The 60,948-nt window shown below is 43.5% G+C and overlaps 2 protein-coding genes across 3 annotated transcripts; one reads left to right on the top strand and one right to left on the bottom strand.

The window, feature by feature from the left end:
* Positions 1-3,755: 3,755 nt before the first annotated feature.
* On the bottom strand, positions 3,756-33,297 carry CAPN8 (calpain 8). The gene is given in 21 exon segments (XM_053937858.1): positions 3,756-3,900; positions 4,825-4,883; positions 5,488-5,607; positions 6,490-6,568; positions 7,872-7,940; positions 9,237-9,301; positions 9,821-9,878; positions 10,778-10,843; positions 11,480-11,516; positions 12,055-12,266; positions 13,975-13,986; positions 15,974-16,149; positions 16,854-17,014; positions 18,001-18,075; positions 19,414-19,499; positions 20,309-20,392; positions 21,260-21,428; positions 21,708-21,853; positions 22,968-23,086; positions 30,808-30,877; positions 33,061-33,297. Coding segments are annotated over 21 exon segments (2,124 nt in total). The 3' UTR covers positions 3,756-3,876.
* A 15,265-nt stretch (positions 33,298-48,562) lies between these two features.
* On the top strand, positions 48,563-57,265 carry LOC128785697 (calpain-2 catalytic subunit-like). 2 transcript variants are annotated; one of them, XM_053938469.1, is made up of 9 exons: positions 48,563-48,633; positions 48,916-48,952; positions 49,579-49,644; positions 50,152-50,209; positions 51,133-51,197; positions 52,327-52,395; positions 52,734-52,812; positions 53,022-53,138; positions 54,247-57,265. In XM_053938469.1, the coding sequence occupies exons 1-9, from the start codon at positions 48,611-48,613 to the stop codon at positions 54,306-54,308; spliced, it is 576 nt and encodes a 191-aa protein (XP_053794444.1). In that variant the 5' UTR covers positions 48,563-48,610; the 3' UTR covers positions 54,309-57,265. The 2 variants fall into 2 exon arrangements, with proteins under 2 accessions (XP_053794444.1, XP_053794445.1); XM_053938470.1 differs by lacking the exon at positions 53,022-53,138.
* Positions 57,266-60,948: the final 3,683 nt, after the last annotated feature.

Genomic DNA, 60,948 nt, shown 5'->3' with positions numbered 1-60,948 from the left:
AAAACTACCAATGTTTTACAGAGTTTTCCAAATAGCAAAAGAACATTTTTTTTTTTTCCTAAGTCAGCCATATGTATTTTGAAGGGAGTGTACATGTCTTCTTCCCCGAAGCTTGCAGGGTCACAGGACAACCCATTTTCTCCAGTTCCTGATGTTGTTCAGCTCCTGAATGGACAAAAAGCTGCTTCATTCAGCTTCTTCCTGGTTGTTATTCTAGTGTTTGTCCAGGTACTTCTTGAGTCCATCCTTCAGATACATTCCTACAGATTATTTTCTGCTGCCTGCTCTTCATCTTTGCACACAACCCTCCCCAAGCAACTCCTGTCCACACAGTGCAAGTCAGGTGAGAGCTGCATCGAAGATTTCAAAGACTGAGGAAGGAGTTAATGAGTAGCCAACAGTAACAAGTGAAGTAATTTGCTCTATTAAAGAAAGAGAGGTTTTTAAGCTGTACGTGCCAGTTATACAGAGAGAGATAGACACCATGGCAACAAGCTTGTCAGGCAGGAGCAGGGCACTACTTTAAGATGAACTATCGCTGGGGACATCATTAGTGGTGGAGAAACTTCAAAAGCTTTGGGATTTGGGTTCCTTTTGCACCCAGAATCTCATCTGCTTTTATGGAATTTGAATCTCCAGTCTACAAGCTTAGCCTGGGATAACAATAGCAGGCTGGGATGTTGGATGAATCCTGAATAACTGGAAAGGAAGAATGTGCCTACAGTATCTCATTTCTTCCAGGCCTGCCTGGTTGTCTGAACTGTATGGAAAGGAAGAATGAAAACATACCATTGATTCAGGTTCAGCACGATTGCCTGAAATAAAGATTGAAAGGGAATTTATAAAGCACTGTTCCTTCTATGCTCACTCATAAGCCATGGATCTGATCATTAGCCTGCACTGATGGATTGATCCCCCTGTAAATCTCCCATTCTGGGAGGGTGGATAGATAACTGCACATACGAGGTTGATTCTTTTTGTTCTCCTAGCTCATAGGCAGAATCCTAAATACCTGTGGTTGTCCTGTCCACAATGCAGACACTTACTCTGGTGCAAAGCTGGAGTCAGATGCTGATGGGGTAGGATTTATACCCACGGGAAGTTCCTCTGTAGGCAACCACAAAGTAATTAGTGCATGAGGCATGTGGGACTCTGAATGTGGTCTAATGTGAATCTCATTTTACCAGAGCAATGTAAAGAGTTCAAGTTTCCAGTTCACCAGCCTGCAGTGCAGAGGAAAACATTTCAATGGGCAAGTGGAGAGAGAAAGGAAAGATCTGAAGACCTGTGGAAGAGTTTCTGTGGAAGTCTCTTTAGCCCTGCCATATCTATAAAGTGCTGAGAATGCCACACAGTGGAGTTTTCACTGTGACAGGAAATGGATCACAAATTCATGGACCTTTGTGACTTGCCTGTATTATAATTCCCCATGACTGAGCTACTCAAATCTAAGGAGAGCTGCAGCCCTTCACAGCACCAAAAATGAAGCACAGCCAACATGCAGAGTGTAAGAGTGCAGAAAGTCCAGATGTCCAAACTGTGGCTCAGCTCACCATGCCCCACTGCTTCCACAGGAACTGCTGCAGGCATTTTAGTCAAAAGCTATTTTAGCCCCATCAGGACTAACTGAGAGAACTGATGAGCACAGACATTTGCCCAGCTTGCAGCATAGGGAAGGAAAATCAGGTGGACATTAATCATCTTTTTGCAGACGCATCAAGTAAAAAGGAGAAGCACATTCAATCCCATGAAAAGGCTTATTTTTGAGCAGTTGTTCTCTAAGACCTGATAGCCAAGTGCTGTACTTAAAGAACAAATGAAAGAAGAGGTGGCTCCTCTGGAGCTGCCTGCTTTCCAAAGATAAAGGAAGATGGAGTGCAGCACTCAGCCCATCCTGTACAGGAGGGTGAGAGCCATTGAGATAACTATGAGAATTATTGTGATGGGGGCATCTGGCTTGCTATAAAAGGAGAAGAAGTGGGAGCATGCAATGGATTTTTGCATATGTTTGAGTTTTCCCAGTCCTGTGGAGAGAGGCCTCTCTGACCATAATTGGAACGAACTCATGAATAGCATGTGTGAGCAGAAAGCAAATCTGTAGCTGCAAGCAGCCAGCTCACCCTGTTGCATGGTTAGCAAGGAGATGTGTTGCATATGCAAGATGTAGGGCAGGGAAGGACACATTCATCCTACTGAACAGGCAGAGCATTCACCAGAATTTTCTGGTGGTTTTGGAGTAGCTCATCTTGCCTCAGGTAGCTTTGCCTTCCAGGCAAGTGGAGGTACACAGATGTCTGTTGTTGGTCAGCAGGCAAATATCTGCCAGGAGAAATTGGTGGCAACCTATGACGGCTGCACACAGGTCATGGCCAGTGATATGTGCAGAGGGGACAGCGGGGAAAAGCCTGTGGTTCCTACTCTGGCTGCTTTTATCCTGCAACCCAAATGAAATATTTATTTCTCTTTTACTGGCAGAGGACATCAATTAGAAAGGCAGTCGTGCACTGACACAGGTCATTCATCCCTTTTATTCAGACAGCTGTGGCCAGCAGCAAGAAGAAATGCTGGGAGATGTGAGGTGTGGGGTTTGTCACCAGGCATTCTGTGTTCAGAGATGGGAACCAAACAACAAACAGCTTTCTTCCTGCTCAAAGGAATAGCTTAGGAACCAGCAGGTGTGAAGAAAGGCCCCTCTCAAGCACAGCACTGAACAGAAAGAGGGGGACAGAGTCTTGGCCCCACATCTGCCTTGAGGACACAGATGTCAGCCTGTACTCCTGCTCCCGGGGAGAAGCTTCTGACATGTCACTGACCACGACATGCATGGTCTTGTCAGATCATTACTGCAAGTTCCAGAAATATCTTCTGATTGCTAATACAGAGTGCTAGATTATCTTGCCTGCATTGCTATGGTATTACTCTTTAGAATACTATGAAATTTAATGTAGAGAGGAGCTTTTTTTAAGAGGACAAATGTTTTACAAGGTCTTAGGAAAGCATAGCACTGTGAGCCAGTGCAAAGTTTAAGACAGTTGAAGCCAGCTAGCTTCAGTTGCTTCTTTAAGTCACAATCCACATTAGCACATCCCCCGCATTCTCAGGCTCCTAGACCCCCTACATGTGCATTTTTTGTGGCTTGCCTTCTGAGCTCCAGTCACTCATTAAACTCAAGCTCCAAATCCCATCTTTTGGCATGCATAGGAGAAGATCTCAGCTGAAATAACTGCAGAAAATTGCATCTGACCTTCCATCCTCTCTCCTCCTCCAGGAGGACTGAGTCAAGATTTGTGGAGGAGTGCCATCACATTTTCCTGATTCCCAGTTAATCCTTGGGGCTGTGTCTGTACCCAAATCCTCTGTGCTCCCAGCAGCTCAGCATCTGCCTCCGAGCTCCTCACCCCCAGCTTTTGCAGACACTTGGCACAGCCAAAGCAGACAATTGTCTGCAAAGGGAGGTTGCCAGGGCACCAACATAAATTTTGCCCACACTCTTGAGCATGGAGCAAAACATATGCTGGGTTTTGCAGCAACAGAGATCCCTTCCAGGATTTTGAACACTGCTGAACTTTGCTGCACAGTCAGAAGTCAAACCACAGCCACCTGGGTCCATCTGTGCTAAGTCAGAACTGATGAGATTTCAGCATGGCACAGAGCATGGGCAGGAAAAGTAAAGGAGGTCAGTCCTGGGTTTGTTTGTTTGATTGCTTAAGAATGTATTTATTTTATAACCGACAGGTGATCATTTTTATTGGCTTAAAGTAACTTGCCAGGAATAAAAACAAGTTTCTCTTTCTGTTTTCCACAAGGAGATGCCAAACAAGCAGTTTCATGCTCAGAAGAGCCTCAGAGGTCTCTGCTGAATTGATTGACCATGGTTCAAACCAGTGTGCAGCACAGCCACTGAGAGAGAAACAGAACAAGGAGTCAGGGCATCAGGAAGGTCTACAGGATGCCACTGGGGCACTCTTCCATGCCTCTGGGAGAACAAGCTGGGAAAGGCTGGAGTTGTATTTTAATCTTTTATATGTGTAGGATCCATCTGCTCTTGAACTTCAGGGAAATCTACTGCCAGGATCAGCCTCAAACATTGCAAGTGGGGTCTCTTCCAAAGGAAGATGAGCTCTGCAGGAGAAAGCTTCAACTTTCAACCTTGAAAAACTCTAGGGTGGGAGTACACAAAGTACAAGTTCATCTAGATTTAACTAACTGTGACTGAGGGTCACAGGGCTTCCTAGCCATCCTCCTCCTTTCAAGCCAGTCTTCAGCTGAGAGGACTAATTGGATGGACCTCTTGGGGCTCCTTCCAGCTGTTTCCTGAGATATATTTGTATTCTGCAAAGGGAAGGCTCAAGCTGATTGCTTTTACAACAGCTTCAACAGGAAAAATTTGCATTAAAAACAATGTGGGAAGAAAAAAGGCCTGGCATCTTAAAAGGTTTCTTCTAATTCTGGCAGGTTGATCAGTACATTCTCTGCCAGAAGAGAAAAGTTCCCTGCTGTGTGTTTTCTAATGAATTGACCACTGCCCTCTAAAAAGAGACAGTGAAATGCACTGTGTAAGCACCTTCTTCATCAGCCTTGGGAGTCTTGAAGGTATCTTTACTTTTTTGCTCATATAAAGGTAAAAGTTCATTCTAATAATTCAGGCAGGCCTTGTGGGCTGAAGAACTTTTTCACATAAACAAACTTGCCCTTTGAATCACTACTATGTTTCTCTTATAATAGTGATTAAATCACTTATAATAGTGATTTCAAATAAGTGTATTTTAGTGTGGTCTACTGCTGCAGTTGGATCAGGTGGTATTTCAGTCTGAACAACCTTACCTCAGGCAGAGAGATCTGGATGACTCCATTCTTGTCTTTGTCCAGGAGATGGAACACTTCTGAAATGTAGAAGAGTGGAGAAAAAAAAAAAGGTGGATATAAACTACAGAGTTTGGCATGTAGAGAATCACTGTCCGACAAAATGTAAAGGTCTGGCTTTTTGCCATGATCTACTGGAAATTTAGACTGGTTCTGTAAGATAATATTACAGTGGTTCTTCTTCTTACAAATAATTTCTAAGCTGCTTCATGGGGTGGAATAGATGTACAGCAGCAAAATGGGAGTTGGCAGCAGGACAACTATAAAATCTGATGTGGTGGCATCTGGCATGATCCGGGGACAAACCTGTAAATCAGGTCTGAGTAAAGACTGTAAATGATAAATGGTCCCATTTGTCAGAGCTGGGACAATGTGGGGGCCGGAGCACTCACCATAAGTTGCTGATGACTGTAAAGCACAAGAGAATGGTGTGTTATAGAAATATGTCCCCTACTCCCCATGGGCATTCAGACAAAAAGGCTTTTGCTATTTCTCCACTGCTTCCTCTGACACAATTTTGCTGGCACCCTGACCTTTCCATGCAATTTGCTACGTTCACAGATAAAAGAGACCAAACACCTAAGGCAACCCCAAAGCTTTCAGGAATTGCCCTTGGGCACTCACTGAACAGGGTCTCCAGGCGGATCATGCAGGCCACAAAGCCATCGAAGTTGATGGACAGCTTGGTGCTGCAGGCGTAGCGGGTGACGATGCTGTGCTGCACCTCATCGTTCAGCCTGAAACCTGAGGGCCAGGAGAGCACAGGAGTCACTGACACAGCAGGTTAATTTGCTGTCTTGGATGTGACTTATCTGTGGGTTGCTGCAGCTGCAGGTTGAAGGGCAGAACTATTCCTCCCAGAAGGTCTGTTGGACTCCCACACCCACCTCTGTGGGTACTTTCCAAAGCCATTTTGCTGGGTGAAGAGAGGCATAGAGTTCTCCCACAGCATTTTGTCAGACTGCATATTTCACATTGTTTCACAGTATAACCAGTCCTATGTTCCCCAGATAAACCCCTAATTAGCGAGTCTTGGCACTGCAGCTGAATAGCAGTGATTGCAGCAGAGCCAATTGCTCACATAACACATTGGGCTCTATTCAGGCCTATATTCATGCTATTTCTGTCTCTGGATCATTCACATAAAATCCACTGAGCACAAGACAAATCAAAAAACTAGTGCTTCTCTAGATGTCCCTTAGCTGGCAAGCTCTGTTCCAAAACTGAACACATCAGAGAGGACATCATTGGAGCATGCCTTGATCAGGCTTGCACCTTCTCCAGAGGAGAGAAAGGTGGTGGGAGGAAATGAAGGAAAAAGAGGGTTTGGGCACAGCTCTGAAAGAGGACTATTAGATTAGGAAATAATGAGGACAAAAAGAGAACAAGTAATAATCAGATGGATAAGCAATGGTCACAGCATGGACAAAACTACCAGTGGTTCTTAATGCAGAGGATGGGGTTTTGATGGATGAAACAGCAAAAAGATTGCAGTGTGTGACTGTCAGGAAGGGAGAATACCATTGCCAGTGTTGTGATCTAGGTGACAGGAGAGAAGAAAAGCCATTAAAACAACCTGCTGTTCTCCCAATGTTTGGTGATCCCGTCCCTGAGCAGCACACTCACCTGCCTCTCTGAGGGCATTTCGCATCTCGTGGGAGTCGATGGTACCAGAGTAGTCACTGTCCACTTTCTTATAGATTGCCTGTGGCAAAGGGGAAGGAGGAAATGGGAGAGGGCACTGGAGTGTTTGCCCCTGCAGCAATGCCATGGTGTGGGCACCAAAGGCAGGCTGGACTTGCACAGCTGGCTCACAGCAGCTGTGAAGATGTGGTAACACAGGTCTCATCAGGGGCTACAAGCCACAGTGAACTACTCAGAGGACTCCTCTAGGCTTTAACCTTGGTTTGCTAGCCCACCATGCAGCCCATGCCCTGCCCTCCTCCCTGCTCATGTAGCTAACCAGAGCCAGGACAATCATTCCTACCTCTGCCACGTTCACATTGTCACTGCTGAGCCCACTGATGGCCAGGACAGGGACTGTCCCTACCACCACAAACTCCTACTCTTTGAAACATTAATGAGCAAGAGAAACATTTCAAGCAGCTAGTGGCAAGCCAGGCAGAGTAGGAAACACATTCCCATGGGCTGGAAGCTTGCCTGCCTTCACATTACATGGTGGCAGATAGGCCATTGAGGAAAATATCCTATCATTTGGCAAACACTGCAACAGAACAAGTCCATCTTGCTTAATGTTTCAGCAAGATGACAGATGCCTCCTACTGCCAGCAGATTTATTATCCAGAATTAGAAACCACCCAGACCTAGAGTTAATAGTGGATTTGGGTCTCAGGGCTTGCTTTTCTGACAAGCCTTAGGACAGAGTTGTGTCTTCATGAACCCAACATTTCCTCATGGAACTCCAGGGCAGATGCTCTGTGATGAACAACATCAAGTATGGTGGCAGTAGGCTTGCCTGAAAGGGAAGTGGTCACACCACGAAAGTCCAAATCTGACCTTCCTTTAGACTGCTTTGTTCTGGGAGAACTTCTTGGGATATTAAATCCTCTACCAGAAAAACAATTCAGCAGTTCTACAAGATTTAAAAAATACAACAGCAGTTTTTTGTAGGTCCTAAAAAATATGTTTCTTGTGTTTGCTTATGCTCAGCCAGCAATGCCACATATTGCGACAGCTGAAATGTTCATATGAGCTTTAATAGAGCAGGCAGCAGAGACAGCTGTCTTTGCCAATATCAAAGAGAGTTAATCTGTCTTTCCGTAAGGTATTGCAAATTATGGAGAATGATGGGGCCAAGGTGAAAGAGGATTTGCTTGTGTCCTGAGTGAGAGGTGTTTCAGAGCCCTGGAACAAACTTGAGCCCTGAGAAGGAAGACTTGCTTCCAATTATATCTGCCTGTGAGGGTTTTTAACTCTTATCTCAGTTCTGGATCTGTACTTTAGAGCTCAGAGAGGAGGGAAGGGCATGAAGTCAGAAATGTTGTTACCAAATACTTTTGAATCTTCATCCAAAGTGTCTTGAATTCTACAAGACCCAAAGTACCAGTCCCATCGGTCTGGGTCATGTTAAGGCATGGTTCAAAAATCAGGATTCCTTTATCCTTAACAAAACTGGAGTGTAAAAATGAAAGTTGGATGGTGCAACACTGAAGAGCAATCTCGAGAGCAGTTCTGATAAAAACAAATCACCCATCACAGTGTCATCTTAATGCCAGTTTAGTTCTCATTTGTAATGCATCTCCATCTCCCACAGACATGTCCACACCTCCACATTTGCTTGGCTAAAGGCATGCCAAGAATTTCTAGGCTATCTTCACTCTAAAAGAGTGATATATGGGATTGCTAAATATATAAGCATGATTAAAAGCACTCACATTTTGTACAGTTAACAGTAGATTAGATTTCCCCTTAGGGGGAAAGGGGCCTGGCCCAGCAGCAGACAATTGTTAGAAACCAGAGGCAGGAGCTGCAAGTGAAGAAAGTCAGTAGCAGTCGACAGAGTCTTCTCCCATGTCCTTCAGGGCCTTGAACATCCCTTCCAATGGAAAATTTTACAGAAACAGGGATTTGGACACTATGACATTGTACTTACTGAGTTACCCCATTAAGCTTGGGAGCCTATGGAGTGTAGGGCAATGCCATCACTTCTCCTAACAGCCAGTTATACACAAAATCCACAGTGAATCCCTGCTGGCCTCAATATGGCCATGCCATGACACCAACACCAGCAAGATCCTGGTAGTATGAGTCTTCACCCTCCCAGTGCAAAGGAGCACTGGGAGGTGAGATGGTGGTGAGAGGTGTTGACCTCCCTTTTTCCTTTGGCTACACAAACCTGGGCAAAGGTGCTGACCTCTCTTTTCCCTTGGCTACACAAACCTTATAAGCTCCCAAGTGTCCTCCCGGTTATGCAGAAGGGAGGCAGGCACTGCCTGTACTTGCAGCCTTCCCCCTGAGAACAGGCTCAGCCTGTCCCTGCTGCTGTGAGCTGGTGGCTCTGTAAGCAGGACCTGACTCAGAAACAGCAGCTGAGGATGTGCTCAAAATCTGCATCCTGCCAAGCTGTGTATGCACCTGGAACTGCACAGGTGCAGCCAGGCAGAAAGGCCCTACTTCTCCCCTCTATATTTAGGAAAAAGTTTAAGCAATGAGAGATAGTGGTGAGAGAAGCAGCTGATGATTAAATGGTTCAGGTTTCTGCCACCATGAGCTGATAGAGATGCTTGGCTGAATTTTTTGCCCCCAGCTATGTGCCGGAACAACTGAAGTGTAAACTTAGCCCAGCTTGTCAGGGAGTTTTGCAAAAGAGATCCAGAAACTTTGAAGGTGATGAAATGATATTCAAAGGATACATCTAAAAGGCTGATCATCTCCCTGCAAGTGTTAATGCTGAATCCATCACTTTTCACATCCTTTCCTGTACAAAAAGGAAATATAATAGTCTAAGTCAGAAATAGTTTAAGACAAATATTTTTCTGCAGTCAGTGATATAGATATCAACCACCTTAAAATTTTTGTAGCAAAGTAAATGCTCTGCCATTTCTTCTACTATGTCCTTTCAGTTGATTAATATGTTTTGTTGGTTTTTTTTTTTTTCCACAGTGGGTGGGGATTTTATTGTTTTTGGTGGTGATAAGCCTCTATCTGTCCACAGAAGTCATGCAGCAGCATAATAACACTGCCTATGGTGGTCCTCCCAGAAAAGTACAGGGAATGTTGTGTCTCTGCAGAACATCTGCTGGCAGTATTTGGAAGGGAAGCATCAGGCACTATTTCCACCCCACTCCATATTTAGAGGTTCAACAAGCCAGGAGAAATTCAGCTGGGACCAGACAAAAACTCCGTTTTTCATCACCCCTAGCTGACAGAGCTGGGTTTTGTTAGCACAGACCCCATTCTCAGCTCCATCCAATGGGAAGTACATAATGTCACTTACTCTTTGCCAAAACCTGGTTAAGGATCCTTTGAAGTTCAGTTGCAGTCACTTCATAGTCCTGGAAAGAAAACAAAACATACTGTAGGTGTTAACACAAAAATTATTTGAAGCAAGATCTATTGATTTGCTATCAGACATCCAGGGACTATTTTCTTTCCAAATCTAAGGCATGTAAACCCTTAATTTTTTTCTAACCCTTCACATTTACCCTCAAATACCAGAGGGAGAAACCAATCATATTTCCGAGACACTCAACCAGGAAATAAGTGGTTTGTTAGGTGCTATGGTGATGTGACCAAGTAAATGGCAACTTTTTAAAAGGTCTGACTGAATAAAAAGTTTCAGGAAAACATTTGAGACTTTCAGGGCTTACGGAATCTACAACCAAACAATTCTAAAATTGCCATCTCAAAACTCAGAATGGTCTTCCTAACTAAAAAGATGTTCTCCCTCACTAGTAACGGTGGCCACCTGTTCATTAAGAGGAAACCTGACATGACAGCCACAGGCTAATGCAGCAGGGCTTTGTAGATGTTGTTTCTCAAATACATTAAGTAGAGAAAAAGCCCAGCCAACAGTTTTTCAATTCCTGGGGCTAAACAAAAAGGAAGGAATTGGTCAGCCAAGCAATTGTCAGAATAATATGATAACTCCACAGGTAATTTATTTCACCCTGGGATAATATTTTCACAGTCCTCACTCCTATCACCCCTCTTTTCAAAGTTATTCCCTGCCTTGCATTACCAAGGAGAAAAAAATATCACATTTTGCACCAATGAGAGGAACAATGTAGAAAATCTTCTCTATTGTAAAATAAACTGAACTGAAGCTGTGGGTTAATAAAAGGGGAGAAATACTTGGTTTTTTGAACATACAGTAAAAGAATTGTCAGGTTAAATATTTGTATAATCATAACAGAGAGGTCTCAGTCTTTTTTGTTCACTTTAATCCACTTACCTCTCCAGAGAGCTTTTGGAATAGAGTCTTGAACTCATTGTCTATATCTTTATTATCGACGTGAGGCTAGAGGAAAGGGATGACCAAGACAGTGGTTAACAAGGTGGTTCTAGGAAGTGAGCTGCGGATATTGTAAAGATGCTGTACAGGACTTATTTACAGCAACAGAAAATGAGTATGTGCTCTGCAGCAATGGCAAAACAGAGACACTACTTAAGTCATGACCAGCCAGGGGCTGGCTTAATTTGAGAGCAAATACTTCCTAAGGCTGATGAGAAAGTTTTCTTCTGTTACCAAGCTAGCTTTAGAAAATAGCCACAGTGAAAATGTTGCTCCACTGGGCCAGAGCAATCCAGCAGCTCTTTGGAAGCCTTTTGCAGCTTCTCCCAGGCTTCAGGAAGACTATTTGTTTTTATGGACATGTGCCCTCTCCACCTTCTCCTACCCATGCAGGAGGTAAGGACAATCAAATATGTTCCAGTTCAGTCTACAAGGGTGAAGTTTCTGTGCCACATGGCCCAGGTACATAAAAATGAACGTGAAACTAAGACATGGACATATGTAAAAAATCCCAACGAGCAAAAAATATTTCTCCTCAGCATAAAAACATTCTGTATCCCAGCTTGAATGAGAAATAAAAATCATGCCCCTGTTTTATTTCCACATTATGAAGGAAAACTCTGCCCAGTTAGGCCGTCTAACCTCATATGGCTTTGCAGACACCTCATCACCCATCATCCTAAGGAAAAAAAAAACAAATCAGTTAAACAACCAGAAATTATGAGTCTACTTTAAAGTCTTGCCTTTAAAATAATTAGAAAAAAAAAAAAAAAAAAAAAAAAAAAAAAAAAGAAAAGAAAAGAAAAGAAGCTGTTTAAATAGAAGGTGTTAATAAATGCACAGAACAAGCCCCTAAGTTTCCTGTTTCCCATGCTCTTGCTATTGATATAATCCTTTTTAAAACCATGTCATCATTATCATAGTCTCAAATCCTGCACTCTTTCATTGCGGGAACTTCTCCTTCACAGAGCTGAGGGATCTTGGTCCCCGCTGTGTACTTAGGGGATCCTCTGAAGAGCCATGACTCTGAAGAACCATCTGCCATGGATGCGTGGTCACTATGGTAGATCATTTTTAATGGAAAAAATAAGTTGTGGAAATGGGCCTATTTTGCTGGTTAAGACAAAAGATCAAGCCCAGAGTGTGGATGCAACATATGACCTTCTCCTCTGCGTGCCTCCCCAGCAGAAGAGGGGGTTTTCAGGAAAGGTACTCACTGTGATTTAGCTTGTTTCTCAGCAAAAACTCTCAGGCAGAACTCCCCATTTTTGTAGGGCTCAAAGGTGGAGGGCACAATGAGGTACTGTCCCCAGGGCAGCATCATGCGGCTGGAGACCTCGCGCAGGTTCACATAGGGGTCAGTCCGGGCTGCTGGCTGGTGCCTTGCAAAGAAAGCACGGCCAGCGTGCACATCTGTGCTGCTTTCCAGCTGTGGAGAACGTGGTTTTGTCAGAAACCCTTTGGCAGTTCCCTGGTAAGCCAGCCACCCGATTTCAATTTCAGCACTTCAAAGCCATCTCAAGCTTTTCATTACATAAGATAATAAATCCATGAGGGATGGTACAAAAGAAAACCACCAGAGTTCTGTCATGGGAAATAGGCAGAATGATTAGAAGGGACAAGAATCTTCCTCTATAAAGAATATCTTTTCACTTGCTTCTTTACGCTTGATACCATAATATAAATAAAAGTATCATAATGTGTGCTCACATGTAATCACATTGCTATACTCTAAATTTTCTGTGCATTGAGCATTTTTTGCTAGCTTGTGGACAAATTTAATTGTCAGAATAATTCTGAGCAATTTATGGTATTGAATAAATCTCCTAATTGCATAGGAATTGTAGTCTCTTATTTCTTTATCTAGACAGAAAAAAATAGTAAACAGAGCAAATAGTAGTCACAGGGGTGAGACATTTGGGGTCACATTATGTGATTTACTCAACTTCTATTAGTAATACTAAGGATATTCATTTGGATTTTCTAGAAAACAGTACTTAAATTTTCCTTAATACCAATATACTCTTTAGGAAGTTAAACATTGCACAGTTCATAAAATAAAACACTGACATAAGAAGGAACAGTAGTGTAAGAACAACATCACTGCTATAAAACTCCTATTCATTACTTTTGCTCTACAAAGATGTCTTTCAAAAATTATGATTCAGTGACACACAAAAAATGCTGTGTGGCTGGTACAGGATGGGAAGCATCATTTAGGGATAAGGTTTCTGCCTGTCTAAGACCAGAGCACACAAAAAAATCTTACCAAACATTGTATAATCATTCAGGTTTTCTGTTGCAAACTGTAGAGAAATATGCATGTTTTTCCTCTTTTGTTCTGAGATAAGACTGAATTTGGTGTTTATTGTACAGCCCCATCCTTTCCCCTCACTCAATATTAAGCTAAGTAGGACTGCAAAGGTTAAGAAGACAGATCCATATCTTCCCCAATATATAAAGTTCATTTTCCCTTTGCATTTGCAAGGTTGCTAAAAGAGCACAGTTAATTGCTACGTGGCAACACGTTCGTTTACTGAGAGAGGGAAAGGGCTGAAAAGTCAAGGAAAAATTAGCAGCATAGGCTGCTGGACCTCAGTAATGAGTATAGGATATTCCTACTGCCAGACACCCCTGGGATCTCTTTCTTCAGCAAGGAAGAGTCTCTTTGCCTCAGTATTGACATCTGGGGGGATTAGGGAAGGTTGAGCAGGGCTTGTTCATTACCAGGAGCCTCAGCTCAGAACTGTAAAAGGAACAGATCCACAGAGCTTGGCACTTATTCTAAACAATATTAGCTACATTTTCTCAGTTTTAGAGTGCAGACATCCTGTTCTGCCTTCACCTGAACTAAACAGACAAATTCTGACCTCGGTTGTACAAACTTCCTGGAAGCTAAATTTCAACAAGTATAAATGAGATCAAGACTGGGAGTCAGACATCTGTAATAAATCCTTTTGCCCCAGTCCCTTGAAAAGGATTATTCAGAACTTGAGATATTGGTCCAGTGATTCAAGGGCAAAGCTCTCCAGAAGAGATATCATTAATAAGGAAGAAGTTATCATGGCAGATAAATTCTCCAGTGCAAGAAGAGGTGCCCATGTGGAGGCTGGAAGTCTTCAGCAGAGACTACATACCTCCTGAGGAATCTGGAAGGAAGGGAAAGAGACAATGTCAAAGTGCTGCTATATACCTGCACTTGCCAGTAGGAAAAAAATTCAGATAAAACCTCCTTCAGACACTTTTTGAAAAAAAATTCATTTACAACCACATATAATAATATCAGATACACATGAAATTCTGTCTTGTCCTAGAGCTGTTCCAAAGGAAAAACTGAATCTTCATCCAGAGAAATCTATAGCGTATTGAATTGCTTTTCCCCTGATGTGGTGTTGTGAATGATACTGTTGGCTGGAAATATTTAAGTAAGTCTCAGTAAATGCTCAGTCAGGAAAGTCAACAAGTTAGTCCTACTTTGCTAACCAAAACCAGAAAGTTTATTATAGCAGACCCAAACTCCACTAGTCTACTGCTACTGAATATGATGAAAATATAAGCTACCCTCACTAGCAGTCAGCCTGGGGATGATGAGATTATTGTGAGGCAACTATAACAAGTAGCAAGTTTCAATATTTGGCCCTTCCTAAATTCCTAAAGAATTGCTACGCTAACTTGTACCTCCAATATAAGGCACATTTTCCAAAAGCAATGAGTTGTTTTGAGAGCACAGATTCCAGTGAGAGCCAAAGAGAATGTCCTCCCAATTCCCAAAAGAGCTTTTAAAAACATCACCCATACAAGGGGCTTGAGTGGCCCCCTGAGACTTCGGGGTCTATTGTTGCCTATAACTGGCACACTGAAGGGCAGGAGCTGAGTGATGGACACACAGTTGCTCTCAGCAGGCAGCTACAGGACTTTTAAAAGCTCTGCAGGGCAAGTAGACGAACACACATCTTTTCACCTTCTCCTGAAGAGAGTTCTGCTTTAGGTCATCATCTCTGCAGTCCTAACTGGAGCTCCCCAGCTGCAGCAATAGCTGTGATGCCGTAAAACCTACTACAGTGCGTGATCCAAGGGAGCTGGGATCATAGCTGGGTGCCTTCCTGAGATGACTTACCAGCCAGGTTTTTCCAAAAAATTAACATCTTAAAAGTCACTGAAGTGACTTAAGAGTCACCAAGTCTACCCTTCTGTGGGTAAGGCTGCAGAGGACGCAGATGGGATGGAATAGATGTAAAACACAAGGAGTTCTTTACAAGGTCAGTGATGGGAGCAGACAGACATCCATAATGCACAAATTTGGGATGCTGATAGGTGAGGGTACCTGGTACCACAGAGAAGGCAGCTCAGAAGTGTGCTCAGTGAGAGCCATGTGTGCATGCAGGCACTTGGGCACTAGGGAAAACCTTCTGTAATTTCAAGCCATCCCACACAAGATCTATTAGGAAAAGTCAGCCATTCCATTTGCTCCACCTGTGCTGGCTAATGATCTTCATCCAGTTGAGTCTGTACAGCATTTAATTGTTTTTCTTCACATTTGATATTGGTCATGATGATACTGGATGGAAATTTTTACATTTGTTTCTCTCCCCTCACACCACAGAAATTAGAAATTACACTGCAGGTTTTTTCTTTACCTTCTATTTTTAGAAACATGATGAAAATCAGGGAAAACAAAGCCCCAAATTTACTGAATCGGAACAGTAGCATATGGCAGACAATGGATAAAAAAAAGTTTGAAATACAAGGGAGAAATAATAACAAAAAAGAAAGCGACAACTGAGGGCTAATGATAGGCTGTAATCAGAAGCACTTATCTGGAATTGCAAGGCACCCCAAGCCTGCCCCCATTCAGATTTTGTAAAAGAAGATTCTCAATGAGACTGTTACTAAATTACTGGCTCAATAATTTACACTGCCATCCTGTTGAAGTGGGAAAAAACTGAGCCTCAGTTTATCTGAGTCTTCCCATATTATGGAGGTCAGGAAGAAATGAGAGAAGTAATTGAATCATTTTGCAAAATCCAGATCTTATTGAAGTGTAGTGCTGAATGTCAAGATGTAGCACACTGCTAATTTTTTTTTCCAGCTTAACAGGACAAGGAATAACGTCTTAAAATCAGTAACAAATTTTACCTGATAGAGTGAATAACCAATACTAAGCAGACCTTCTCCCATTCTCTTCTGTCTCCTGCGGTTCTTCTGCATCAAGCCCACCAGAATGGTACAGCATGGCTCGTTCAGACTCCCTTCATGGTCATCGTCTGGTTAATCCAACTGGATTTTAAACTGGGGATTGGTCCAGTATGTTGCTAAGAATTCCCAACAGGAGACAAAAAGGAGGAGGCTTTGTCATTGCAATCAAGATGGCTGTCACTAGATCTACAGAGAATATCTCCCTGGAAGGACTTTTGCCTGGAGTTTTTCCAGTTCTTTCCTTTGAGTGTATGGGTTTATGTTTTCACAGCTATGCTGATTATCAACTGGAGCCACGAGAAATCAAAGCACCAGGTATTTCCTGGGACTAATGACCAACAGGGAGGAGCTGATACTGTTAATTCCAGCCAGTCATTTATCTCCAGGAAATGTCCTTGGCTGAGGCTGTTATTGTTGCAAGAGGACCAAATGCCAGACAGACTCTCCAGAGGTCTAACCTGAAAACGAATTGGAAATAACAGTGCCAGTGAACTGTGACACTTTCCTGGCCTACCCAACCCTTCAGAGGATTACTCCAGCCAGTAGCAAAAGCCATGTAAGCAGGAAAAGCAGACAGAGAAAAAAAAAAAATATTGCCACAAATTAACTGCTTGGTGGGCTGGTAATCCCCCACAAAGAAATAAGTGTGAATTAGATCTTCATTTAAACTCACAGGCTTTTGCTTACTGTCTAAACCCCACAGATATTGTTGCACCTCCAAGCTCTTTTTTTTCCCCACCAAAGCCTCCTCCAGTTCACAAGCAGTTTTTGAATGTTTTGTTTGGGATTTCACCAAAGGCCCATTTGGTTGTGTTCTTACCTTGGTAGTTCTGGCAGCCCCCAGCAGATGAACCCCGTCTCCACTGTCCATTAAACAGGGTCAGGTCCCATTTGTTGACCTTGTTGCTTGGTAATGTGTCAGGAGTCAAATTGCAGATCTCAAGGCGGGTGAACTGTCTTTGGAAATCTGAAAATGCCATCCTGGCACACAAAGAGACAGGTTAGTCCATCAGCCTGCAACAGATGAGGTGGCTGAGGCTGGACACCTCTCCCAACGGGTGTTGCAGAGCTGTCCAAAGCTGCATTTAATTGAATTCTGAAACTTGGAACTGGCTTTTGGGAAACAAAATTGCCCACTGCCTGAATGAGCTGTACCTTCTGGAGACAGCCTCTGTCAATGGCTGTTACACATTTTGGTCTCAGTCAAACCATTTTCTGTCATCCCCAGCTGTGGGCAATCCCTCATGGATCATGCTTCATAAAAAAATTCACTGGAACTGGTGAAACAGTATGTGTGAGGAGAGCCCATTTAGAGGGAATAAGAGCTGGCCCTTGTGAAAGCATAACTGTAGGAAAAGAGTCTCAGTTTGGTGTTTTTTACTTCATTCCTATCACTGATGTTTGTTTTTACCATTCCTGGTAGGTTTGTATGAGTGACAGACCTTGATTGCTCCATGCTGCTGGCAGAGGTCTGCTCTCATTTCCTAGTGCCTGATGGCCCATGCAGCTGATTGCACTGGAGGACAGTGGCCGTTTATCTTTCCAGGCTAGGACAGAGTGACATCAGTTCAGCACTGATCCATATATAATCAGATCAGGGTTAGGACAGGCTTTCTATTAGGTCTGAGTAAACAGACTCTTCCCAAGCTGGTAAGCTGAATTTTTTTCATTAGTGTGTAGTGTTTAGGCAAAAAAACAAACCTCAAAATGTAGAGCAGCTGAGGTTCATTCTTGCCACCTCATTAATTTTATTACCATCTGGTCTCTATATTTTGGATTAGTGCCAAGTTATGCAAGCTCTAATAAAAGGTACTATTTGAATAGGAAGGGAGATAAATAAGAGGCTAACAATGCATGCATGTCATTATTAACCCCCTCAGTGCTGGTAGTTTTTCTTCATCCAATTGAACGGACTGCTTAAAACACATAAAATGTCCAAAAGAGTAATCTAAATGAACAATTCTCACCAAAATTCTCCATCATCTACTTGCTTATCCAGAGCCTGTTTTTGTTTAGGATCAACATAATTCCACTCAGGAGCACTGCAGACAAAGCACAAAAGCACAATGTTCAGCTGTTGCATTTTATTCTACAGTGAGATCTGAGTTAGATTCTATCTAGATAAAGGAGTATATATTTCTTCAACAAATAGATCTTGTGCCCCTCCAAATGACAGCACACACTGCAACCTGACTGTGCTAGGCTGGAATTAGACTGCAACAGTATTTGCAACAAATAAGCCTTGAATTGAATCTCCCCTGCCAGGTGCCAGAAGGTACAAACAGACTGTCTGGATTAGGAAATTCACATTCTGAAAGTCAGTCAGAGCTCCTGCATTTTAAGATTTATTGGGGTGCCTGATACCCTCCCTGGGGAAATGATACCACCTTCATTGTTGGGGATCATGAAGGAACAGGAAAGCAAAAAGGTGAAATCAGAAAATTTACTGCAGAAAACAGCGTTGCTCCCTTGCCATTCTGGTATTAATGTGCTCAGGGTGGATTCTGCTCTGATCTGCTCCCATGTGACAATGCAGTGCTGAACCTGCCTCAGCAAGGTTGTCCCATGGTAAAACAGGTGTGACAAAAACAGGATATGGCATATGTGTGTGCATGAGGCACCTTACCTGGGGGCTGAGCAAAGCAGCTCTGATAAAAGTAAAATTAATTGTAATGTTATCTCTATCCTTGATTATGATACATCAGCACCCAGGCTGCAATCAGGCAGGACGGGAAACTGAAATCTCAAAGTGCTGCATGAAAAAATATATTGTGGCCCAAATTACAGTAAAATTTATGCCATTCTAAATATAAAAATAAAAGAGGTGTTGTCACTACCACACGCCCAAGACAGTTGAAGCCCAGACAGTTTCTGAGAGGTTTTGAAACTTTTGTGTCCTTATCTTAGTCAGCCTCCCAACTTTTTCAAGATTCTCAGATAGGTACCAAATTCTGGTGTGATTTAGAGCTGAGCAACCTCAGAGTCAAAGCAGAGGTATAATCGTTTACCCCTGCTTTAACTCCCAGGAACAGGACTGGTTTGTATATTTTACTTAGGTCCTGGAACCACTGGTAGGATCAATTTGAGAAAAATTGTCTTGCACAATGTCGTGGATGTGGCTTGCATTGGGCTGCTCAGAGTCAAACCAAGGGCTGTTGTCTCTGATGAGAAAGCTCCGCCTGAGGCAGGTATTAATGCCTGCTGGAAAGATTGGATCAATATCCAACCTTGGTAATAAATTAATAGTGTTTTATTCCAACTGATTTAGTATCTCTCCTAAATACACTTTGTGATTGGATTAACTCTATTGTCCCAATTTAATTTTTAATAGAGTCCAAAATACACTGAAGAGAGAGAAGCAGGGGCACATAAAAACCTACATATCACTCCAAGATCCAGTCCATTCTACTTCACCCCAGGGATTCCTAAGCCTCACTAGTTTCTCTGGCCGTCCTTGGTAATATACCTAAAAGATCCACAACAAACAGAGCCTGAGCACTTCCATCATTCCAATCATCAAAGGGCAATTGCTTTTCAGATAGGATAAAACATGATTTGTACTTGAGTGATGCAGTCCATTACAATTTGCAATAGTTAAAAGACACCTAGATGCCTTCCACTCTTATTTTACATTATCCTCTGCCACCAAGTGAGCCATTAGCTGCAGCACTCACCATTTCATATAATGACAGCAACCTGCAAGGAAAATCATCAGCTACAAACCAACAAAATATCTACATCCTCAAAAGCAGGGAACATTGCACAGCACAGCAAAGTTGGAAGGAGGTTATCTGGCATGGATATCTGTGTAATGATTTCGGCTTCAGAGGAGCAGGAATACCTGGGGCTCGCTCTGAAGATGAGACTCACAGAAGAGTTCATCAAAGAGGCTTTTACTTTTTTCCCATCAGCTCTGACTGGGAAAGTGCTCGCTCCCACCTCACACAACATAAACACGTGGGGAATGGCTGCCTCCTCTCCTGCTCCTCCTTTCTGTACCCTGAATTTTGGTATCAGCTTGGCCCACCTTCACACTTTGTACCCCAGCCTGTTGGTACCATACAAGTGGCAGACTGTACAGTGTGCTCCACACCACTACCTGTGCAGAGCTTCTGACCTGGCTGAGTGCTACAGGTACTTCCTTTTTCTGTATGAACATATATAAGTTAGGAACATTTTTATGGTCAGTCACTGAAAGACATGAGAAAGTTGAAGGCACTGCAGTGTTGCAACCCCAAGCTGGTTTGCCTGATGGCCTCAGAGGGGCTGGCTTACCTCTTCTGCTCCAGTGATAGAGTAAGCATGTCCTTTTACCAGCTTCAGACTTGTGATTGCTTCTATTTCAGCTGTAGCAGTTATCTGGAACAATAAAAGTACGCACATTTATGATTATATATTGTGTATGAACTGAGCTTTCATAAGCAAATTAATATGGGGGAAGATATCCAAAGTGGTGTGCACAATGAATACCAATATCCTTGATGCAAAGTATATTAAATTAGGTGAGAGCCACAGCAAAAACTGTAGTTCCATGTCCCTTAATATGTAGTCCAAGCACAGAAGAAATTCCAGAATGTACAATGAAATCTAAATCCAATTCCCAGCTCAGGTGACAGAGCCAGTCACCTGCAAAGACATGTTCACATGAACTTAGCTCTAGCCTGTCTCAGACGAGATCCAGTATATCAAAACTGGAACTCTGGTAATTCTGTAAGCCACAATGCAAACAAGTAAATGAAACAGGACGTGAGAGGTGTGAAGTTTTCAAAACATGTTCAAACATCATCTGTAACTCAAGAGTGTTTGTATTATAGGTATCAGTAATCTTTAGGACTGAAAACCAAAGCCAGAATCAGACTACAGGCGACAACAAAGTGTCTCGGTGAGTTTCTGTGTGGAAGTCAAGTGTCTGGAGCTGAAATTACACAAAATTTGAATGAGAAATGATATTCAGAGAATGGAGTTCCTGAAGACCATCAGGCTGTTCACAGTTCTAAGTATTACCACATGCTGTCATGTAAATAGGGAGACATGATGAGCATTGGTTATCTAGAACCTTGTCCAAATTTTTTCATACTGAAATCAGTAAAGATATCACATTAATTCAATTTGCTCTTGTATCAGACATTCCTACCTATATCTTATATTGGTCTGGGCTTTTGTCACAGTATGGGCCAGAACCCTGAGAAGAGGAGAAAGGAGAGAAAAGCCTTGTCAGTCTCTTACATTGATGGAGCAGCCAAGCAGTGACCCAGCTCTCAGGGCCTTCTGGATGATTTGGTAGAGGTTTGAAGGAGCCCTCCGCAGCTCATAGGACTCAGAGATGCCTCCAGTAAAATCTTCAAAGCCCTCCACAGTGAAGCCTCCTGCTAGAGCTTCATAAGAGCCATTCAACCTGAGGGGGAAAGGATAAGAGCTATACAAGGGTCCATCTCCACCTGCAAGCACAAGGTACCACAGAAAGAAGGGTTTATCATTTAGTATCTCTTAATTTTCTTGGTCATCAATGTGACCTGGGGCAAGACAATTCAAGTCCCTTGAAATACAGTTGGCAACACCCTTTATGGACCCAGAGGGAACTGTAGATGCTGGGTGGGAGGGAGGCTGCCTTAGAATGAAGAATGTTGTGACTGACATCCCTGGTCTGGGCCACCACCAGACACACAGCTCCCACCCAGCCCCGTAGTTGGCGTAGACCTTCTCCAGCAGCGCGCTTCAGAACTCATTGCCTTCCTCCGAGGGCACGAAGACCAGCTTCCCGTTCTTGGTGGGCAGCCTGTCATCCACCATCACATCCACCCACTCCCCATACTGCCAGAACTGAGGGAAGGAAGAAAGGAAAAGATGATGGAGGCTGGTGTGCCCAAATCAGCTCCATGCTACCGTCCTCCTACCCCTTCACCTGTCATCACTTCCCCCTGCATAAGCCACTGTAGGGTTACTCCCGTGCTCAATCCTTCTCCTTTGTACTAAAGACAAACTCCTCCCAGCTACATGGTTCGTTCAGCAGGCTTCTTAATGCTATATAACATTTTGCTGATAGCAAATATCAACAGCATCCTGTTGTACATAGCATCTAAAACATTGTCTGAACATGTAAACTGAGTTTACATGGTGGACAGCCCAGAAAGCCAGCATGGAGATAGGATGTGCTGAACTATCTCAAGGCTCAAACCTTAAGGGGAAAAAAAACCCAATATGCCTGTAAAAATGCCTGTAAAGAGAGATCATCTAAAGGGGAAGTGCTCAATAGTGCTGATCACTTCTGCAAATACTAGGAAATGTGAGAAACACTGCTAGTGCTAAATTTTGGCCTCAAAGCTAGAAATGTTTACTCCAGGATTTACTGTGTTCCTGAAAAGAGAGATGATAATTCACACTGTAACACTCAAAGGTGAGCTGGTGGAAGGGCTAGGTATATGTTCTAAAACTTCTGTCCTCACCAGAACAGCTCCTTTAGCAGGATGAATCTACATTGTTCCCACCTGAGCCTAACCTCCAGTCAAAGCAGGTTGGCTAAATCCCAACACTCTGGCTCCGCAGGCAAGGAAATAAAGACAAAGCAGGGAGGGAAAGGGAGGAAGCAGAAGGAACCACACCAACTTGCATTCACTCTCAATAGCTGGCAGCAACAGAGCTTGGTTTGAGCTCATGCAGCCTGATGGCTCAGCTCAGTTTACAAAATCTGCGTAACTCTCCAGAGCCCCATCTGTAAGACAGCAGAACCTCACCAGTGAGCAGGTCTCATTCAACATTATTTAACTCTGTTCTTATTTTCTTTCTCTCTCCCCATCAATTTCATGTACACACTGTAACTGTTGATTATTTCACGTGCTCCAAAAAAGCAAAACAAAAACCCACAGAAGAAAAAGCTGCTTCTTATTAAATACTAGCATTTTCCTTTTATAGTCTCAATCCCTTGATCACAGTGTACCTGGAAATGAAAGATTCCAGCATAGTCCTTCTGGAAACTCTGAGCCTTTGGAATAATACAGAACAGAATATCTGGATTCAAAGTGAGCGATGCAATGGCAGCTAGGAGCCAGCAATCACCTAAAACCACACATTACAAGGCAGAAAAGTTCATTAATAACTCCATTAAGTCACACTCTCACCAGCAGTAAAAGCTATGCCAGACTCAGTCTTGGTTCAGCAATCCATTCTTGTTCTGTTATTTCTCTCTTTTGCTCATTTTCCACTCACCCAAACCACACAGGTATCCTGGGGCCTCTGGGGCTGACCATGGTAGTAATTTCAATGGTCCAATTTGTGCTTTGATTTTGTAATGAAGCTGTGAAAACAGGCTGCTTCACCTAAGCTTATCAATGCCCTCAGGAGATCAAGAACACAGCCAGAAGGAGAAGGCATTTGAGGTATGTGGTTTGCAAAGTGGCTGGGCAGGACAGAGTTAATGACCTGTGGTACTTTAAGTAGACTCAAGCCACCACATCTGGGCCAGACAAGGGCTCAGGAGATGTCCAGTAGAGGGCAAAAGCTCTGGGTTAATAGAAGGATGGTGGGACTTCCATTCCGATCTTTTGGAGAAGATTCCGTGGATAGCTGGAATATCTGTGGGTCTATTCCTCCTCAGCCCTTTCTTTGAAGGTCTGAACTTGAACTTAGAGCTATTGCCAGCGATTTGCCCAGCAGTCTAATGGAAGATGAAGTCTCCTGGGATCTCTGGGAGGAGGTGAGTCCTTTCTTTAGCCCATTCCTTATTCTGGAAAGGCTGGGCTTGCCCAGCCCTCCCTGGAGGCTGTGTGCCTTGCAGCTGGAGCTGTTTGCTGGGTTGGTTACCTGTTTATTGAGGATTGGAGGCTGAGTAAGCAGAAGCCTCTGTCACAACCAAAGGTGGTGCCCCTGGGAAACACGGTGACTCGTCATGTTTGCACACTGCAAACAGCAGGAGGAACATCTGTGATTCTGCTTTATTTCTGAGGTGTGCAGAAAGCCTAGCAAAAAAAAAAAAAAAAAACTGCTCTGAAGGTACTAACATTTTCCTGGTTTCCTGAGGATCATCTGTGCCAAGACATAGTTCTTTTGGCAGGTGCATATTCTGCAGAAGGAATTGCCATCACAGCTCTTGCTTCAGAGGAAATAAGCGAATTGAGAAACCAAGGAAAGGGTTTAATCTGCAGCAAGACTGAACATCCTAGAGCAGCAGTTAACTCTTTATATTGACTTGGGATTTATGATTTAATACCATGGTGAATACAAGTGTAAAAGTAGGATGAAGGGACTTGCCAGGTGCTATCTGCTTCCTGTACCCCACAGGGAGGTACCCAGATGGCTCCAATGAGCTGCTTTGAGAAACCTCTGTAAAGGAGTGTCCCCTGGTGTAACCACCTGAGCTGGCTGATCACACTATGGGTCCAAACCCATGATATGCAATATGAAATATTTCTACCTGTTGTGACAGTTCAGGCCTTTCTAAAGAGGAGGGAAAATCCATTCTTAGTATGTGAGGTGCTGCTTGAGTCTTCCCCCAGGATTCTCTGCCTTATCTTGGCTGCCACATTCAGAGAAGAGCATTCAAGCTGGAAGGGGGCAGACAAATGGTTGGATTGCCTGCTTCTCCCCCATGCACCTGCATTTTTTTATGAGAAGAGGTTAAAAAAATTTGTTGTGCTCATCCTATAGAAGTGAAATTTGAAGAGGAAGTGTGAGGCAGGTTAAATGCTACTTTGCAAAAAAGCTGTTTGAAGCAAGGGCTCTTAGTTGAAAGATAATATTTCCTTTGCAGAGGAGGAGATAAAATAAAAGGATTGTGACATGTTTAAAGTGGAAATAGGGAAAAGTTGATGCTCTGCATATAGAAAAGAAAGTCCAGAAGCCTCAGAACATCTATGAGCAAAAACCTTCTCAAGAAGAGATCAACTTGCTGGCCTGTAAGTTTCCTCCCAGCCTTAGGTACTTACGTATAAAATAAGCAAAATTATAAGAGCACAAGGTCTGAGGAAAAAAAGGCTTTAAGAACATTCTCTCCCAAGGAAATGTAGATGCAGGAAAAAATGAGACTGAGAACACTCAGATCTGCTTTGTAGCTCTTTCTTCGAGGCTTTCCTTGGTACAGCATATGCCTTAAGCTGTTAAAATTTCTGTTTTCCTTGAAGAAGTAGAAATAATGGTGATAAGTCTAGGGACTGGATTTTCAGAGGAGGAAGATAAAAAGCCATATCAAGTCAGAACTGAAATCCTCATTTTTTCTGATGCTCTGGCTATCCCCAGCATGCTGTGAAGTGCAGAAGATTATTTCTGAGAAGGTGACAATGTGGATGTCTCTAGTGATCCTGTTGTGTCCCTCCACCCTGTGAGACCAGAGAAGGCCTGCAGCAGTGACAAACTGGTGCTCTCCCAATGTGCAACATCTGGAACAGTTTCCTCTAAAATCTTGGCCAGGATTTTAAAGCCAACGAGTGAGAAACTAATCCAGGTTTTGCTGAGGATGGTGTATGTTGGATGAACAGTTAGGCAGAAGATTTGGTGAAATGAGGGGGGTTTCCTTAAATATATTGTTTACTTCCCTCCTCAGAACGAAACAATTTCAGAATCTCAGCGCAGAGGATGCCAAATGCAGTGTGAAATCCTTCAAGGCACCTTTCTTACAGCATGAATTAATTTCTTAGCACTTGGGAGAGTGAGCAGCCTTGGTGCTGCTGCCTGCCTCCGACACACCAATGCAGTCTGACCTCCCAGGGAAGCATTTCAGGGCATTCCTGCTCGAAGCACGCCTGGGAAGAACAGTGTTGGAAGAATTGGACTTGGCCTTAAAAGCAGCCATGCCTCCCTAGAGCACTGCAGAGTCCCATCTCCGAACCTTACTTTCTGGGGCCTAATATCTTTGACTAAGCTTGTGCCAACCAAAAGGAACCAGCTGGGAATTGGTTAGTAACTTGATAAAAATGGAAGTGTGTCTGAATGTAGATGGTTTGGGGCATCTTTGGGTAGCAGAGATGCACGACATTCAGGCTCCTGTGATATTTACTTTCAGAGGATGTAGGAATCTGTCCATATCAAGGAGCTTCCATGACAGGGCCCAAACTGTGCAATTGGCCTCTTACCTTCTTGTTACACCATAGTGGGATCCTGACTTATTAATAAGCCTTCTCAGCCCTACTGGATAATATATGACTAGTTCTAGAAGAGTACAAATTGGCACTTCCTGTTCCCTTTTTCAAAGTTCAACACCATTTTGCCAGTAGCAAGTTTCACAGTTTAGTTTGTGGTTGTGCCTACAGGACAGAACAAGAGCACAAGCTCCCCAGAAAGGCACCTTATGTAGGGCTCTCAGACTTGTTCTGGTTCAGCTGTAGGTTATAAGTAATCTTTCACACTGTGAGGAAACTATTTCATTTCATTCCAAAAAAGGGAATTTTTTGAGGGAGAGAAAAAGAGGCCAACTGACCAATTAATTAGAATGTATTTCAAATAGGCTCACAGTCAGAAAAATGACAATATCAAAAAGCATTTCTGCTCACCATATGGGTTTAGAGTTGTAGCATTATAGCTTATAAAAATAACATTTATAACTTGTTATAAAAATAACATTAAAAAAATAATCCTTCTCAATATTAGCCCTGCAATCACTTATGGACACATATCACTGCTTCTGTTCAGTGTCATATTTCATGAACAAAAGTTTCAGACCAATGCCAATTACAGTGTTTACTGCTGCTGCAGAATGTCCTATAAAGAAGCCAGCTTGATTTCTGGATCTGAAATCCTTTGAAATGGTTGTAAAGTAAAATATTAATTGGTTTTTTTTTTTTAAATTTAAGCAATCCTGACCTTGAGTTTGTGGTGGAAAAATGAAGCTTAGCTGTGCCTATCTCCTGTATATATATATATATATATATATATATATATATATATATATATATATATATACACACACACAGAGACATGTGTGATCTTGGAGAACTACTTTGACTGTTAGTGCACTTGAAATAGAATCCCTTGCTGCTCACAGATGTCCTGAGTTGGCTCGTGTTCTCAGTGCTACCCAGGCAGCCCCTGGTTTACAGAGATAATCAAATTGCTGCAGCGAATAACGAATCCTTGGTGACCTGGCAGCTCAGCGACTCCTCCGTATTGATGATGTTTACCCAAGCATGCTCCACTTGCAGAGGCCATAAAATAGATGAGAAATTTGATTCATTTCAGTTGCTCCAGAGCTGTGCTCACTTTCTGCTTAGCTACCATCAAAGTGTATAGACACAAAGCATCTAAACTCTCCTTTGACCTAGAGATGGTGATTTTCAGCCAAAAGTCCAAGTATCTGCTGCCAGGATGCAACTGGACAGCACAGAGGCATTTCTGTCCTGAGTCTGTTCTGGCTTGTTGCTGTTTCAGCAATGCCTGGTGTTCAGAAAGGATCCAAAAACAATGCTGTGGCTTCCTGGATTGCCAAGCAGCTCTGACTCTCAGCTTTAGTCTCTGCTGGAAGCCCTTGTTCAGAGCTTGTAGTACCTGCGGCATCACACCAGACAACAAGGAAGCACTGACCCACTAGTTTATAATTTATGGCAGTGCAGGTTGCCTCTGCTTTGAGAGTTCTAAAGACTTTCTTAGGTTTTCTCTGGAAATTAATTTTGTGCTGCAGCTGTATACAAAAAGGCAAAGAAGAATCCAGCAAAGGAACAGGCTTTCTTCTCCTTGGGGTCTCCAAGTTGTTAGTGAATGTATTTTTAATATCAATGGGAAATATTTGCTAGAACCAGGATCTCCAAAATCCTTGAGCCCATGGGATTGAATGTCAGAAGGGCCATGTATTAATGTTTACAGCAAAATAAGTGAACAAGCCCAGTACTATTAAGTTCTCTCCTGCCTACAACCACTTCAAAGGCTCCCTCAACAGACATCAGATCTATCTCAAAGCTGTCAGGCTTTGGTTTATTCTCCAGGATACCTCTAATCTCCCCAAATCTGCCTGTAGGACAAGGCATGCACAAAGCCCATGTGGGGCGGGCTCCTGGGCTGGTGTGAACTGGTGCATTTGCCTTGGCTTCAGGGAGCTCCTCCAGCTGCCAGCCCAGGCCCAGGGAGCTGCCGTGCCCGGAGTGGCCTCTGGGCGTTCAGAACAAAAGGCAACTCATGAATATAAATAGTGTGGATCTGGAAAGCTAATATTAAACGGAGGGGGTTTCAGTATGTTTTATATTAATAAAATTAAATTTATGCCACTCACTTCTTAAGAACTTTTGCAAACAGTCCTCGAGTTACCTTATTTGGATAGCAGCAAGAAAACTTCATAAGTCACCTTTGATAACTAAGACTATGTGACTACATTTCAAGTTGTTACTAGGCTATCAAAAAGGTCTGGTTCAAAGAACTTTTAAAACATTTCAAGACTTTCAAGTTCCCACCGAACTTCCCAAGCTGATATTCATCTAGCTTACGCTGTTGACAAAGAACTAAGTTTAATGGAGTGAGACCAACTCTGGGTTTTCTTGTTCCTTTTGTTCACATAAACCCAGACCTGCAGTGTTATTTTTAAAAGAAAAGAAACATGTCAGAGAATATTATTAAAAATAGGCTCTATTTCTCTAAAGGATATGTTACCCGGTCACATACGTGGCTTATGTAAATATGTAATCAGAGTCTGTTTCAATAGAAGTGTTTTACATGATGGTTTTAGTAACAAGGACTTTGATATTCAAGGTATTGGATCAAACATCAAAAAAAGCTTAGTATGCCTCAGAGATGTAAAGCAAATACCTGAAGGCTAGAAGGCAAGTCCCATGCCTGCAGTTTATTTTTGTGAAGGGTCAGTGTGTGTAGAAGCAATTGTAAACAGCCTTGCAGAAACAAATACATTATTTTCTCTCTCTCTCTCTTTTTTTTTTTTTTTTTTTTTTTTTTTTTTTTTTTTTTTTTTTTTTTTTGCGTGTGTGTGAGAGAGAGAGAGAGAAAAAGAAGTTCCTAATATCTAGGTTTGGGATAGTTTTCAGGACCTTTGGATTCCTACCCACTAAAAGATGTCTTGGGAAAACCCAGAGCAAGTCACTATCCCCAGATTCACAGGAGGTTTTGAGGTCCAGTTCTGCTGTTACCACCATGTGATAGATTTTGGCACTGATCCCTAAGGAAAGCCCATTTAGCACAAGGGACTGGGACTCCACAGAAACATTCAGCAGGTGACAGGAACACAAAAGGGCTCAGGGTATTTGTATTCAGTTTCTAGGCTAAACACAAATAATGAACTGGCCTCTTCTAGTTTAAGAACAGAAATATTTTTCAGTCTCATAGCTTGTAAACTGTCTGGGGAAATGAGGTTTTACTTCAGGTGTATGTTCTTAATTTCTTTTTTTATGCCATTATAGAAACTTTCCAAATAGGAGGTGACAAGAAATGTCACTTTTACTACTTTTTTGAGCCATTCTCCTGAAATACAGTTAAGTGATTTCCCCATACTCTGTTTTAGCATCCACCAAATAAATATCCTGGAGCAAGTATATGATTGGGCATCTTTTTTTTAGCATTTGAAGCACAAGCCCACACACCAGGGAATTTTTTAGCAAGTGCTTTAATAGCACTGTGTTTACAAGAGCAGCGCTGGTGTTATTTATCGCCAACGACTTGCAGAAATTGTTTCAATCTCATTTGCACAATGGATGTGCTGGAAGACCAGCGAGGTCAGGAGTACTGCAGTTAGCAGCACAGGAGGGAGAAAGGCTGATTTCTCTGTGTCTAATCTATCAAATTCTCATTACAAGAGTTTCAGCCTTCTCGCCTCTCTATGCAGTCAAGGGTTTGCTGCTGCTGTCCTCTGCAGCTGGATCTTATCAGTGAGGCAGGCAGGGAAGGTAGCTGCTGCAGCAGCTCCTCTGAGGGGGAATAAAGTCCCCTTACAGCTCCCTTCTGGCCACTTGCACAGCAGCTCTGTTTAGCCAAAGGCAAGCACTGCAGAAAAATGGGTAAGGAAGGTTTTTTATGATGGGAGAGGATGAGTGCTGCCTGAGAGATACTTGCTCTACATCAGGCCCTGATTCAGGGAGCTGAGCAGCACTGCCTTTTTTGTCTGTGTGGCTGGTTCCTGGTTGCTCCTGTCCCTGCTCACAGCTCTGCATGAATGCAGTTCAAGCAGAAAGGAGGGTTCAGCATAAAGGGTTTGGAACAATCTGTTTGCTGTGGATGGTATTACCAAGTTTACATTCTCTGTTCATTTCTTTCTGACGTGGTTCTTGTTTCTAACTCATACTTGGACCATCCTGCTTTACACAAAATGGCACATCACAGACCCACTCCCTCTACTAAACCAGCTCCTGCTCAGTTCCTTGGTTCTTGCGTATTTGTTTTATGTGAAACTGAGGCAGGAACTTGATCTGCCTCCCAGATAAAAGCACCCAAGGACTAGGCTACAGCAGAAAACCTCCCTGGTGTCCCTTGTCCCCTGAGTCTTTGGAGCTGCTTTTGCTGGCATGGGCACAAATCCTACTCTCTTGCCTCAGGGCAAGTGCTCCCATTATAAGACTGGCATCCACCTCTGTCTTAAGAGGTCAAAAGCAAATCAGTTTTCTGTTCCACATAATTACTGCCTTCCTTCAGGAGACAGTTTAGTGTCTTCCAATTTTGACATAGCTCTTATAAGCTATACCCACATATACCCTGTCTCAGGCAGCACTGCTGGTATGCGAGTCCTCTTCTTGGGTGTCTGTCCCTCCATACTATGTCTGTGAGATAGCCAATAAAATGGTTTATGTATCAGGAGTTTTTAAATGACGCTTCATTTCTTTTTCTTCTTCTAAAGTGAAATTCAGAAGCACTATACATACCCAGCTCTCCTTGGCAGACATCTGTTCGGGTAGCTCCTCCAATTATAAACTGAGGGTTGGCACATAACTCCTGAAAAGACACCATTTCAAAGTTTGCATCACCCTTTCTGATCTGAAAAGTTCCCTTTTCTTGTTCCTTGTTTCAATATTCAGAAACTATTAAACACTTTGAACAGGTCTTTAAAAAGATACCCTTTCTCCTCTGTCTGATTAACAAGGTCCCAGGACAAAATTTCTTTTTTAAATTGAGGGCTACATGTATTTTTGAGGCAAATCCTGATGCCCTTTGCTACTAGGCACTGTTACTGTTACTACTGAGAATTTCTGATATAGTGGAGCCAGAGGTGAAAATTCACCTCAGCGTTTACATCTTATTTCATCTTGCTGAGACTTTGGTTCAAGCAGCACAAATGAGTTTGTGACTCTAGCTACTGCCTGTGCCACTGGAACTGTGCTGACTTTCCAGTGCCAACAGTGTGCAAGAGGATGTTCCTTCACCCTGACCCTGCTTCCTGGGAGGCCAGCCACACAAATGGTTTTATTAGCAACAACACCCCTTTCTTCCTGGCCCTTTGGGGCCAGCCAAGTGGGTTATGGCAATGACTGTCATTCCTATCCCAACTCTGAGCTCTCCAACAACTCATGGCCTATATTAGGAAGTCATTATAGAGACAAAAGCCTCTTCTGTTTTTCTGAGAATTTTCCATGAGCTTCTGGATGGCAGCAAGGAGCAGTTTATAGGAAACCTAACTTGGTAAGCAGAGTTGAAGACAGTTTAGGCAGTCACTGGCTCTTCTCAAGAGCAGCAGTTGTCAGCTCTGAGCATCCCATGGAGAGACAGAGACAACCCAGGACTTCTTGTGTATGATGGAGAGCCAGTTTATGAATCTTCCCTCCAATAGGAATCATCTCAGCTATATCCTTCTGCTTCTGTCCAGGAGAGGAGTCCAGCAGTAGGTTACCCACCACACAGAAGGTTTTGTGTAATTTTTTCTCTTCTTCTTTCAAGGTGCTGCACCTGGTGTCAGTCAGCTGCATATGACTTATTACTCACCCAGACACCTGCCATTCCTGAGCCACTCCCAAGTGCCACATGCACCTTTCACACAGCTGAGTTTCCCCTCAGGGGTCCCACAGGCTGGTCTCTGGCAGGCAGGGCTGGGACATTTAACCCTGTTGGATCTCAGCCCTCAGTTATTCCTTACCCTGCTATGCTTGTGGCTGCACCTCTGCCTGCAGCAGGCTCAACATTGTTCTTGTATGAGAAACCCAAGGCTAATTTAATGAGTTTTCTAAGGCTGATCTTCCCCAAGGACAGGAAAAGCCAAGAAACACATCCATGGTATTTCTTGAGGTAACATCCAGTGCCAGAGTGAGATGCTGATGGATAAGTGGGGTTGCCAAGGTTATTAAACCTGGAGTTACTAAACCTGCAAGTTTCTGTTTCTCAGTTTTCAGGTGAAAAAATAATAAAGTCCAAAGTCTTGAAATTTTCTGTTCTTCTCATTCTCCTTTCCTCCACCAGATGGAGGTAATTAATTTGGGGGGGAGGAATCCCCATTTTTAAAAATATTTCTTGATGCTGCAAAATTACAAAGGTGAAGTAAGTGGGGACAGAAATAAATGACTGAAAAATGAGAGTGCAGAAAAATCTCTGAAGCCCTGATTTTGTAACTTTAAAAAATTGTCATCTAATCTTTGCTGATGAAAATTACTTTCTTAGAATCACAGGCCATTTCTAGAATATACGTATTTAGGTAATAACATTTCCAGTCAGTTGCTATTTAACTGCTACAGGCTGCTTGAAGTGAGGCAGAGGATTTTATTTAGGTATTAGCCTGATTTCCTGAGGCGCACAGTGGCAAGACCTCAGTATGGGTGCTGGTACAAATGATAGTCAGTGACTCCTGGGGTGGCCCATGGTCTGGTGGGGCTTTTGCATCCACCTCTGGGTTGCACCCTGGACTTGTAGCTCTCTGGAGTTGGGATGGACCGAAGGAAAGCAGGTTGCCAAGAAGCAGGTGCCCATGAAGCAGTTACAGGATTCCCTGCTTTATAATGGGCTTAGAAGATGGTGATTCCTTTTCCCATGCCCTGTCCAACTTTGCTTCTGCCGTGGAAGTAAAGCAAGATGAAATTAAGAGAAAAATACCTACAGGAACAGTGATTATTCAGCTCACCAGTGATTTAACCTGGATGTTCAGTTGGGCTTTGGTTAGGTTTGAACCCGGTGAAATAAGAGAGCACTCTTACCGTGGGGCGCTTCCAGATTATCCCCTGAGTTTTGAAGGAATACAGTCCCAGGTCCTGGTAGCCCAGAGTAGAAGGACAGGCTGGGAACTCTTCATCCTTGAACAGTGTGCCAGTCTGCAGGCACTGCTGCTTCAGGGCTTCATAGTCCTGCTTCAAACACTTGATGGCATTCCTGTTGGATCCGAGCCCGTCTGCTGCTGCTCGTTCTTGGCAGAGTCTCGCTGCGACTCTGGACATGCTGCCCACCCCGCCAGCGCCTGCTGCAGCTCTGCCTTTGCCTCCGGGGCAAAGAGAGGAGGTGAATATGGGCAGGCAGCAGGTGGAGCCAAGGACTGCCCCAAGTGCTCCAGCAGCCCTGGAGGGAGGAGGCACCAGGAGAGCAAACATGTACTGGGGAGACGGGCGGCAGCCACAGCCATGCCACAAAGGCTGGGATCATGGCCACTGCCCGCTGCAGTGGGCCACTGCCCGCTGCAGGAAATAATGGTATTTCCTCTTTTTGCTGTCCCTTTTTAAATTACTCTTTTAGCAAGAAGCCAGGGAGAACTTTTTGCAGGCACACCTGTTAACAGATGGAAAGAGACTGTGTGTATTCCAAGTGCTGAAAGTCAGGTTTAAGGATCAGTCCTTTAAAAATTCAGGTGAAGATGTTTCAAAACTCCTTTCCTCCTTCTGAAATGGGACTCTATGCTTTTGGAGGGTCATACAGCCACAAAACCTGGAGCTGGATATCTATTGCTACAGCTTACATGCCTATGGAGATGCCATGGAGTTTTAAAGCTAGGGAAAATGAAAACCAGTTCTGGCTTTAATGACAAATTTTCTTAAAAACACCCCCTTTTGTACTCTCAAAGCAGTATGAATTTATAATTTAATTTATTAGCAACAAGAGATGTGAAATTGAGAGAGCTAGAGCTGGCCACTTGCAGAGGGCAAGGATACAACCAAGGAGCATGACCTAGGCCAAAAATGTGAAATTGTTTCACCAGATAGGAGTGAAGCTGCTAAACCCTGCTACCCCTCTCCAGTGTCACCTTGGGCAGAAGTCACTAAAACGCCCCCATCTATAAGAACAGGGTGTGGTCTCAGCTAGTGAGAGATTACCCATCATATTTACAGTCTTCTGGTGGTGTTTCCTGCATATAAAATCTTCACAGGCAGAAAACAAAGAAAGCCTTGGGTGCAAAAGGCTTTATAGACCTTAGGAAATAGTGGTTCCTCTTCTTGTAGAAGAAGAACTCCATTTCTACCCTAGCAACCCCATTTTGTACTGACACAGGTGTCCATGCCTCCCTGGCAAGGTGGCTGCCTTTGTAGGTTTAGGAACTGAAGGAGGAAATATTTTCCATGGAGCACAGGTGCTCTCTGCTGTCATCCTGTGTAATGGCTGGGATTCCCCAGCAGAGCCACCACATGTCCAGCTGAGAGCTGGGTAAACAGTAACTTTGTTTGCCAAGGAGCATGTTTGATGACTACCTCTAGGTAAATTTAGACAGAAGGTGTGGGGAAGGGAAGAGAGAATTTTTAAGGAATGAAACTGATGAGATAAAGAATCCAAACAGAGGCTAGCTGGGTTGCTTGTCCACAAATATTTGAAGAGAGTGAATGCAGAGGAGGAAACAAAATTACTTGGTCAGTTCCAGGCAGTGAAGGCTGGGCTGAGGGAATTAATATATCAGTTACCTCAAAATTAAACCAATTCTGTTGAAATTGAGTAAAGAAAAAGAGTGGCCAGCACTTTATCCCCGTTGCATTTCAGTACTTGCAGGCATGTCTGTGTACCAAAACAGAGTGAGGAGTGGAATGACAAAAGGTTGAGGGGAGGGTTTTTTCTTTCCAGGGTGGATTTGTTTTCCTACTAAAAAGACCCCTAAGTACCTACTTAGGGGTACCACTTTCTTTGCTCATAAGGCAGAATACTGCTTTCTTCTCCCACCCTGCATCAGCACCTTGTGCTGAAACGTCCTCTGTTCCTGTGGTCTGGAGAAATGCTCCCACGTTGCTGTGATTGCTGTAAGCTGCAAGTTTGGCAACGTTGTTCATGGAAAAGCAGGGTGTCCCAGAAATTGGAAAAGGTCATTTTGAACAAATGGAATATCCTGTTTTCCATGTACTTTTTGAGACATACACTTGATATGCTGTGTGCTCTGTAACACCAGTTGCCACTTTCAGGAATGGACATGAAATCTTGCAATATCAATGAGGATTAATTTGGCAGGCTTTGGTCCATATCCCTGCACTTCATTGCATCCCATGCCTTTTCATAGCTTTCACTTCGGCAAAGATTTTTAAAATTTATTTTCAGTATCCATGCATTTTTATTAATATCATTCCCTCAATATTCTGTCTTCCTCCTTGATTTTCCCCCCTGATTTTTTAATGTCTGTGAGGCTAGTTTTGGCATGTTTTAGTCCTTTCCACTGCAACTGATTTAATCTCAGTCCATTTACTTGCAGTCACTTAATTTCAAAAATTTCTTTTTTTTTTTTTTCAATTGCAATTCATTTGATTATATCTCCTTTCCAGGGTGGTTGTAAGGTTTATTTTTCTGTTTCCAAGATTTCACTGAGGATCAATATGGCAAGCTTTAGTCCATATCCCTGCACTACATGACAGCCCATGCCTTTTGATGATTTTCATTTTGGCAAAACTTAATTTTTTTTTTTTCAGTAAGCATGCCAATCCATTCATATCTTCCACTCAGTGTTCTGTCTTCCTCCTTGGTTTTTTCCCCGACTTTTGCAGCATCTGTGAGGTTAGTTTTGGCATGTTTTGGTCCTTTTCTCTGCACCTCATTTCCTCCCAGACCATCTTCTTGTAGTCATTAAATTGCCAAAGTTTTTGTTTTGTTTTGTTTTGTTTTCCCTCAATTGTATTTCATTTGATCATATCTCCTTCTCCTTCCCAGAGTGTTTCTAAGGCTCTTTTTCTCTTTTCAAGATTTCATTTCCTTTCCTGAAATTGCTATTTCAACGGGGATCAATTTGGCATGCTTTGGTCCATATCTCTGCACTTCAAGGTATCCCATGCCATTTGATTTTCACATTCAGGAAAGGAAACAAAATCTTGAAAACAGAAAAGAAAGACTTACAAACACTCTGGAAAGGAGATATCAAATGAAATGCTATTAAAAAAAAAAAAAAGAAAACGAAATTGGGAAATTTAGTGACTACACGTAAATGGACCAGAATTGACTCGCAGTAGAAAGGACCAAAACATGCCAAAACTAACCTCACAGATGTTGCAAAATTGGGGAAAACAATCAAGGAGGAAGACAGAACATTGAGGGGAAGACGGGAGTGAAATGGCATGGATACTGAAAAAAAAAAATCTTTGTCAAAGTGAAATCCATCCAAAGGCACGGGATGCCATGAAGTGCAGGGATATGGACCAAAGCATGCCAAATTGATCCCCATTGAAATCACAAGATTTTTTTCCTTTCCTGAAAGGAAGAGGTGAGCAGGCTCTGCAGGGTGAACCTTTGTTCATCACCAGAGTGTAACAGGGAAAGACAGACGGAAGAAATGGGAAAAGATGGAAGGTAGGAGCACCTCCCCTCTGGAGACAGCCTGAAAGAACATGGGTTTTTCAGTCTAGAGAAGAAAAGGCTCCAGGAAGATCTTATAACACCTTTCAGTTCCTAAAGGCAGCTACCAGAAAGGTGGAGAGGGAATTTTTACAGGGTTTGTAGTGATAAGACAAATGGGAATGTATCTTCAGACTGACAGAGGGGAGGTTCAGATGAAACATTAAGTAGAAATTTTTCACTGTAAGGATGGTGATGCTCTGGAAGAGGTTTCCCAGAGAAGCTGTGGATGTCTCATCCCTGAAGTGTTCAAGGCCAGGTTGGACGAGCCTTTGGGCACCTTGTTCTAGTGAAAGGTGCCCCTGCCCATGGTAGGGGGGTTGAAACAAGATGATATTTAGGGTCCCTTCCAGCACAAACCATTCTATAATTCTATAATACAATCAGATTTTAATAATGAATTCCAGTTTTTATATTTGGAAAGAGGCTGAGGACAGCCCTTTTCTCTGGGTGAGGCTTGGACCAGGTGGCCACCCAGTGTGCCCACCACAACTATTTGATTCCAGTGATTTGTCACAGCACTTCAAATCCATTTTCCAAGCTTGATTAGCAGCAGCATGATTTATTTTGTGTAGAATGTGATACACAAGCACCATCTAGAGGATATAAAGGAGATGATAATGACTGTAGTGGACTACAGCAACAGCTGACAGCTGTACTATAGGAGGAAAAATTTTTAAGGTTCCCCATGACTCAAATACTGCTGCTGAAGTGGCATTAACCCCTAGAGTTCATAGTTATAACAATTATTCTGACTTTTGTTGCCTCTGGGATTTGCATATTTTTGCCTGGCTCTTCTTGCTTTCCTTTCCCTCTCCCCCTTTCTTGATGATAGCAAGAGGATGAGGGGGAATAAAGAAGAACCAATTAAACCAGAAAAATGTATCACCTGAATTTCAAAGAAGAGACTGAAAACTCCATGCAGTCAGGACGGTTCTGTATATGGGGAAATCTTTAGAAGAAAATAACTGCCAATTACCCAGCAGTGTCAGATACGTTTCTGATATAGTGCATTAGAGAGAAATAAGAGGATTCTTCTGTACTGCATCACTTGGCTGGTGAGGATTAAATCTGCTTCACTGTACTGTAGACCCTGCAGCACAAAAACAGATCGGTTTCATTCTCACCCTATTACTGTGAAAATGGAATGACTATCAATAGGAAGACCATTGGGAGCTATGAAAGTTCCTAAATGTTTGTCTCTAAGATTATCATTTTAGAGGTTGCAATATTTTATCTGCGTGTTTGGGGAGGGAAGGGTTGCTACAAGAATCCTGGCAGTTTCCCTCTTGGGAAACACATCTAAAATTAGCTCTGATACTGCTTGGTTGTTTTATAAAAGCCATTAAATTGTTGGTGCCTGAGGAGGAGGAAGATGATATCCTGCAGAGGTAATGCCTGCATCCTACTTGTGAAGCTCCACAACATGAGTTGGGCTGATCCAGAATGATGGTTCAGCACTGGGAAGGAAGCTGGGAAGGATAGTTGGATTTTGCAGGATGACTCAGGTCTTTCTGACACCTCACACTGAACTGGTCAGGGCTGGAGCCAGCTTGTGATATTGGGGAAACTCAGTACCTCTCCAGATCCCAGCCTCAGACAGGAAAGCAATTCCCTTCCTCATGAAACATCACTTCTGCTACTGCAAGCCTCTTCACCTGGGAAACCACCCTCATCCTAATCAGGAGGGGGCAGTCCCTGGGAAGGAGAACAGGAGCCCAGAAGGTGCATGGGCCCATTCCTCCCTTCCTGAGCTGTTAGCCATTTGTTCCCCAGTATCCATGTACAGAGAAAGGACAGGGGAGCAAGAGAGAGGAGGGATGATGCAAAGCAGAGCAGCTCTAGGTTACTCACAATTACTGAGTGTGGACACAGGGAAGGAGAAACCCATCCTGCCTGAAACTCCATGCTGTAAATGGCAGCTGGATGCTCCTTATCAGGAGCCAAAATGAGCTGCTGCAGCAACAGCTGAAACCACTCACTTGCAAAACGTGAGTTGGTGACTTCTTTGAAGAGCTGTAGGTGTGCAGAGAGATTAAGAAGAAATCCGATTTCTTTTTCCTTCTGAAATTGCCTGGTTTTAGGGAGACAGAAGTGGGTAACTATTGGTGGAACTGCTACTTTCACTTAAGAGCATTACACTGGTCTCATAGTCAAATGGAAATCACCTATTTCTTTAAAGAAAATGGGCATATTGTGTGAGTATGTAGAAAATTAAGGAATTGGCTGGCGTAGTGCTCAAAAGAACTTCCTTCCCTCAAACTGTAGACTCCCATCCACATCTGATGCTGGGCTGGAAGTGGAAGCAGTTGACTTACCTGACTGCAGAGAGTTTGTGGGCAGGGACTGTTCAGATGGCTGCTGGGACAGCCAACTTCCCAGATAACAAGAGAAATTCTGTATTACACCAATATATCCTTGTCCTGTCATTAACCACATGGGACAGCATGATCCCTATATGGGACCAACAGGTCCTAACAAGCCTGGCTGGAACATATACATCTTCCCTGCATTGCCCAGGTACCTCTCCCCCTGCTTAATTGAATCCTTGCTGGTTCAGTTTTTTTCTGGCTTTGTTCCTTTCTGTTTGGCTCAGTCTCAACCCTCATTACACCACAGAGACTCTAAGAAAACTCTGGTAGCTTTGACTGAGCAAAGCAGCCGTGTAAGAGTCTTGCACACACTTGGGCTTGATTGTTGTCCAGCAGAGGCTCTCAGCTGCAAGCAGATTCCAGTGTGGTCTGTGAGTACCATCTATGGGGCACATAAGAGATAGCTAAGAAAAGCAAAGTAATTATATGACAAATTTTCAACCCAGCTCAAACTTCTGCATCTGCTGGAAAATAGCTGGAGCAGAAGAGTTCACAAACCAAAACTGTGAGTGAAAACTGTTGCTTTGAACTGATTCTGGTTTCCTTTAACCCTGACTCCTGTAAAACCAGAAAAGTCTGACCTGTGGCAGCTGTACAGATTCGAGCCACTGCGTGGAGCCAAAGAAACACTTTTTGAGCAGCTCTGCGGCTTCCAGATCCCTCACACTAGGATGCAACACAGCCCACTGCCAGTTAAACTCCCAGGTGGTGAGGTGCTGCTGTCTCCTGGTCCAGGAGATGGCCTTGCCTGTGAGATAACTCAGCAGTGCTTAAGATACCTGAACAGCTGAGCAAAACCATCCTCCAGTGCCACTCTGTGTCCTGCTCGAGCTTCAGCACAGCCATGCTGGAGACCTTGGCTAAAAGCACACCCTCAACTGAGTGCATGTAACATTACTGGATCTGCTTCCAGCTTTCCACGTGTGATTGACTTCCCACGTGCTGCTAAAAATACCAATATTCCCTTTATAAAGAGAGCCTTTCTGACCCATAGGGGACAGGAGGCATCTTCAAAGCACAATGAAGTTGGACTTCCAGCTTTCCTGGAAGCTGGAAACCTTCCAGGTTTGGACAATCAGGTGGTATCAGGGCTGCTTTCTTGTGTGGCCATGATCAGGTGGTGCTCAGACCATTCATGTCTAACTTCAAAAAGATTTTGGGGGCCCCCTCTGCTACACTGGGAACTGAATGGGCAATGCTTAGCTCTTTTTCCTGTTTAATGGCAATGGCTTCCCATGAACTGTGCAAGTAGGACCTGTGCTGAGCTTAGAAGAGGAATAATAAATGATGAAAGTGCAAAACTAGCAAGCAAATGGACAGTGGTACACAATGGTTTGGAGCACCATGTACCAGCAATGAAGGAAAACTTCCCACCACATCTCAGCAAATGGTACTGCCAATAATTTTAGGTTCTTTAAGAATTTTTCAAGCCATAATGTTCATTTTAGACAGACTGGATGGCTCCAAACCACTGTTTCATGCATCCAGGACTTGGAAAACTCTGCAGAAAGAGGCGCCTGCCCTTCCAGGGCAACTGGGCAGCCACTGTGAGCAGTGGGTGCAGTATGAAGGGCTCCCAGCCTCTGTGTGCTGCCCAGGGAACACTGCCTGGCACCAGCACATCCTGAGTCAGACTTAAAATATGAAACAAATGGTTTGAATTCTCCCTCAGAGAGTTGCTGTTCTATGCGGGTGTCAGCAGCAGCATTTCAGCCATTCTTGGCAGCAACTCACTGCCAAAGCAGAGACACTCTCTCCCTCACACCATATGTGTGTGTGTTTCGGGGAAGCTTGGGGGACCTCACTGTGATTTGGGCTGTGCGGGGAGTGCAGGTGGGTCCACACCAGCAGTGGCAAAACATGTGCTGCGGCGACTACCAGCAAATCAAGCTGTAAGTGATCTCTGTTACTCTGTTACTTGCGATGTTCAAAGTTGTAACAAGGTGACAACACGGGTACAGACGTACCATAGTGGGATTTGAGCCGTGTTAGGTTTTACCTTCCTTTGTTTTTTTTTTTTTTTTTTTTTTTTTTTTGTTTGTTTTTTTTTTTGGTTGTTGTTGGTGTTGGGGGGGGTTTGTTGTTTGGTTTTTGGGCTTTTCCCCCCCCCTAAACTTAGAGAATTGATATGGATAGTTCTGGCCATTACACGGAAAATACCAACTTTTTTTTTAATTGATGCGTACATGTGGCAATAGGGGAGCCAGGGATGGCGCAGGTGTGAAGCTGATGAGGCGCCCAGTGAGGCAGAGATGCTTCTGCACGGGCTAACGAGCTGGAGGGACCGGGAGGGGAAGCTTCTCCGTCCGCGACTGCCGGGTCAGAGCGACTCGAGCCAAGCCGGGGGTGCGGCGGGGCTGAGCAGCGGCGTGGCACGCGGCGGAGGGCAGGGATGACGGGCGGGGCTGGGATGTGCCGTGCCGGGATGTTCTGTGCCGGGCCGGGCTGGGGCGGTGGCGGCGATAGCGGAGGCGCTGGCGAAGGAGGGGGCGGTGGCGGCGGGCGCGGGGCGGCACGGCCGCGCTGTGCCCTACCTGGGGCAGCACTTCGGGGCGCTGCGCCAGGAGTGCCTGCAGGAAGGGCGGCTCTCCCAGGACCCCTCCTTCCCCGCCGGCCCCACCGCCCTCGGCTACCGGGAGCTGGGGCCCCGCTCGCACAAGACACAGGGCGTCGTCTGGCGCAGACCCACGGTAGGGCGGCGGGGAAGGGGGGGGGGATCCCCAGTAGCATCATTCCACAGTATCACCCGGTTTCCTCCTTCCCTCACCCCCTAAATTTGGGTGGATTGAATCGTGCGGGGGCGGCGGGTCGGGGCGCGGCTGCCGAACGCGGTGCGAGCCCTCCCCGCACTGCAGAATCGCGGCGCGCCCGTTTCGGGCAGCTGCGGATGCTCAGGGCACCGGAGGCTCCGCTTTGCTCTGGGGACAGGCTGGCACCGTGACTTGCTCTGCCTGGAAAACAAACAAGTCAGAAAAGTTATTTTCCTCTCCATCCAGAACTCTCCGTGTGGACAAATCGCTTTGGGTAGCGCTTGGGGCTGTCTCTTCCGATAACTCTTTCCTTCAGCAGAGACATGAGCTGACCGCCGTGCGATTTATTCCCGAAGCAGCCCTGCCAGCCATGGGAGCCATGGGGTCAGGTGTACTCCGGGGTGCCTCCAGGCACTTCTGAAAGGCCTTGGTGTAGTCAGTAGTGGGGAGGTAATGGCAGAGCAGTGTGTGCACATGTGCGAAAACGCAGTGCACCTTCTGGCGCGTCCCGTGAAGTGAGCTGGCTGCACACGAGCTTTGGTCACCAGCTCCCGTTCTCACCGTGCTTGGTGTGTCTGGTGCCCGCACCCGCTCCTGCTCTGCTCAGTCTCTGTGGTGTTCATCTGCTGTGGTCAATGGTTTGGTTAATTTGCTGCAAGTGTGCCTTGTTTCCTGCCTCACCTGCAGCTATATGTAATGCAAGGCTTGTTTTGTTCCCAGGAGCTGTGTCCCAACCCCCAGTTCACAGCCAGCTGAGCCACTCGCACGGACATCTGCCAAGGGACCCTAGGTAAGGTGGGGGCAGAAAGCTGAGTTTTCCATGAGGTGCTGCCCCAGGGCACCATGGTTTATACACGGCTGTAACTCACTCCAATACCTCCTTTTGCATCCTACCACCTCCGTTCGTTTCAAATCAGACCTTTCTCACCTTTCCTTGGCATTTGCAGGTAGGGACCGTGTGTGTGGTTACTAGCCTTTCTGAGCTTTTCTGAGCCTTTCTGAGCACAGCCACCAAGCTGGGTTGCATACACTGGTTTACTGATGGTTTTGCTGATCATGGCCTGTTCCTTTCACATTCAATTCCATGTGCCTGAGAGCAGCCTGACTCATTTCTGCCTTTAACAGTCTGTTTGGAAGAGCAGTGGAGTGCATAGCAGGACTTCTCTTTCCCCAGTGGGAGAGAGTTCTGCTGGGCAGGAGGAATCTCCTGAGACCTGGGGAGATGTTGTAGAGAGAAAAGAAGTTGTATGGGGGATTCCCTGCTGGTCGCCAGCTCTCAAGGAAGACAAAACTGGAGTGTTTGAGGAGGGATGGGCCAGCCTGTGAGCCCTCTGCTTTTGCCAAGGCTTCTGCTCAGTTTGTGCAATGGCAACCCCTTGGTGGGGCTCTCCAGGGGCTGCAGGGAAGTGCCAGGGGACAGTGGGGAGCAAATGGCTTAGCCTGGCTGTGAGTGCACAGCTATCTCAGTCTGGAGGCCTCTCTCCTGCCTTGCCTGACAGAAGGGGTTTTAGGTGGAGGATGTCTGCAGAGATATGAGGAGAAGTAGTGAAGTGAAGTGAAGTGAAAGCAGTAGGCTCCTACTCCACAGCTGTAGTGAGAGGGGTTTGGATTAGATAGATAGTGTGGTTGAGGAACAGCTCTTGTGTAGGAAACATGACTGATATGAGCTGTGCTGTGCTGCTGAACTTGGCAAAGGAACCTAATTCTATTTGTTTGCTTTCAGATATTCACCACATTGCATCTCCTTAGTTTCTAGTGCCACTGCTGCTACTTGTGGGTTCATGTCCAAAAATGTAACAGAGCAGCTTATATTTTGTGCCTATGTTTTCATTCAGATGTTTTTTAGGTTAATGCTTTGACAACCAGATGCAATTTGTATTAAAAAATCCATGACAGTAAAAATACTTAGATTATGAACTCAGTTCTTCTTGTGCCTCAATATCATTGGTGATGTGGGTTAGACACTGCTGTGCCTTGCGTTGTTACCATGTCACCAGCTTCCTTCTTGTGCTCTTTCTCCACCCAATACCACATCTCCCACCATGACTATTTTGGCATGAAGCATGTCCCAGTGCTTAAACACATGTGCCAGACATCTGTTACCTCTTTTTATTGTGAAACTTTCTGGTAAGAAGTTCTTCAAATTGAAATTAAAATTTACTGTAATGCCATTTCAACTTCTGGCATTTCTGTAGAAATGCTGGTTTCTAGAGTCACTTAGTTGCTTTCTGGTTTTCCAGCTTTTCTCTGCTGATGCTGTGGCAGCAAGAGCATAGGAATGAAAGATTTGAAGCTCCTTTTTCAAGTTGTGAAATTGCTGTTGCTAATACCAAACTCTGTTTTTAAATTGATGAAAGCATTTGCTGCCCTAGTGATCTTTGGACCAGTCAGATGTTCTCAGGGGGTTGTATGGTATCACCAGAGGATATGAAGTGACTCACAGCTGGTATTTTTGTACCTCCTGACTACATCTGAATCAGAGGTTGTCAGTGTTCTTGTTTGTATCTCCTCTTTCACTGTCACTAAGTTCTGCAATGACTCTCCTGGCTGTCTTCTCATGAATCTGGGCAGGATTTTGGTCTTGTGTGACAACTGTTGATTAAAAATTAGATGCTTTTGATCTTATCTCTGTATAGCCACTGAGTTCCTAAGAGCCTGGATGGACTCTCTGCTCTTTCACACAATGGAGCTGGCAGATGCACTGTACAAATGCTTTCTTTTTTTTTTCCACTGCCTTATCTGACACCAGAATTTGTATTGATACATTTGCTTAAGCTTACATTTACTTGAACTTTGTATTTACTTTGAATGTTCATGTCCCATTACATTTTAGAACGTTAAAGGGAATATTTCATTGGAAGATGTCAGGTGCTTTTGGAAACCTGTATTTTTATTATGCTGTTTCTTTTCTATAGGAAGCTTTTGTAGACTCATTTATCCCCCAAAAGGCTTGATCAAAAAGCAATAGACCTGTGCCCATGGGGAGTTTCACTGCTGTTGCTGAGCCCTTCAGAACATCTGGGAGTATTGCAGGGAAGATGGGGCATCCAGAGCACATGGACCCATCACATCTGCATGGCAGCTTCTTGGCAGGGAATGTGTAACCAAACAGCTCAGCTAATGAGCAGGGTTTCTTTTAGCTCAGTAGTCTTTGGCCAGGTGCATAAATTTGTTTAACTGCTTTTGACCTGGACTATAAGAAACTGTGATCCATATAAGACAAAGCTGATCATCAGTGCAGAAAATTTGCAGACACCAAATTCTGCCCCTTAGGATTTGGATTATCCTTTATTCTGGCCTTGTGAGTTTTTTTTTGGTTTTGGTCTGTCATTTTGGGTTTTTTCCCTTAGGAGAAACTTTTGAAGGAGAGTATTTGGAGTTGGTTTTTCAGTATCAGATCTGCAAAGTCAGTGATGGTATTTGGCTCCAAATGGCAGCACATGGGATGGGGTGACTCATTACAAATGAGAGGAGGTTCCAAAGCCAGAGAAGCCTTCACCTTTAGCCACCTTTTTTTGGAGTGGATGTCACCATGGTATCACAACACTGGGGTGTAAACAGCACAGGATCTCCCAGCTGCTGTTTGGATGCAGGTGTATCCTCATCACGTAACAAATGTGTGAAAAAATAACAAATTGAATAGGTTGAATTTCGAAAATCAGACCCTTGGTTTTCTCATGCTGACAGCCACTCTACTGCCACAGCCTCGTGTTTGTAACCAGAAAATGTTCTGGAGTGCTGTGGTATTAATATAAATGCATTCAGTAGCTGTTCATCTAAGACTGTTTTAAAATAATGATGAGTTTTCCATTTTTCCTCCTACCCCATACTCTTACATGAGCTGTGCAGTGACCAGAGGAGCTGCCTTTTGCTTACAGCCCTTCAGGCATTTGATGGGTGTGTTTTGTCTGCCTTTTCTTTCCAGAATGGCTAATTTTAAGCCCTCATGGTTATTTATGCTTGCCTTGCAATTACTTTATTTTTTCCCCAATGTTCTTGTTAAAGCTGAAGATTAGGTAAATGAAGAAATGGGTATATGGAAATAACAAGTAAAACATTGAAAGCAGGAAAAAGTAAACATGACAGGACAAAAAATAGCACTTCTTGTTAATATATGTTATAGATAAACTCACAGCCTGAGAATATTCCCTTTTCTGATAACTTTGTCCTGCCTTTTGTTCATTTACAAAAATTATTTATGATGAATGTAGCCTTGCTAACACTCTTTTCATGCTCTAAGCAACCTGTCTGTCAGCCTCTCTTTGGGCTTTCCTTCCCTATCTAAGAAAAATCACTGTCAAGAACCTTGCAGAAGCACCAGTTCTGGATGTTCAGGCTATTTGGTAAAGACCCTGCTCAAGCTTACTTAGTGCTAAAATTCCAGGTATAAACATGAGATCTGTTCTCATCCAGAGTCTGAATTATCAGGTGTGCTTTTAGTGATGGCTGTTCACAAAGGTAGAGATTATATCCTGGCTGTTGGGCCCCTTTAAGTGTGGAAACCAAAGGCTGTCTCCCATATATGCTGCAGCTGCCTTTAAACCTCAAGACCTTGCCCAGAGTTGTCAGAGTTAAGATTTGTGTTTGACTCCAAACCAGTATAAAGTTCAACAGAGATTTTACAACAGGCTGTAATTTTAGTGTGCCTTGATGAGACAGCTAGAAAATAAAGGAAATTCTTTATAAATTCTGTTTGTGGGCTTGGAGGTCCTCTGGAGGGTGTTTCTCCTTGAATTTCCATGCTTCTTATCTCCAGGGGAAGCATGACTCAAAGATGTATTACAGCACTGAAGTGTATGTTCATCATCTGGAGGCCTGATCAGCTTCTTGACCAAGCCTTCCTGAGCTGCTGTGGCCATTTGAGTGGTTCATTTGTTCTTCCTGTGCTGCTCCCTGCCTGTCCAGCCCCTGCCCTGGGTATGGAATAGAAATACTACTATTTCTTGGGAAGAATGATGTGACAGCTGCCCTCTGAGCCAGACTTTTTCCTCTTGGCCCTGTCTTTCCCAGCAAACACCTTTGCAGTACATAGTGCTACCTCTGGATGCAGCTTTCAGGGAAGAGGGTCTCAGCTCCTTGAAGGAGGAGACACCATTTTGTGAGAGGAGTCACCATTTTGCAAAGTGGATGTTCTGTGACAGAGTAGGGAGGGGAATTTCATCATTGCTTCATAGTCTGTCACAGGAGAATAGCAAGGTGACTTTCTTGTTTAAAAACTTCTCTGACAAGCTGATTTTTCCATTGCAGTACAAGCAGCCAGAGGCAGGGCTGAAGGGGAAGTTTTATGTTCAGTTCTTCCCCACCAGATTGTGAAGCAGTATAAGCACCTTAAGTTTTAAAATTATTCTGCAATTTCACCTCTTCCACCTTTCCTGAGATGTGAAAAGATGTGTAGGACAGATGTATTTCTCAGAGCTGCTCCTGGGGGTCAGCTGTGCCAAGTGCTGGCAGCCTGGAGGGAGATGCAGGTTGTCCATGTTCCTGCTGGTGTTGTCTGAGCAGTGGTGGATTTGGGCCCGAGGGTGCACCTCGAGGTCTGCTTTGGAGTTCATTCACTCTGAGACTTTGTCCCATTTGGATCCCAGCTTCTCACCCATAAGCTTTTGTGCCTTTTCCCATGGGAGAGAGGTGGCTGTGTAGGGACTGCTGCTTTGCTGGCCTCTGGCTTGCTGACAGCTGTGGCAGGTTCACACACTGAAGCTGCAATCCTGCAGGGCTCCTTTGTGGGATCTCATGCACAATACCGACTGCCCTCTGTTCACAAAGCAAGGGAACAGTGGATCTGGGGATGGTAACAAGGAGTTTTGTGTTGGGCTGCGGCAGTCAGGGGATCATCTGGTTCTGTAAATCTCTGACCACCTTGCTAATGAGCTGCAGGAGGCCCATGGCTGAGCAGAAAGGTGACTGCTCTGGTAAAGTAAAACTGGGCTCTGAAAAGAATTACAGAAAGTAGAGGTGTAATGTTTATAGATCTGAGGTCTCTTCCTCTCTCTGCATGGCAAGAGATGGTGTGGAAAAACACTGTCCAGGCAGCCTGTGGTGTGCAGGACTAGTGTGTGTTGGCTCCATCCCAGGAAGATGAGGAAGTGTGTGGGACTGGGAAACAGTGGCTGCCTTCAGGCCTTTCCTGGCTCTCCAGTGACTGTGCTGGAGATCAGACATGGGACTAAAGAGAGAGGCCTCAAGCATGAGCCTCCAGAGATGTGTGAGGTGAAAGGAGCTCCTGTTTGCAGGGAGGCTGGCAAGAGACCTTAAAGAGAGCTTGCCCGCAGGACAGGTCTCTGGATAGCAAGGAACATGTTTATTAAACATGGAGAAGGGAAAAGAATGCAGCCTATGCCTGAGAAAACACCTTTGAGGAAAAATTGCACCCTTAAGTACCTGTGTGTGCCCACACAGGCTCTTTGCTCTTTGCCTTTTCTCTGTGCTTCTTCCTATCATACAGACACTCAATTGAATATTAGGTTTTCCTTCAAACAGTGCCAGAATGGGTGATCACTGTGGTGGGAGGTCAGAAAAGGCCTGCTTTGATTTTTTTTTTTTATAACTTTGGTCTTGAGGAAACACTTGTCTGGATCTGGAGGGTATTTGATCTGTCTCAGAGATAAAGTGATGGGAGGGATCGTCCTATCCCAGCTGAGGGAACTGAATTGGTTATAATGCACAATCCTGATACAGTGCAACAAACTAAAGTTTGAACAACGAACACTGTCTTGTTTTTTTTTGTTTTCCTTTTCTTTTTACAGGGGACTGTTGGCTCTTGGCAGCCATTGCTCCTCTCACCCAGAATGAAGAAATTCTGGCCTGTGTTGTTCCCAAAGACCAGAGCTTCCAGGATAAATATGCAGGAATTTTCCACTTCCAGGTATGTGGAAATAGCCTTTTCCCCTTAGTGCTATTGGGCAGGAGCCAGTGTGGCTGTCTATGTATGTGAGACGTCTCCTGGCATGGCTTTGTGGGATGTCAAAGAGCCAGTCAGAAAAAATGAGACATCTTTTTAGATGGGGTGGAAGGAACAAGGCCATTAATCAAAGATTTGGGAGCAGGGGCTACCATTGTGGTCCTTCCTCCCTAAGCAGAGCCAGCTGAGTATGTGCATCCCTGAACAGGGTGGGTGATTTTAATATTGATTTCTTTCTCTTTCTAGGGTGATAGATGATGAAATTGAAGGCAATTTTGATGAGGTACATCAAATTAAATGTTTTAAATTGAGATAATTCTGTTGTAAGGGAGGCTTGGAGTGCCTTTTCCCTGTGCAGGGTGATGTTTTCTATAGGCATTTTCAAGAAATGTCCCACTTTGGGAAAATGGGAAAAGGTCTTTCAATATCCATTGCTGGGTGTCAAGCAAATGGAAATATCATCAGGAATCTAATGGAAACAAGTGTTGTCCTTTATCTAGAACTTGGACTTCCCAGGCAGAGGTATACTCTCAAGAGTAACTGGAGCCACAGGAAATTCCCTTTGTTCTCCAGGAATCCAGGAGAGCCGCTTTCAGCAGCAGGGCTGTTTCTGCATGTAATGCTGTTTCCAGGAGTAAATAGTGGCTCACCATATGTTTAGTCTTGCTGGAGCTGGGAATGCTTTGCTTACTAATGCAGCTACCTCGTGTGTAGTGGGTGTTTTTTCCAGCATTTACAATGCCAGTATTTTGAGGTGCCCCTGAAAATAAAACTGAATAAAATCATAGTAAAAAACACTGTACCTTCAACCTTGTAATTTGAATTTTTTATTAAGGGCAAGGAAATGCATTAAGTCTTTCTCAGGCAGAAACTTTTCCCCTTTTGACATTCTCTGTTTCTGTCTTTTAGACTGAGATCAGTGAAGATGACATTGAATCCAGCTTTAAAAAGCTTTTTGGCCAGCTAGCAAGAAGTGTGAGTAATTTTCTGGTAATATCTTACTGGCATCATGGTGAATGGGCAAGAGAGATGCCTCCCCCAGGACAGAGTTTAATTCCTGTGCAGAGTCAGCTCTCAAGTGTGAGCACAATTGTGCATCCCAGAACCTGTGCAGTCACCCACCTGCTTCCATAGCGGATTTGGGAGCACTCCTGGTGAACAATGTCTGCTCCTTTTGAACTGTAGGCTCGACTTTTATCTCTGCAGGGCCTGAATTCTGTCCCTGGGCAGAGCATTTGGCTGGGCTGGGCTTCTCCCCAGGCTGCTCTTGCCTTGGACACACCTTGCTGCTGGATGTGCTAATCTCTGGAAATTGATGGTGCTCCTGGGAATGGGAGGTGGGGAGAGCTTCTCACTTGCTTCCATTCAAGGGAACTGAACTCCAAGGGGTGTTAGAAATTGGCCAACTTGCCCAAAGGAATCAGAAGCTGCAGATGGTGTCTGCAGCTCATGGTGGAAAATTTGTTTTCGTCTTTTCCACAGGATGCAGAGACTTCCGCCTTCAAACTGCACAGCACCTTGAATAAAATCCTGGCTAAACGTGAGTGCCTTCCTCCACCAGCAGCTTCAGATGGCCACCAGCAGGTTTCTACTGTGGCCATGGGAGCACAGAGGGCACCACTGACCTGGGCAGGGACAGAGCCTGGGCTCTGCCCCAGACATGCTGCTTGGTTCTCCATATGGTCACGACCACGTGCTCTTCTCTGCTGCTTCAGGGGGTTGCAGAAACGCTGAGGCCGTGCCAGCCCAGAAGGTGTTTCACAGGATGTGTGCTTTGGCAGGGTACAAATGGGTGTCTTTTATCCCAGCATCTGCCACTGGGAATTGGCTGCCAGGAAGATGGATGGATTCGAATAACCCTTGATAATAAGCAAGAGAGATATTGCTGCTGTTTTAGTATTGAACCACCCAGGAGTGATTCAAGCAGTAGCCCAGCCAATGGTCTGGGGTGTCCCTAAGGAGGAGGAGAAACTTTGAAACTCTGAGCTTCTTTTTCTCAAGAAACAAGTGCTTGGAGAAATAGTTGTCTCTTTAATTTCCAAAGTGAAATCTTATCAGATGGTCAGGACTGTGGTGTATGTTTGTGTGCAGCAGCCAGTAATCAGCAATGGGCTGTTGCTGGCTACCAAGCTTGGCTTCATGTTCAACCTTTCATGAAGCCACTTTCTGCTGACCTCCATAAGGTAGAAGTCCACATTGTCCATAGAAGTCCACTTTGCAGGCAGGCAGTAAGAGCAGGAAAGCTTTTGTCTCTGTCTCTTGCTCCTGCAGCACGCCTACAAACCAGACTACTCAGGCTGTTTGCTTGAGGACACATCCCAGCTCACTTGCACCCAAAGCCTCTTTGTCAGCCAAAAGGATGGCACCATTGGAAGCAAATAAAAGCTGGTTGGAGAGCTCATTTAGCAAGGTGCTGTGGTTCAGCATGCAGTGATAATCCTGCCTTTTGCTCTTTCTTTACAGGCCAAGATATTAAATCTGATGGCTTTAGTATTGAGACATGCAAAATAATGGTTGACCTGTTAGATGTGTCCTTTAAAGCTCTTCCTAGATGATATTCCCCTTCCTGTGCTGAAGCAGGCCAGCTGCCTTTGCTCCCTGGTGGGTCCATCCTGATGTACTAATGGCTCCTGAGGTGGAGAAGCTGGCTTTACCCTGATTCCCCTGAGAAAGCCACTCCCTTGTTGTTGTTGTTCACACGTGTGTTATCCCAAGTAATGGGAAAATCTATCAGACAAAGTCTGCTTGGAAGCCTTCCCAGCTGTTGGGTGTTCTGATCTAGCTGGGGACAAAGTGATGTTTGTGCTGGGAAAAGGCTCTCAGCATGGTCAGGATGGCCTTGGCTGTAGAGCTGTTTCACCTCTCTGTTATCTGGCTGGAATTGGTAAGAGCATCACAAAGCCATAGGGGGACTTAACAAATGGAAAATGAGGGAAACAAATACAGTGTTTTGTTTTGACATGCCATACAGAAAGCAGAGAGTATGCAGGATTTTAGGAGCTTTTACTCCCTAAGATACAGGCAAAACTGTAGGATGAAGGATCAGGTCTAAGAATAGTTGTGTTTGGCTTCTCTTTGCAGTGGGAGTTGAATTGTAGAGTTGGAAAAATGGAAAATTACCAACACAAGGTGATACTTTCCTATAATTTGGTGTGAAATACAGCAGTGCACAGGCACTCCTTGGCAGGTTTTGGGAGCAGTACCATGACCAGGTTCTTTTGTTAGCTGTTCGCTCAAGAGCTGAAGGTCTCCAAATAGGAGGCTTGGCTGTGGCTTTTCCTGTTTATAATCCAGACCCAGGACTTGTGCTCCAGTAACTGCAGTGTTGAACCCACTATGCAGAATAAAATGGAATCATCCTGGCTCGTTTATACTTGTAGTGGAAAGACAGAGACTTGCAGCGGGGGTGCAGAAAGAGCTTGTGAACTCGTCATGATTTAAATTAATGATCATAATGATTTAGAAAGAAATCTTGGACAACAATTGTGTATTCAGCAAGATGAGTCTGGAGAGAGGATGAGTCCTTCAGAGAGGACTTGAATCCCTCTCCTGTTTGCAATTTTTTTTTAGTCATAACTGCCCATGCAAGTAAACCCAGCGGAGGGAGAGGAAACCCCTTTTTCTTCCCTCTGAAGAAACTTCCTTAACTCAGAGAAGAATGATGGGAGTGGCAAACTGGGACTGAAGGAGTTCCACACCCTCTGGACAAAGATTCAGAAATACCAGGTGAGACGCAACCCCTTCGGGAGAACAATCACTCGTAGAAGTGGCTGTAGACTGATTTGTGCCATACAATGTGCACAGTCACCTTTCCCAAAGCAGGGACTGTGTGTCTGTAATCCCCCAGGTTTTGTCTTTATCTGCTCTGGCTACTGCATTAAAAAAACTTATTTTTAAAGCAACTTTTAGAACAAATGGATGTAAGTACCAAGTCCTTCAGATCAATGTTGCAAAGTTCTTTAAATAACACGCAGGCTGCATTTCAAAATATTTCACTTCTGCCAGAAACCAAACCATGCTCTGAATTATTGTCAAGGTTTCACTTTGGGTTTTGTGTTTTGCAGAAAATTTACAGAGAAATTGATGTGGATCGATCGGGTACCATGAACTCGTATGAGATGAGGAGGGCACTGGAAACAGCAGGTATTTATATTGATCTGTCTCTTCATAGGATTCCATCAGTTTCAAGCAGGGTTGAGAGATGCTCAGAGCCATACAGTCCCATCTTACTGAATTTTGGGCACTCTGGAGCCTTCCCCTCCTGCCACCACGCAAGATCAGGCATTTAATTTTGTACCCATGTTTACTCTTTGGAAATAGAGTCTTTTAAATCCTTGGCATTGTAATTTCAGGGTTCAAACTGAACTGCCAGTTACATCAGGTCATCGTGGCTCGTTTTGCTGATGAGGATCTCATCATTGACTTTGACAACTTGATGCGGTGTTTGATTCGGCTCGAAACCTTGTTCAGTGAGTACATGCTCAGTAACCAGACAGGGTCTGCTGCCTTGTGATTCCAGCAGGATAACTGTCCAGGCAGAACTGTCCAGAAGCCCAAGATAAGGTACTCAGACAAATTCAAACCTGAGATATTAATCTGGCTTCTCCTAGATCCAGGAATCAGTCTTTTAGGCCAGGCTGCTGAACTACAGCCAGTCCTCCCTGCAAACAACTCTATGTTGATTAAAAAATACTAGGTAACAATTAAAAATGTTCAGTCTGGCTCCTGCACAATGACTTTGGAGTGGCCCTTTCTGATTTGGCGTGTAGGCTGTTGTCAGGTTTTAGATTCTGGGACTAAATTCCTCATTGATCCTGAAGCACAAGGAAAGGGAAGACTTTCAAATTAGTTCCTGTATTTACCCTTGTCTGTCATCTCTTTACAACCATAGAAATGTGTAGAAAACTGGATACAGAAAAAAAGTGGGACAATAGAATTGAACCTTGTTAATGTAACTTCATTTCGCTCTAAAACATTTGTTTTTATTTTTGGGGGGAAAATGGTGGGGAGGGGAATGTAGAGTCTGTCCTGCTCCATTCTGACTGAGGATGGCTGGTTTTAAGTACTCACATTTGTGCTGGATTTATCTACCTTGTATTTGTAAGTAGCCTTAGAAAGGTTACCTTTTAAAAATGTACCTACATCACAACATATTCTCTAGCAGACACAGCTACTTGCACCAGAAGCCACTTTTGGTAAAAGCAGTAATTTTGGCTTCTTCCCTGCCTTTTCTATCAACAGAGCAAAATGTTGGTGCAGTTGTGTAGGCAAGACTGATGGTCTTGCTCATGTCTGCTTCTTTCTGCCCCATGTGTGCCCTGTAGAAAGGACTAGGTTTGGAGAAAAGTACCCTCCTACATGTGTTTGACTTCCTTATTACCTGAACATAACTTATTTCTGAACCTAAGAATCCCAAAACTCTGATTTAAATGAGATATAAATTTAAATCGCTCAGGAAAGAACCTAAAATTACTTCTGTAACAACAGGCTGACTATATGCTAGAAATGCAGCTCTGCTTGCTTGCTACAGGTCTTTTTACTAAATACAATCTTGTTTTCCTCTCTCTCTTGCTACAGTATCTGTGCTTTACTGTCATTTGAGCCACTGGCATCAGCCTGAGACCTCAACAAGAGCATGATCCGGTGAAGATAATCAAGCTATACAAGTAATATCCAAACATGAATGTGCCTTAACTTACACAAAGCAAGCAGACTTTGCATGCAATTGCAAGAAGAAAAGCATTCTACTTCCACAGAAGAACCTGCAACCTCATTTTTATGGGTCTGACAGTCGGTGCCTACTCTCATATAGCCTCTGGAAAAAGGCTGTAGCTTAGTATCAATCCTCAGTGCAAGTTTTGAAAACACTGCTTTGCTAATATCTTTGTATTTAAGGTGTTTTACAGGACTTCAGGAAGAAAAGCTCATTATAGCTTGACAGTCTGGTTTTAAAAAGTGCTTTTTGAATAACATCCTGCATATCTGAAATTAGTAAAGAGGTAGTATTGCATATCTAAACACCTGTACTCAGAGATAGGGGTTCCAAGCCCCAGCACTATCCTAGTGAAATATTCTTTAAAGAATTTGAGTAGCAAGTACATCTTTGATTGAAGTGAGCATTGAGGTGCCCAGAGCTGGAGGCTGCTGGTAACAAGATTCTTAGAGAAAGCCCGTGCTCCCAGGTGGAATCTTGAGTTCCTGTATCTTATTTATCTTCCTTTGAAATACAAGAAAGAATTTAATTTAAAAAAAAAAAAGTAGAAATAAAGTTTGCCAGACTGTTATTTCTGCTGAAAAAGCAATTTTTTTTCTTAGAGATTGATACTATATACGCCACACCCAGCCTGTTGAAAGCAGAGGCTGTGACTGTGAGCCAATTGCTGCTGCCTTTAGTTTCCCCACCTGAGGAACTGTGTCCTCCTTACAAACTATTTCTTCCTTATGAGCACCTTTTCAGAAAGCAGTAGGACTTACCTAGTAGCCTGCAGGGTGAGGCATTTTCTAAATACCCTTAAGGAATTATTTGCTCCTCCATTAAATACTGTTCAGTATCAAATTATTGCCAAATGGAGAGATAGAAAGGATAGCTCTATAGGAAAGGCTTTATTTGGAAAATACTTGTACCAAGTTGTGTTTTTACCTTAAGTATGTCCCTTAGCTTTTAAAGTTAACAATGTGTCACTAACAGACTCAGCTCAATTTTAAATGCAGCAAAACTACCTTGAATGGAGGGGGAGGAGGGGCTCAGTTTAATACAGAAAGTAGCTGAAAGTTAGTGTAACGTAGAACAACAGTGTGTCTTACTGGTAACTTTTCTAATAAAAATCACTATTAAAATACCCAGAGTTAAAGCTTAAGAGGAGACAAAAGTTTAATGGTGGAGTAAACAAGTAGAGTAAAAACAAGTACATTGCCAAAGACTACAGAAAGTTTCTACACTTAGTCTTCAAAGTATAAAATACAATAAATACATGAGGCTCTTTGTAAAAAGAGGAATCTAAAACTACATTTCTGTTACAGCACATGATATTTTGAATACATAGAATTTCTAAGGTGCTACTGCTTTTAAAAAAGTTATTGCTTAATGGATTGGTCATGTGGTTATCACTCTTCAGATGCACTTCAGTTTTTTTAGCTTATTTTAACAAACATTCTGCTTCCAGCAATAAGCAGTTGGGTGCTGTGCACATACTTCAATTTCTCCCATCTGGAAAAAGCCTCGGGATAAATTTGGACAAAGCCAAGTTGTCTGTTTCATGATGATTCCTTCAATGGCAAATTCAAAAGTATTTAATGCAGAAAAGAAGTGAGACTATCTTCTGCCTTGTTTGAAGACAACCGGGTGGGTACTTGAACATAATGGCTTGATTCGACCAAAGGCAGCAGCATTTCATTTGCTTGTAAGCATTATTTCATCTTGTACAATGCCCTCATCCATTTGCTCATGGATCAATCCTTCATTTGTTTTCAAAGCACATTTTTCATAGCTTTCAAATTACATTGTCATTGAAATAAGTCTCATGATATTGGAACCAACACAAAATGGACTTTTTTTGCTGTAAGTTATCCATGATTAGTACCTCAAGAATCTGGCTTCTGTACTATTTCATGCCAAGCTTCTTTGTCTAGGTTTAATCCTTGGATACAGCTGAAGGTAAAACAGAAATGAGGTTTAAAATTTTAGTACTTTAAAAGGTTACTTTTTTAAAAGAAAAAATAAAGGAAAACACCCCCCTCCCTTTGGTGCTACAATTCTAATGTAATCCATAGGAGCAAAAAGCATGCTTATAAAAAACATCCAGGGCACTGACAAATATGAATTTAGCATTTTTAGGCAAGCTTAAAAAATACCAACCATGTCAGTACAAAAGGAAGGTATTGAACCACACATAATTGAGTTCTTTCAGCTCTACCCAGATGGGTGGGCCAGGAAAAGCACATGGCTCTGTAAGTCAAGAGACTTCTGTGTTCAGTGAACTGTGGGATTGTTCCCTGTTTTATGAATGGGACCAGAGAGGTGAAGTCTGGTTTGCTTTTTCTCACCTATCAGCTTTTATGGCAGTATAGCTTTGGGCAAGCTGGAAACATCTGTCTGCAGAAGGACCACGGAAGTGGAGGAGCTTTGCTTTAGAGAGTGGAGGGGAGGTGGCCAGTTCCATGAGTGACCTGCCCAGCAGGAAATTGGTCCCTGCCAGCCTGTGGGCCCTAGGCTGTGTGCTGCTCACACAGCCTGGCTGTGGGAAACTAATTTGTAAAGAATTCTTAAAATTTGATAGAAAGCTCACATAGTCTTGTACATCTGTATGCAAACACTGAGATAAGGTGTGTTGATTTTGGAACTAGATTGAACTAGAAACAAGTTTCAACAAGTTTCAAAATATGGCCTTGCAAAAAGACTAGATATTTGAGAGAATTAGAACTGTGATAGATGCATTGTAGCAGGACTACATGGGGAAAAAATAGAGGTGGTTGGTGTTAGAAGTAATAGCAGCATTGTGCAGCAAAAGCTAATAGGCTGAAAAAAATGGTATTGTAACCAGGAAATTGGCTTCTGATGGAATGGTGTTGAGTTTTACATCTCTTGTGTCTCATTATTCATCAAGACTGATAATGGAATAAAATATTTTAAAATGCCTCTCGGTTACCCCATCTCTGTAAAAACTGGGAAAACCTGGCCACACGCACAGGGGTGCAGGGGACAACTGACAGGACACCGCTTGGGACAGCACACAGCAGGGACAAGGTGCCTGGGAAGCTGTTGGCTCCCACTTGGAAGGGCTTAGGGAACAGCTGCTGTTCTGAAAAGCATGGCCACTGGGATATGAAAATAGGAGGCTACACTTCATCCAGTTAGGAAAGATGAATCCTCCATGCTCTAAATGGCAATGCATGTCAACATCACAGCTTAAAGCTCTCCTTAAAGTTGCCCCCATCTCTCTTCAACCAGACTCTGGCTTTCTTCTTTTCTCAGTGATTAAGACAAGGCCAATGATTTCACCACAAGTCTGTCTCAGCCTGCTGTGATTTCACCACTCTTAGAGGGGAAGTCAGTCAGTTACAGTACCATAGCACCTGACAGTGTTCAAAAGACTCCCTTTGACAGTGTTGTCTTACTAGCTTAGGGAGCTGGGGAGTCACTAAGAAAGGTAGAGCATTGTTACTGTTACACTAAGATAAGGTGTGTTGATTTTGGAACTAGATTGAACTAGAAACAAATTTCATCAAGTTTCAAAATATGGCCTTGCAAAAAGACTAGATATTTGAGAGAATTAGAACTGTGATAGATGCATTGTAGCAGGACTATGTGGGGAAAAAAATAGGAAGCTGTTGGCTCACACTTGGAAGGGAGCCACCAGTAACCACTCAGTTACTGGTAATTTAATCCTTATTTTTATTCAGTACACCTGGCTGCAAAAGGATAAAGCAACTATGATAAAAATAAGAATATATTAATCTACCAAATGCTTTCATCTTTGGTGAAGATCATAGACTAGAATTCAGCTGCTATATTAAGAGGCCAGTAATTGCTTTGGAGAATCACCACAGGATATTTCAGTGGCAGCACTAGAACAACTGAACAGACACAGGAGTGTCACAGTTAATTAATAATGTGTAGTTTTCCCCAGAGATTCTGTGTGGGATTGTGTTGTGCTTACAAAGGTAAGTTTTGATCCCCAGTTTAAGCTGTGCTGCCTTGTACTTTTTTTTTTCTAGAAGCACAGATGTTCCTTGTGTTCTTACACACCTGTGCTCAGGCTCAAAGCACAAGCTTATGAACAAGCACTACATGCACAATTCACCACGGGGCAGGCAAAAATCAATTGCTCTCAATTTAGAAATGTTTACATTGGAGAGGGGAAAAACTGAGCAGGAGTAGTATGTTAGGCAGAATTTTACAGTACATGGTGTGTAGGCCTGACCTGGAAATGATACAGACATGAAAACTGATTTTGTATCAGATAGAGTCGCTCTGCAAAATCCAGCCAGTTTAAGAGTAAGGATTATCTGCATGAGGAAGGAGGCTCAGCCTCCTTCAAACATCATACATCAATCAGCTAAAATTCACAGGGATTAATTTTGGAGAACCTCTTATCTCCAGCACCAGGGCAACTAGAATTGCAGAAAAAATATTAATGGAATTTTTATGTATGTGTCCATCTGCCATTGTTTTCTAGCAACTCAGCAATGAGGAGAAATACAGAGACATAATTTAAAGTATCTTATTTGTACACTGTTGTTTTTAATAAAAGGCAATACAAAAGGTGATGAGAGAAGGAGAGGTTATTCATGTAAGGCCTCGGACATATGGTTAAAGGTTACTTAAAAAGCACAGGAGAAAACAAAGATCTGCCTTTACTGAGCAATGTAATTTGTTTCCCAGCACTAGAAAAAAAAATAACCTAGATTTTTGCAGTGTTTATCTCCTTGGATCAAAAGGTGCCCTGTATACACAGGGAAGGACTCATGACTCACTCTTCATGCAAGTTTCAGTTCTGAAGGCCTTTTGTGCCAGTACATCACTTTTTTGAAACAGGGAAAATTCTCAAAAAATCATAGAATATCCTGAGTTGGAAGGGATCCCCACAAGGAATCATTGAGTCCAGCTCCTAGCCCTACATAGGACAGCCCTAAAATCACCCCATGTGCCTGAGAACATGCTCAAGAAAATCTTATTCACACACCATGTTTGGGTAAAAGGGTTTTTTTTTCCTCTAAAATAGTGAGATTGAGACAGAGTGGAAATCTACCAGAGCTATTCTGTAACTTGCTTAAAAGCATTTAATCTGTGCTCAAGGTCCCATTCCAAGATAAGCAGGGGTGCCTTTACGGGAGCAAAGGCTGAGGCTGCAGCCTGGAGGTGACCAGAGAAGCTCTCTGTACAGAGGACAAGGACTGCTAAAAGTTAATTGCACCTTGTAACATGAAACCAGTAAGATGAATATGCATGAGACTCTATGCATATGTATAAAAAAGTGGGAGATAAAAAAGGTTCGGGAATTCTCGGTGGCACACATGTCCTTCAAAGGGGGAATGATCCCCACATGCGCCCAGCGCTGCAATAAACATACCAGCTTTACAACTTTTACAAAGTTGTGAGTTTGATTCTTTTTCCTCAATTCAATATGATCAAATGAAATGCAATTGAAAAAAAAAAAAAAAGAAGACAAAAAATTGGGAAATTTAGTGACTACAAGAAAATGGACCAGGATTACAGGAGTTGCAGTGGAAAGGACCAAAACATGCCAAAGTAACCTCACAGATGTTGCAAAATCAGGGGGAAAAAATCAAGGAGGAAGAGACAACATTGAGGGGAAGATATGAATGCCATATGAATGGATACTGAAAAGAAAAAAAAAAATCTTTGCCAAAGTGAAATCCCACTTAATGGAATGCCATGAAGTGCAGGGATATGGACCAAAGCATGCCAAATTGATCCCCATTGAAATAACAAGATTTTGTTTCCTTTCAGGAAAGGAAATGAAATTTTGGAAACTGAAAAGAAGTTCTTACAAACACTCTGGAAAGGAGATATGAGCAAATGAAATGCTATTGAAAAAAAAAAAAGAAAGAAAATTGGGACATTTCTTGTGAAAATTCTGGCATGGTATCACATAACCAGTGTAAGTTGGGAAGCAAAGTTAGGAAACACAGTTCTGACACCCAAGGCCATTCTAATAATCTGTAATAGTACTGTACTGTAGGTTGGGAACACTGATGTAGCCTGTATCACAAACTGACTTTATTTCCGTAAGCTGCTTGCCAACTCTAAACAATGAACATTCTTTTCACAGCTTGCTCATAGATCTACTCACCAGTTCATCCCCCTTGAACCTGAACATCAATCTGAGAGCAGTAGCTGTTTATCTCAGTCATTCCTGATAGCTTTTGAAGAATTATATGGATCCATTTCTAATCTCATGTGATGTGATGTGATGTAGTTGACCTGTGAATTACGTACTATTCAGGTATATCTAGTGGATCTGTTGCTATTTTTTCTCTTCTTTCCTCTCACGTCCCATTAAAAAGGATAAATAAAACCCATTTATTTGATGTTTTACTTGCTACTGGGAAAGTTTTGCTTATTGAGCATTGCAGCTCATTTATCTGCAGTATCATTTAGTTTGAAGACTTCTTGCTTTGGGCTTGAGTTGATGCTGTGTAGGTGTATTTACAAGGACACCTAGAAACTGAAGTTAGCCTTTTGAAGCTATTCACTTTTTGACAGATGATCTACAATGACAATGACAGGAAGCAGGACTCTGGCTGTGAAGGAGTGCT

The sequence above is a fragment of the Vidua chalybeata genome, chromosome 3 (assembly GCF_026979565.1).
Source record: "Vidua chalybeata isolate OUT-0048 chromosome 3, bVidCha1 merged haplotype, whole genome shotgun sequence".
Taxonomy (NCBI): Eukaryota; Metazoa; Chordata; class Aves; order Passeriformes; family Viduidae; genus Vidua; species Vidua chalybeata.
Note: the sequence above shows the minus strand (reverse complement) of the source record. Positions and strands in the feature narration are given on the sequence as shown.

Coding starts and splice junctions, on each gene's coding strand:
- LOC128785697 (XM_053938469.1), top strand. CDS start 48,611: ATGCAGGAATTTTCCACTTCCAG. Junction 49,645..50,151: donor TTGGCCAGCTAGCAAGAAGT/GTGAGTAATTTT, acceptor TCTTTTCCACAG/GATGCAGAGACTTCCGCCTT. Junction 51,198..52,326: donor TAATGGTTGACCTGTTAGAT/GTGTCCTTTAAA, acceptor AACTCAGAGAAG/AATGATGGGAGTGGCAAACT.